Source organism: Phyllobates terribilis, unplaced genomic scaffold, assembly GCF_046119375.1.
Source record: "Phyllobates terribilis strain yellow unplaced genomic scaffold, ASM4611937v1 Scaffold_42__1_contigs__length_11168841, whole genome shotgun sequence".
NCBI lineage: Eukaryota > Metazoa > Chordata > Amphibia > Anura > Dendrobatidae > Phyllobates > Phyllobates terribilis.
This window is the reverse complement of record NW_027362802.1, coordinates 6392899-6464086: the sequence shown is the minus strand read 5'-3', so window position 1 is coordinate 6464086 and position 71188 is coordinate 6392899.

Below are 71188 nucleotides of genomic sequence, written 5' to 3'. Positions count from 1 at the left end.
CCTGACGCTAACCCTAGTTGTCCTGGCGCTAACCCTAGTTGTCCTGGCCCTAACCCTAGTTGTCCTGGCTCTAACCCTAGATGTCCTGACGCTAACCCTAGTTGTCCTGACGCTAACCCTAGTTGTCCTGGCGCTAACCCTAGTTGTCCTGGCGCTAACCCTAGTTGTCCTGATGCTAAGCCTAGTTGTCCTGACGCTAACCCTAGTTGTCCTGGCGCTAACCCTAGTTGTCCTGACGCTAAGCCTAGTTGTCCTGACGCTAACCCTAGTTGTCCTGACGCTAACCCTAGTTGTCCTGACGCTAACCCTACTTGTCCTGACGCTAACCCTAGTTGTCCTGACGCTATCCCTAGTTGTCCTGACGCTAACCCTACTTGTCCTGACGCTAACCCTAGTTGTCCTGACGCTAACCCTAGTTGTCCTGACGCTAACCCTACTTGTCCTGACGCTAACCCTAGTTGTCCTGACGCTAACCCTACTTGTACTGACGCTAACAATAGTTGTCCTGACGCTAACCCTAGTTGTCCTGACGCTAACCCTAGTTGTCCTGACGCTAACCCTAGTTGTCCTGACGCTAACCCTAGTTGTCCTGACTCTAACCCTAGTTGTCCTGACGCTAACCCTAGTTGTCCTGACTCTAACCCTTCTTGTCCTGACGCTAACCCTAGTTGTCCTCACGCTAACCCTAGTTGTCCTGACGCTAACCCTACTTGTCCTGACGCTAACCCTAGTTGTCCTGATGCTAACCCTAGTTGTCCTGACGCTAACCCTAGTTGTCCTGACTCTAACCCTACTTGTCCTGACGCTAACCCTAGTTGTCCTGATGCTAACCCTAGTTGTCCTGACGCTAACCCTAGTTGTCCTGACGCTAACCCTAGTTGTCCTGGCGCTAACCCTAGTTGTCCTGACGCTAACCCTAGTTGTCCTGACGTTAACCCTAGTTGTCCTGACGCTAACCCTAGTTGTCCTGACGCTAACCCTAGTTGTCCTGGCGCTAACCCTAGTTGTCCAGACGCTAACCCTAGTTGTCCTGACGCTAACCCTAGTTGTCCTGACGCTAACCCTAGTTGTCCTGACGCTAACCCTAGTTGTCCTGGCGCTAACCCTAGTTGTCCTGGCGCTAACCCTAGTTGTCCTGGTGCTAACCCTAGTTGTCCTGGCGCTAACCCTAGTTGTCCTGACGCTAACCCTAGTTGTCCTGGCGCTAACCCTAGTTGTCCTGGCGCTGACCCTAGTTGTCCTGATGCTAACCCTAGTTGTCCTGGCGCTCACCCTAGTTGTCCTGGCGCTAACCCTAGTTGTCCTGACGCTAACCCTAGTTGTCCTGACGCTAACCCTAGTTGTCCTGGCGCTAACCCTAGTTGTCCTGGCGCTAACCCTAGTTGTCCTGACGCTAAGCCTAGTTGTCCTGACGCTAACCCTAGTTGTCCTGGCGCTAACCCTAGTTGTCCTGACGCTAAGCCTAGTTGTCCTGACGCTAACCCTAGTTGTCCTGATGCTAACCCTAGTTGTCCTGACGCTAACCCTACTTGTCCTGATGCTAACCCTAGTTGTCCTGACGCTAACCCTAGTTGTCCTGACGCTAACCCTACTTGTCCTGACGCTAACCCTAGTTGTCCTGACGCTAACCCTAGTTGTCCTGACGCTAACCCTACTTGTCCTGACGCTAACCCTAGTTGTCCTGACGCTAACCCTAATTGTACTGACGCTAACAATAGTTGTCCTGACGCTAATCCTAGTTGTCCTGACGCTAACCCTAGTTGTCCTGACGCTAACCCTAGTTGTCCTGACGCTAACCCTAGTTGTCCTGACTCTAACCCTAGTTGTCCTGACGCTAACCCTAGTTGTCCTGACTCTAACCCTACTTGTCCTGACGCTAACCCTAGTTGTCCTGACGCTAACCCTAGTTGTCCTGACGCTAACCCTTGTTGTCCTGACGCTAAACCTAGTTGTCCTGACGCTAACCCTAGTTGTCCTGGCGCTAAACCTAGTTGTCCTGGCGCTAACCCTAGTTGTCCTGACGCTAACCCTAGTTGTCCTGACGCTAACCCTAGTTGTCCTGAAGCTAACCCTACTTGTCCTGACGCTAACCCTACTTTTCCTGACGCTAACCCTAGTTGTCCTGACGCTAACCCTAGTTGTTCTGACGCTTACCCTACTTGTCCTGACGCTAACCCTAGTTGTCCTGACGCTAACCCTAGTTGTCCTGACGCTAACCCTACTTGTCCTGACGCTAACCCTACTTGTCCTGACGCTAACCCTACTTGTCCTGACCCTAACTCTAGTTGTCATGACGCTAACCCTACTTGTCCTGACGCTAACCCTAGTTGTCCTGACGCTAACCCTAGTTGTCCTGACGCTAACCCTAGTTGTCCTGACGCTATCCCTAGTTGTCCTGACGCTAACCCTACTTGTCCTGACGCTAACCCTACTTGTCCTGACGCTAACCCTAGTTGTCCTGACGCTAACCCTAGTTGTCCTGACTCTAACCCTAGTTGTCCTGACGCTAACCCTAGTTGTCCTGACTCTAACCCTACTTGTCCTGACGCTAACCCTAGTTGTCCTGACGCTAACCCTAGTTGTCCTGACGCTAACCCTACTTGTCCTGACGCTAACCCTAGTTGTCCTGACGCTAACCCTAGTTGTCCTGACGCTAACCCTAGTTGTCCTGACGCTAACCCTAGTTGTCCTGGCACTAACCCTAGTTGTCCTGACGCTAACCCTAGTTGTCCTGACGCTAACCCTAGTTGTCCTGGCGCTAACCCTAGTTGTCCTGGCCCTAACCCTAGTTGTCCTGGCGCTAACCCTAGATGTCCTGGCGCTAACCCTAGTTGTCCTGACGCTAACCCTAGTTGTCCTGATGCTAACCCTAGTTGTCCTGACGCTAACCCTAGTTGTCCTGACGCTAAGCCTAGTTGTCCTGATGCTAACCCTAGTTGTCCAGACGCTAACCCTAGTTGTCCTGACGCTAACCCTAGTTGTCCTGACGCTAACCCTAGTTGTCCTGGCGCTAACCCTAGTTGTCCTGGCGCTAACCCTAGTTGTCCTGACGCTAACCCTAGTTGTCCTGGCCCTAACCCTAGTTGTCCTGGCGCTAACCCTAGATGTCCTGGCGCTAACCCTAGTTGTCCTGACGCTAACCCTAGTTGTCCTGACGCTAACCCTAGTTGTCCTGACGCTAACCCTAGTTGTCCTGACGCTAAGCCTAGTTGTCCTGATGCTAACCCTAGTTGTCCAGACGCTAACCCTAGTTGTCCTGACGCTAACCCTAGTTGTCCTGACGCTAACCCTAGTTGTCCTGGCGCTAACCCTAGTTGTCCTGGCGCTAACCCTAGTTGTCCTGACGCTAATCCTAGTTGTCCTGGCGCTAACCCTAGTTGTCCTGGTGCTAACCCTTGTTGTCCTGACGCTAACCCTAGTTGTCCTGACGCTAACCCTAGTTGTCCTGGCGCTAACCCTAGTTGTCCTGGCGCTAACCCTAGTTGTCCTGACGCTAAGCCTAGTTGTCCTGACGCTAACCCTAGTTGTCCTGACGCTAAGCCTAGTTGTCCTGACGCTAACCCTAGTTGTCCAGACGCTAACCCTAGTTGTCCTGACGCTAACCCTAGTTGTCCTGACGCTAACCCTAGTTGTCCTGGCGCTAACCCTAGTTGTCCTGGCGCTAACCCTAGTTGTCCTGACGCTAATCCTAGTTGTCCTGGCGCTAACCCTAGTTGTCCTGGTGCTAACCCTTGTTGTCCTGACGCTAACCCTAGTTGTCCTGACGCTAACCCTAGTTGTCCTGGCGCTAACCCTAGTTGTCCTGGCGCTAACCCTAGTTGTCCTGATGCTAAGCCTAGTTGTCCTGACGCTAACCCTAGTTGTCGTGGCGCTAACCCTAGTTGTCCTGACGCTAACCCTAGTTGTCCTGACGCTAACCCTACTTGTCCTGACGCTAACCCTAGTTGTCCTGACGCTAACCCTAGTTGTTCTGACGCTAACCCTACTTGTCCTGACGCTAACCCTAGTTGTCCTGACGCTAACCCTACTTGTCCTGACGCTAACCCTACTTGTCCTGACGCTAACCCTACTTGTCCTGACGCTAACCCTACTTGTCCTGACCCTAACCCTAGTTGTCCTGACGCTAACCCTACTTGTCCTGACGCTAACCCTAGTTGTCCTGACGCTAACCCTAGTTGTCCTGACGCTAACCCTAGTTGTCCTGACGCTAACCCTAGTTGTCCTGACGCTAACCCTACTTGTCCTGACGCTAACCCTAGTTGTCCTGACGCTAACCCTAGTTGTCCTGACGCTATCCCTAGTTGTCCTGACGATAACCCTAGTTGTCCTGACGCTAACCCTAGTTGTCCTGACGCTAACCCTAGTTGTCCTGACTCTAACCCTACTTGTCCTGACGCTAACCCTAGTTGTCCTGACGCTAACCCTAGTTGTCCTGACGCTAACCCTACTTGTCCTGACGCTAACCCTAGTTGTCCTGACGCTAACCCTAGTTGTCTGGGCGCTAACCCTAGTTGTCCTGACGCTAACCCTAGTTGTCCTGACGCTAACCCTACTTGTCCTGACGCTAACCCTAGTTGTCCTGACGCTAACCCTAGTTGTCCTGACGCTAACCCTACTTGTCCTGACGCTAACCCTAGTTGTCCTGACGCTAACCCTAGTTGTCCTGACGCTAACCCTAGTTGTCCTGGCGCTAACCCTAGTTGTCCTGGCGCTAACCCTAGTTGTCCTGACGCTAACCCTAGTTGTCCTGGCGCTAACCCTAGTTGTCCTGGCGCTAACCCTAGTTGTCCTGACGCTAACCCTAGTTGTCCTGGCGCTAACCCTAGTTGTCCTGGTGCTAACCCTTGTTCTCCTGACGCTAACCCTAGTTGTCCTGACGCTAACCCTAGTTGTCCTGGTGCTAACCCTAGTTGTCCTGGCGCTAACCCTAGTTGTCCTGACGCTAAGCCTAGTTGTCCTGACGCTAACCCTAGTTGTCCTGACGCTAACCCTAGTTGTCCTGACGCTAACCCTACTTGTCCTGACGCTAACCCTACTTGTCCTGACGCTAACCCTAGTTGTCCTGACGCTAACCCTAGTTGTTCTGACGCTAACCCTACTTGTCCTGACGCTAACCCTAGTTGTCCTGACGCTAACCCTATTTGTCCTGACGCTAACCCTACTTGTCCTGACGCTAACCCTACTTGTCCTGATGCTAACCCTACTTGTCCTGACCCTAACCCTAGTTGTCCTGACGCTAACCCTACTTGTCCTGACGCTAACCCTAGTTGTCCTGGCGCTAACCCTAGTTGTCCTGGCGCTAACCCTAGTTGTCCTGACGCTAACCCTAGTTGTCCTGGCGCTAACCCTAGTTGTCCTGGCGCTAACCCTAGTTGTCCTGATGCTAACCCTAGTTGTCCTGGCGCTAACCCTAGTTGTCCTGGTGCTAACCCTTGTTGTCCTGACGCTAACCCTAGTTGTCCTGACGCTAACCCTAGTTGTCCTGGCGCTAACCCTAGTTGTCCTGGCGCTAACCCTAGTTGTCCTGACGCTAAACCTAGTTGTCCTGACGCTAAGCCTAGTTGTCCTGACGCTAACCCTAGTTGTCCTGGCGCTAACCCTAGTTGTCCTGACGCTAACCCTAGTTGTCCTGACGCTAACCCTAGTTGTCCTGACGCTAACCCTACTTGTCCTGACGCTAACCCTACTTGTCCTGACGCTAACCCCAGTTGTCCTGACGCTAACCCTACTTGTCCTGATGCTAACCCTAGTTGTCCTGACGCTAACCCTAGTTGTCCTGACGCTAACCCTACTTGTCCTGACGCTAACCCTACTTGTCCTGACGCTAACCCTACTTGTCCTGACCCTAACCCTAGTTGTCCTGACGCTATCCCTACTTGTCCTGACGCTAACCCTAGTTGTCCTGACGCTAACCCTAGTTGTCCTGACGCTAACCCTACTTGTCCTGACGCTAACCCTACTTGTCCTGACGCTAACCCTAGTTGTCCTGACGCTAACCCTAGTTGTCCTGACGCTATCCCTAGTTGTCCTGACGCTAACCCTAGTTGTCCTGATGCTAACCCTAGTTGTCCTGACTCTAACCCTACTTGTCCTGACGCTAACCCTAGTTGTCCTGACGCTAACCCTAGTTGTCCTGACGCTAACCCTACTTGTCCTGACGCTAACCCTAGTTGTCCTGACGCTAACCCTACTTGTCCTGACGCTAACCCTACTTGTCCTGACGCTAACCCTAGTTGTCCTGACGCTAACCCTACTTGTCCTGACGCTAACCCTAGTTGTCCTGACGCTAACCCTAGTTGTCCTGACGCTAACCCTAGTTGTCCTGACTCTAACCCTACTTGTCCTCACGCTAACCCTAGTTGTCCTGACGCTAACCCTAGTTGTCCTGACGCTAACCCTACTTGTCCTGACGCTAACCCTAGTTGTCCTGACGCTAACCCTAGTTGTCCTGACGCTAACCCTAGTTGTCCTGACGCTAACCCTAGTTGTCCTGACGCTAACCCTACTTGTCCTGACGCTAACCCTACTTGTCCTGACGCTAACCCTAGTTGTCCTGAAGCTAACCCTACTTGTCCTGACGCTAACCCTACTTGTCTTGATGCTAACCCTAGTTGTCCAGACGCTAACCCTAGTTGTCCTGACGCTAACCCTAGTTGTCCTGGCGCTAACCCTAGTTGTCCTGGCGCTAACCCTAGTTGTCCTGACGCTAACCCTAGTTGTCCTGACGCTAAGCCTAGTTGTCCTGACGCTAAGCCTAGTTGTCCTGACGCTAACCCTAGTTGTCCTGGCGCTAACCCTAGTTGTCCTGACGCTAACCCTAGTTGTCCTGACGCTAACCCTACTTGTCCTGACGCTAACCCTACTTGTCCTGACGCTAACCCTAGTTGTCCTGATGCTAACCCTAGTTGTTCTGACGCTAACCCTACTTGTTCTGACGCTAACCCTAGTTGTCCTGACGCTAACCCTAGTTGTCCTGACGCTAACCCTACTTGTCCTGACGCTAACCCTACTTGTCCTGACGCTAACCCTACTTGTCCTGACCCTAACCCTAGTTGTCCTGACGCTAACCCTAGTTGTCCTGACGCTAACCCTAGTTGTCCTGACGCTAACCCTAGTTGTCCTGACGCTAACCCTAGTTGTCCTGACGCTAACCCTACTTGTCCTGATGCTAACCCTACTTGTCCTGACGCTAACCCTAGTTGTCCTGACGCTAACCCTAGTTGTCCTGACGCTATCCCTAGTTGTCCTGACGCTAACCCTAGTTGTCCTGACGCTAACCCTAGTTGTCCTGACGCTAACCCTAGTTGTCCTGACTCTAACCCTACTTGTCCTGACGCTAACCCTAGTTGTCCTGACGCTAACCCTAGTTGTCCTGACGCTAACCCTAATTGTCCTGACGCTAACCCTAGTTGTCCTGACGCTAACCCTAGATGTCCTGGCACTAACCCTAGTTGTCCTGACGCTAACCCTAGTTGTCCTGACGCTAACCCTAGTTGTCCTGGCGCTAACCCTAGTTGTCCTGGCGCTAACCCTAGTTGTCCTGACGCTAAGCCTAGTTGTCCTGACGCTAACCCTAGTTGTCCTGGTGCTAACCCTAGTTGTCCTGACGCTAACCCTAGTTGTCCTGACGCTAACCCTACTTGTCCTGACGCTAACCCTACTTGTCCTGACGCTAACCCTAGTTGTCCTGACGCTAACCCTACTTGTCCTGATGCTAACCCTAGTTGTCCTGACGCTAACCCTAGTTGTCCTGACGCTAACCCTAGTTGTCCTGACGCTAACCCTAGTTGTCCTGACGCTAACCCTACTTGTCCTGACGCTAACCCTACTTGTCCTGACGCTAACCCTAGTTGTCCTGACGCTAACCCTACTTGTCCTGACGCTAACCCTAGTTGTCCTGACGCTAACCCTACTTGTCCTGACGCTAACCCTAGTTGTCCTGACGCTAACCCTAGTTGTCCTGACTCTAACCCTACTTGTCCTCACGCTAACCCTAGTTGTCCTGACGCTAACCCTAGTTGTCCTGACGCTAACCCTAGTTGTCCTGATGCTAACCCTACTTGTCCTGACGCTAACCCTAGTTGTCCTGACGCTAACCCTAGTTGTCCTGACGCTAACCCTAGTTGTCCTGACGCTAACCCTACTTGTCCTGACGCTAACCCTACTTGTCCTGACGCTAACCCTAGTTGTCCTGAAGCTAACCCTACTTGTCCTGACGCTAACCCAACTTGTCCTGACGCTAACCCTAGTTGTCTTGACGCTAACCCTAGTAGTCCTGACGCTAACCCTAGTTGTCCTGACGCTAACCCTAGTTGTCTGGGCGCTAACCCTAGTTGTCCTGACGCTAACCCTAGTTGTCCTGGCGCTAACCCTAGTTGTCCTGACGCTAACCCTAGTTGTCCTGGCGCTAACCCTAGTTGTCCTGGCGCTAACCCTAGTTGTCCTGACGCTAACCCTAGTTGTCTTGACGCTAACCCTAGTAGTCCTGACGCTAACCCTAGTTGTCCTGATGCTAACCCTAGTTGTCCTGACGCTAACCCTAGTTGTCCTGACGCTAACCCTAGTTGTCCTGACGCTAACCCTAGTTGTCCTGGCACTAACCCTAGTTGTCCTGACGCTAACCCTAGTTGTCCTGACGCTAACCCTAGTTGTCCTGGCGCTAACCCTAGTTGTCCTGGCGCTAACCCTATTTGTCGTGGCGCTAACCCTAGTTGTCCTGACGCTAACCCTAGTTGTCCTGACGCTAACCCTAGTTGTCCTGACGCTAACCCTAGTTGTCCTGACGCTAAGCCTAGTTGTCCTGACGCTAACCCTAGTTGTCCAGACGCTAACCCTAGTTGTCCTGATGCTAACCCTAGTTGTCCTGACGCTAACCCTAGTTGTCCTGGCGCTAACCCTAGTTGTCCTGGCGCTAACCCTTGTTGTCCTGACGCTAACCCTAGTTGTCCTGGCGCTAACCCTAGTTGTCCTGACGCTAAGCCTAGTTGTCCTGACGCTAACCCTAGTTGTCCTGGCGCTAACCCTAGTTGTCCTGACGCTAACCCTAGTTGTCCTGACGCTAACCCTAGTTGTTCTGACGCTAACCCTACTTGTCCTGACGCTAACCCTAGTTGTCCTGACGCTAACCCTAGTTGTCCTGACGCTAACCCTAGTTGTCCTGAAGCTAACCCTACTTGTCCTGACGCTAACCCTACTTGTCTTGATGCTAACCCTAGTTGTCCAGACGCTAACCCTACTTGTCCTGACGCTAACCCTACTTGTCCTGACGCTAACCCTAGTTGTCCTGACGCTAACCCTAGTTGTCCTGACGCTAACCCTAGTTGTCCTGACGCTAACCCTACTTGTCCTGACGCTAACCCTACTTGTCCTGACGCTAACCCTAGTTGTCCTGAAGCTAACCCTACTTGTCCTGACGCTAACCCTACTTGTCTTGATGCTAACCCTAGTTGTCCAGACGCTAACCCTAGTTGTCCTGACGCTAACCCTAGTTGTCCTGACGCTAACCCTAGTTGTCCAGGCGCTAACCCTAGTTGTCCTGGCGCTAACCCTTGTTGTCCTGACGCTAACCCTAGTTGTCCTGGCGCTAACCCTAGTTGTCCTGGCGCTAACCCTAGTTGTCCTGACGCTAACCCTAGTTGTCCTGGAGCTAACCCTAGTTGTCCTGACGCTAACCCTAGTTGTTCTGACGCTAACCCTACTTGTCCTGATGCTAACCCTAGTTGTCCTGACGCTAACCCTAGTTGTCCTGACGCTAACCCTACTTGTCCTGACGCTAACCCTACTTGTCCTGACGCTAACCCTAGTTGTCCTGACGCTAACCCTAGTTGTCCTGGCGCTAACCCTAGTTGTCCTGGCGCTAACCCTAGTTGTCCTGACGCTAACCCTAGTTGTCCTGGCGCTAACCCTAGTTGTCCTGGCGCTAACCCTAGTTGTCCTGACGCTAACCTTAGTTGTCCTGGCGCTAACCCTAGTTGTCCTGGCGCTAACCCTAGTTGTCCTGACGCTAAGCCTAGTTGTCCTGACGCTAACCCTAGTTGTCCTGGCGCTAACCCTAGTTGTCCTGACGCTAACCCTAGTTGTCCTGACGCTAATCCTACTTGTCCTGACGCTAACCCTACTTGTCCTGACGCTAACCCTAGTTGTCCTGGCGCTAACCCTAGTTGTCCTGATGCTAACCCTAGTTGTCCTGATGCTAACCCTAGTTGTCCTGACGCTAACCCTAGTTGTCCTGGCGCTAACCCTAGTTGTCCTGGCGCTAACCCTTGTTGTCCTGACGCTAACCCTAGTTGTCCTGGCGCTAACCCTAGTTGTCCTGACGCTAAGCCTAGTTGTCCTGACGCTAACCCTAGTTGTCCTGGCGCTAACCCTAGTTGTCCTGACGCTAACCCTAGTTGTCCTGACGCTAACCCTAGTTGTTCTGACGCTAACCCTACTTGTCCTGACGCTAACCCTAGTTGTCCTGACGCTAACCCTAGTTGTCCTGATGCTAACCCTACTTGTCCTGACGCTAACCCTACTTGTCCTGACGCTAACCCTAGTTGTCCTGACGCTAACCCTAGTTGTCCTGACGCTAACCCTAGTTGTCCTGACGCTAACCCTACTTGTCCTGACGCTAACCCTACTTGTCCTGACGCTAACCCTAGTTGTCCTGAAGCTAACCCTACTTGTCCTGACGCTAACCCTACTTGTCTTGATGCTAACCCTAGTTGTCCAGACGCTAACCCTAGTTGTCCTGACGCTAACCCTAGTTGTCCTGACGCTAACCCTAGTTGTCCTGGCGCTAACCCTAGTTGTCCTGGCGCTAACCCTTGTTGTCCTGACGCTAACCCTAGTTGTCCTGGCGCTAACCCTAGTTGTCCTGGCGCTAACCCTAGTTGTCCTGACGCTAACCCTAGTTGTCCTGGAGCTAACCCTAGTTGTCCTGACGCTAACCCTAGTTGTTCTGACGCTAACCCTACTTGTCCTGATGCTAACCCTAGTTGTCCTGACGCTAACCCTAGTTGTCCTGACGCTAACCCTACTTGTCCTGACGCTAACCCTACTTGTCCTGACGCTAACCCTAGTTGTCCTGACGCTAACCCTAGTTGTCCTGGCGCTAACCCTAGTTGTCCTGGCGCTAACCCTAGTTGTCCTGACGCTAACCCTAGTTGTCCTGGCGCTAACCCTAGTTGTCCTGGCGCTAACCCTAGTTGTCCTGACGCTAACCCTAGTTGTCCTGGCGCTAACCCTAGTTGTCCTGGCGCTAACCCTAGTTGTCCTGACGCTAAGCCTAGTTGTCCTGACGCTAACCCTAGTTGTCCTGGCGCTAACCCTAGTTGTCCTGACGCTAACCCTAGTTGTCCTGACGCTAATCCTACTTGTCCTGACGCTAACCCTACTTGTCCTGACGCTAACCCTAGTTGTCCTGGCGCTAACCCTAGTTGTCCTGGCGCTAACCCTAGTTGTCCTGACGCTAACCCTAGTTGTCCTGGCGCTAACCCTAGTTGTCCTGGTGCTAACCCTTGTTGTCCTGACGCTAACCCTAGTTGTCCTGACGCTAACCCTAGTTGTCCTGGCGCTAACCCTAGTTGTCCTGGCGCTAACCCTAGTTGTCCTGACGCTAAGCCTAGTTGTCCTGTCGCTAAGCCTAGTTGTCCTGACGCTAACCCTAGTTGTCCTGGCGCTAACCCTAGTTGTCCTGACGCTAACCCTAGTTGTCCTGACGCTAACCCTACTTGTCCTGACGCTAACCCTACTTGTCCTGACGCTAACCCTAGTTGTCCTGATGCTAACCCTAGTTGTTCTGACGCTAACCCTACTTGTCCTGACGCTAACCCTAGTTGTCCTGACGCTAACCCTAGTTGTCCTGACGCTAACCCTACTTGTCCTGACGCTAACCCTACTTGTCCTGATGCTAACCCTACTTGTCCTGACCCTAACCCTAGTTGTCCTGACGCTATCCCTACTTGTCCTGACGCTAACCCTAGTTGTCCTGACGCTAACCCTAGTTGTCCTGACGCTAACCCTAGTTGTCCTGACGCTAACCCTAGTTGTCCTGACGCTAACCCTACTTGTCCTGATGCTAACCCTACTTGTCCTGACGCTAACCCTAGTTGTCCTGACGCTAACCCTAGTTGTCCTGACGCTATCCCTAGTTGTCCTGACGCTAACCCTAGTTGTCCTGACGCTAACCCTAGTTGTCCTGACGCTAACCCTAGTTGTCCTGACTCTAACCCTACTTGTCCTGACGCTAACCCTAGTTGTCCTGACGCTAACCCTAGTTGTCCTGACGCTAACCCTAATTGTCCTGACGCTAACCCTAGTTGTCCTGACGCTAACCCTAGATGTCCTGGCACTAACCCTAGTTGTCCTGACGCTAACCCTAGTTGTCCTGACGCTAACCCTAGTTGTCCTGGCGCTAACCCTAGTTGTCCTGGCGCTAAGCCTAGTTGTCCTGACGCTAACCCTAGTTGTCCTGGTGCTAACCCTAGTTGTCCTGACGCTAACCCTAGTTGTCCTGACGCTAACCCTACTTGTCCTGACGCTAACCCTACTTGTCCTGACGCTAACCCTAGTTGTCCTGACGCTAACCCTACTTGTCCTGACGCTAACCCTAGTTGTCCTGACTCTAACCCTAGTTGTCCTGACGCTAACCCTAGTTGTCCTGACGCTAACCCTAGTTGTCCTGACGCTAACCCTACTTGTCCTGACGCTAACCCTACTTGTCCTGACGCTAACCCTAGTTGTCCTGACGCTAACCCTACTTGTCCTGACGCTAACCCTACTTGTCCTGACGCTAACCCTAGTTGTCCTGACGCTAACCCTACTTGTCCTGACGCTAACCCTAGTTGTCCTGACGCTAACCCTAGTTGTCCTGACTCTAACCCTACTTGTCCTCACGCTAACCCTAGTTGTCCTGACGCTAACCCTAGTTGTCCTGATGCTAACCCTACTTGTCCTGACGCTAACCCTAGTTGTCCTGACGCTAATCCTAGTTGTCCTGACGCTAACCCTAGTTGTCCTGACGCTAACCCTACTTGTCCTGACGCTAACCCTACTTGTCCTGACGCTAACCCTAGTTGTCCTGAAGCTAACCCTACTTGTCCTGACGCTAACCCAACTTGTCCTGACGCTAACCCTAGTTGTCTTGACGCTAACCCTAGTAGTCCTGACGCTAACCCTAGTTGTCCTGACGCTAACCCTAGTTGTCTGGGCGCTAACCCTAGTTGTCCTGACGCTAACCCTAGTTGTCCTGGCGCTAACCCTAGTTGTCCTGACGCTAACCCTAGTTGTCCTGGCGCTAACCCTAGTTGTCCTGGCGCTAACCCTAGTTGTCCTGACGCTAACCCTAGTTGTCTTGACGCTAACCCTAGTAGTCCTGACGCTAACCCTAGTTGTCCTGATGCTAACCCTAGTTGTCCTGACGCTAACCCTAGTTGTCCTGACGCTAACCCTAGTTGTCCTGACGCTAACCCTAGTTGTCCTGGCACTAACCCTAGTTGTCCTGACGCTAACCCTAGTTGTCCTGACGCTAACCCTACTTGTCCTGACGCTAACCCTACTTGTCCTGACGCTAACCCTAGTTGTCCTGAAGCTAACCCTACTTGTCCTGACGCTAACCCTACTTGTCTTGATGCTAACCCTAGTTGTCCAGACGCTAACCCTAGTTGTCCTGACGCTAACCCTAGTTGTCCTGACGCTAACCCTAGTTGTCCTGGCGCTAACCCTAGTTGTCCTGGCGCTAACCCTTGTTGTCCTGACGCTAACCCTAGTTGTCCTGGCGCTAACCCTAGTTGTCCTGGCGCTAACCCTAGTTGTCCTGACGCTAACCCTAGTTGTCCTGGAGCTAACCCTAGTTGTCCTGACGCTAACCCTAGTTGTTCTGACGCTAACCCTACTTGTCCTGATGCTAACCCTAGTTGTCCTGACGCTAACCCTAGTTGTCCTGACGCTAACCCTACTTGTCCTGACGCTAACCCTACTTGTCCTGACGCTAACCCTAGTTGTCCTGACGCTAACCCTAGTTGTCCTGGCGCTAACCCTAGTTGTCCTGGCGCTAACCCTAGTTGTCCTGACGCTAACCCTAGTTGTCCTGGCGCTAACCCTAGTTGTCCTGGCGCTAACCCTAGTTGTCCTGACGCTAACCCTAGTTGTCCTGGCGCTAACCCTAGTTGTCCTGGCGCTAACCCTAGTTGTCCTGACGCTAAGCCTAGTTGTCCTGACGCTAACCCTAGTTGTCCTGGCGCTAACCCTAGTTGTCCTGACGCTAACCCTAGTTGTCCTGACGCTAATCCTACTTGTCCTGACGCTAACCCTACTTGTCCTGACGCTAACCCTAGTTGTCCTGGCGCTAACCCTAGTTGTCCTGGCGCTAACCCTAGTTGTCCTGACGCTAACCCTAGTTGTCCTGGCGCTAACCCTAGTTGTCCTGGTGCTAACCCTAGTTGTCCTGACGCTAACCCTAGTTGTCCTGGCGCTAACCCTAGTTGTCCTGGCGCTAACCCTAGTTGTCCTGACGCTAAGCCTAGTTGTCCTGTCGCTAAGCCTAGTTGTCCTGACGCTAACCCTAGTTGTCCTGGCGCTAACCCTAGTTGTCCTGACGCTAACCCTAGTTGTCCTGACGCTAACCCTACTTGTCCTGACGCTAACCCTACTTGTCCTGACGCTAACCCTAGTTGTCCTGATGCTAACCCTAGTTGTTCTGACGCTAACCCTACTTGTCCTGACGCTAACCCTAGTTGTCCTGACGCTAACCCTAGTTGTCCTGACGCTAACCCTACTTGTCCTGACGCTAACCCTACTTGTCCTGACGCTAACCCTACTTGTCCTGACCCTAACCCTAGTTGTCCTGACGCTATCCCTACTTGTCCTGACGCTAACCCTAGTAGTCCTGACGCTAACCCTAGTTGTCCTGACGCTAACCCTAGTTGTCTGGGCGCTAACCCTAGTTGTCCTGACGCTAACCCTAGTTGTCCTGGCGCTAACCCTAGTTGTCCTGACGCTAACCCTAGTTGTCCTGGCGCTAACCCTAGTTGTCCTGGCGCTAACCCTAGTTGTCCTGACGCTAACCCTAGTTGTCTTGACGCTAACCCTAGTAGTCCTGACGCTAACCCTAGTTGTCCTGATGCTAACCCTAGTTGTCCTGACGCTAACCCTAGTTGTCCTGACGCTAACCCTAGTTGTCCTGACGCTAACCCTAGTTGTCCTGGCACTAACCCTAGTTGTCCTGACGCTAACCCTAGTTGTCCTGACGCTAACCCTACTTGTCCTGACGCTAACCCTACTTGTCCTGACGCTAACCCTAGTTGTCCTGAAGCTAACCCTACTTGTCCTGACGCTAACCCTACTTGTCTTGATGCTAACCCTAGTTGTCCAGACGCTAACCCTAGTTGTCCTGACGCTAACCCTAGTTGTCCTGACGCTAACCCTAGTTGTCCTGGCGCTAACCCTAGTTGTCCTGGCGCTAACCCTTGTTGTCCTGACGCTAACCCTAGTTGTCCTGGCGCTAACCCTAGTTGTCCTGGCGCTAACCCTAGTTGTCCTGACGCTAACCCTAGTTGTCCTGGAGCTAACCCTAGTTGTCCTGACGCTAACCCTAGTTGTTCTGACGCTAACCCTACTTGTCCTGATGCTAACCCTAGTTGTCCTGACGCTAACCCTAGTTGTCCTGACGCTAACCCTACTTGTCCTGACGCTAACCCTACTTGTCCTGACGCTAACCCTAGTTGTCCTGACGCTAACCCTAGTTGTCCTGGCGCTAACCCTAGTTGTCCTGGCGCTAACCCTAGTTGTCCTGACGCTAACCCTAGTTGTCCTGGCGCTAACCCTAGTTGTCCTGGCGCTAACCCTAGTTGTCCTGACGCTAACCCTAGTTGTCCTGGCGCTAACCCTAGTTGTCCTGGCGCTAACCCTAGTTGTCCTGACGCTAAGCCTAGTTGTCCTGACGCTAACCCTAGTTGTCCTGGCGCTAACCCTAGTTGTCCTGACGCTAACCCTAGTTGTCCTGACGCTAATCCTACTTGTCCTGACGCTAACCCTACTTGTCCTGACGCTAACCCTAGTTGTCCTGGCGCTAACCCTAGTTGTCCTGGCGCTAACCCTAGTTGTCCTGACGCTAACCCTAGTTGTCCTGGCGCTAACCCTAGTTGTCCTGGTGCTAACCCTAGTTGTCCTGACGCTAACCCTAGTTGTCCTGGCGCTAACCCTAGTTGTCCTGGCGCTAACCCTAGTTGTCCTGACGCTAAGCCTAGTTGTCCTGTCGCTAAGCCTAGTTGTCCTGACGCTAACCCTAGTTGTCCTGGCGCTAACCCTAGTTGTCCTGACGCTAACCCTAGTTGTCCTGACGCTAACCCTACTTGTCCTGACGCTAACCCTACTTGTCCTGACGCTAACCCTAGTTGTCCTGATGCTAACCCTAGTTGTTCTGACGCTAACCCTACTTGTCCTGACGCTAACCCTAGTTGTCCTGACGCTAACCCTAGTTGTCCTGACGCTAACCCTACTTGTCCTGACGCTAACCCTACTTGTCCTGACGCTAACCCTACTTGTCCTGACCCTAACCCTAGTTGTCCTGACGCTATCCCTACTTGTCCTGACGCTAACCCTAGTTGTCCTGACGCTAACCCTAGTTGTCCTGACGCTAACCCTAGTTGTCCTGATGCTAACCCTAGTTGTCCTGACGCTAACCCTACTTGTCCTGATGCTAGCCCTACTTGTCCTGACGCTAACCCTAGTTGTCCTGACGCTAACCCTAGTTGTCCTGACGCTATCCCTAGTTGTCCTGACGCTAACCCTAGTTGTCCTGACGCTAACCCTAGTTGTCCTGACGCTAACCCTAGTTGTCCTGACTCTAACCCTACTTGTCCTGACGCTAACCCTAGTTGTCCTGACGCTAACCCTAGTTGTCCTGACGCTAACCCTAATTGTCCTGACGCTAACCGTAGTTGTCCTGACGCTAACCCTAGATGTCCTGGCACTAACCCTAGTTGTCCTGACGCTAACCCTAGTTGTCCTGACGCTAACCCTAGTTGTCCTGGCGCTAACCCTAGTTGTCCTGGCGCTAAGCCTAGTTGTCCTGACGCTAACCCTAGTTGTCCTGGTGCTAACCCTAGTTGTCCTGACGCTAACCCTAGTTGTCCTGACGCTAACCCTACTTGTCCTGACGCTAACCCTACTTGTCCTGACGCTAACCCTAGTTGTCCTGACACTAACCCTACTTGTCCTGACGCTAACCCTAGTTGTCCTGACGCTAACCCTAGTTGTCCTGACGCTAACCCTAGTTGTCCTGACGCTAACCCTACTTGTCCTGACGCTAACCCTACTTGTCCTGACGCTAACCCTACTTGTCCTGACGCTAACCCTAGTTGTCCTGACGCTAACCCTACTTGTCCTGACGCTAACCCTACTTGTCCTGACGCTAACCCTAGTTGTCCTGACGCTAACCCTACTTGTCCTGACGCTAACCCTAGTTGTCCTGACGCTAACCCTAGTTGTCCTGACTCTAACCCTACTTGTCCTCACGCTAACCCTAGTTGTCCTGACGCTAACCCTAGTTGTCCTGATGCTAACCCTACTTGTCCTGACGCTAACCCTAGTTGTCCTGACGCTAACCCTAGTTGTCCTGACGCTAACCCTAGTTGTCCTGACGCTAACCCTACTTGTCCTGACGCTAACCCTACTTGTCCTGACGCTAACCCTAGTTGTCCTGAAGCTAACCCTACTTGTCCTGACGCTAACCCAACTTGTCCTGACGCTAACCCTAGTTGTCTTGACGCTAACCCTAGTAGTCCTGACGCTAACCCTAGTTGTCCTGACGCTAACCCTAGTTGTCTGGGCGCTAACCCTAGTTGTCCTGACGCTAACCCTAGTTGTCCTGGCGCTAACCCTAGTTGTCCTGACGCTAACCCTAGTTGTCCTGGCGCTAACCCTAGTTGTCCTGGCGCTAACCCTAGTTGTCCTGACGCTAACCCTAGTTGTCTTGACGCTAACCCTAGTAGTCCTGACGCTAACCCTAGTTGTCCTGATGCTAACCCTAGTTGTCCTGACGCTAACCCTAGTTGTCCTGACGCTAACCCTAGTTGTCCTGACGCTAACCCTAGTTGTCCTGGCACTAACCCTAGTTGTCCTGACGCTAACCCTAGTTGTCCTGACGCTAACCCTAGTTGTCCTGGCGCTAACCCTAGTTGTCCTGGCGCTAACCCTATTTGTCCTGGCGCTAACCCTAGTTGTCCTGACGCTAACCCTAGTTGTCCTGACGCTAACCCTAGTTGTCCTGACGCTAACCCTAGTTGTCCTGACGCTAAGCCTAGTTGTCCTGACGCTAACCCTAGTTGTCCAGACGCTAACCCTAGTTGTCCTGATGCTAACCCTAGTTGTCCTGACGCTAACCCTAGTTGTCCTGGCGCTAACCCTAGTTGTCCTGGCGCTAACCCTTGTTGTCCTGACGCTAACCCTAGTTGTCCTGGCGCTAACCCTAGTTGTCCTGACGCTAAGCCTAGTTGTCCTGACGCTAACCCTAGTTGTCCTGGCGCTAACCCTTGTTGTCCTGACGCTAACCCTAGTTGTCCTGACGCTAACCCTAGTTGTTCTGACGCTAACCCTACTTGTCCTGACGCTAACCCTAGTTGTCCTGACGCTAACCCTAGTTGTCCTGATGCTAACCCTACTTGTCCTGACGCTAACCCTACTTGTCCTGACGCTAACCCTAGTTGTCCTGATGCTAACCCTACTTGTCCTGACGCTAACCCTAGTTGTCCTGACGCTAACCCTAGTTGTCCTGGCGCTAACCCTAGTTGTCCTGGCGCTAACCCTAGTTGTCCTGACGCTAACCCTAGTTGTCCTGGCGCTAACCCTAGTTGTCCTGGCGCTAACCCTAGTTGTCCTGACGCTAACCCTAGTTGTCCTGGCGCTAACCCTAGTTGTCCTGGTGCTAACCCTTGTTGTCCTGACGCTAACCCTAGTTGTCCTGACGCTAACCCTAGTTGTCCTGGCGCTAACCCTAGTTGTCCTGGTGCTAACCCTAGTTGTCCTGACGCTAAGCCTAGTTGTCCTGACGCTAACACTAGTTGTCCTGGCGCTAACCCTAGTTTTCCTGACGCTAACCCTAGTTGTCCTGACGCTAACCCTAGTTGTCCTGATGCTAACCCTACTTGTCCTGACGCTAACCCTAGTTGTCCTGACGCTAACCCTAGTTGTCCTGACGCTAACCCTAGTTGTTCTGACGCTAACCCTACTTGTCCTGACGCTAACCCTAGTTGTCCTGACGCTAACCCTAGTTGTCCTGACGCTAACCCTACTTGTTCTGACGCTAACCCTACTTGTCCTGACGCTAACCCTACTTGTCCTGACCTTAACCCTAGTTGTCCTGACGCTAACCCTAGTTGTCCTGGCGCTAACCCTAGTTGTCTGGGCGCTAACCCTAGTTGTCCTGACGCTAACCCTAGTTGTCCTGGCGCTAACCCTAGTTGTCCTGACGCTAACCCTAGTTGTCCTGGCGCTAACCCTAGTTGTCCTGACGCTAACCCTAGTTGTCTTGACGCTAACCCTAGTTGTCCTGACGCTAACCCTAGTTGTCCTGATGCTAACCCTAGTTGTACTGACGCTAACCCTAGTTGTCCTGACGCTAACCCTAGTTCTCCTGACGCTAACCCTAGTTGTCCTGGCACTAACCCTAGTTGTCCTGATGCTAACCCTAGTTGTCCTGGCGCTAACCCTAGTTGTCCTGGCGCTAACCCTAGTTGTCCTGGCGCTAACCCTAGTTGTCCTGGCGCTAACCCTATTTGTCCTGGCGCTAACCCTAGTTGTCCTGACGCTAACCCTAGTTGTCCTGACGCTAACCCTAGTTGTCCTGACGCTAACCCTAGTTGTCCTGACGTTAACCCTAGTTGTCCTGACGCTAAGCCTAGTTGTCCTGATGCTAACCCTAGTTGTCCAGACGCTAACCCTAGTTGTCCTGACGCTAACCCTAGTTGTCCTGACGCTAACCCTAGTTGTCCTGGCGCTAACCCTAGTTGTCCTGGCGCTAACCCTTGTTGTCCTGACGCTAACCCTAGTTGTCCTGGCGCTAACCCTAGTTGTCCTGGCGCTAACCCTAGTTGTCCTGACGCTAACCCTAGTTGTCCTGGCGCTAGCCCTAGTTGTCCTGATGCTAACCCTAGTTGTCCTGGCGCTAACCCTAGTTGTCCTGGCGCTAACCCTAGTTGTCCTGACGCTAAGCCTAGTTGTCCTGACGCTAACCCTAGTTGTCCTGGCGCTAACCCTAGTTGTCCTGACGCTAACCCTAGTTGTCCTGACGCTAACCCTAGTTGTCCTGACGCTAACCCTAGTTGTCCTGACGCTAACCCTAGTTGTTCTGACGCTAACCCTACTTGTCCTGATGCTAACCCTAGTTGTCCTGACGCTAACCCTAGTTGTCCTGACGCTAACCCTACTTGTCCTGACGCTAACCCTACTTGTCCTGACGCTAACCCTAGTTGTCCTGACGCTAACCGTACTTGTCCTGACGCTAACCCTAGTTGTCCTGACGCTAACCCTAGTTGTCCTGGCGCTAACCCTAGTTGTCCTGACGCTAACCCTAGTTGTCCTGGCGCTAACCCTAGTTGTCCTGGCGCTAACCCTAGTTGTCCTGACGCTAACCCTAGTTGTCCTGGCGCTAACCCTAGTTGTCCTGGTGCTAACCCTTGTTGTCCTGACGCTAACCCTAGTTGTCCTGACGCTAACCCTAGTTGTCCTGGCGCTAACCCTAGTTGTCCTGGCGCTAACCCTAGTTGTCCTGACGCTAAGCCTAGTTGTCCTGACGTTAACCCTAGTTGTCCTGGCGCTAACCCTAGTTGTCCTGGCGCTAACCCTAGTTGTCCTGACGCTAAGCCTAGTTGTCCTGACGCTAACCCTAGTTTTCCTGGCGCTAACCCTAGTTGTCCTGACGCTAACCCTAGTTGTCCTGACGCTAACCCTAGTTGTTCTGACGCTAACCCTACTTGTCCTGACGCTAACCCTAGTTGTCCTGACGCTAACCCTAGTTGTCCTGATGCTAACCCTACTTGTCCTGACGCTAACCCTACTTGTCCTGACGCTAACCCTAGTTGTCCTGATGCTAACCCTACTTTTCCTGACGCTAACCCTAGTTGTCCTGACGCTAACCCTAGTTGTCCTGGCGCTAACCCTAGTTGTCCTGGCGCTAACCCTAGTTGTCCTGACGCTAACCCTAGTTGTCCTGGCGCTAACCCTAGTTGTCCTGGCGCTAACCCTAGTTGTCCTGACGCTAACCCTAGTTGTCCTGGCGCTAACCCTAGTTGTCCTGGTGCTAACCCTTGTTGTCCTGACGCTAACCCTAGTTGTCCTGACGCTAACCCTAGTTGTCCTGGCGCTAACCCTAGTTGTCCTGGCGCTAACCCTAGTTGTCCTGACGCTAAGCCTAGTTGTCCTGACGCTAACACTAGTTGTCCTGGCGCTAACCCTAGTTGTCCTGACGCTAACCCTAGTTGTCCTGACGCTAACCCTAGTTGTCCTGACGCTAACCCTACTTGTCCTGACGCTAACCCTAGTTGTCCTGACGCTAACCCTAGTTGTTCTGACGCTAACCCTACTTGTCCTGAAACTAACCCTAGTTGTCCTGGTGCTAACCCTAGTTGTCCTGACGCTAAGCCTAGTTGTCCTGACGCTAACACTAGTTGTCCTGGCGCTAACCCTAGTTTTCCTGACGCTAACCCTAGTTGTCCTGACGCTAACCCTAGTTGTCCTGATGCTAACCCTACTTGTCCTGACGCTAACCCTAGTTGTCCTGACGCTAACCCTAGTTGTCCTGACGCTAACCCTAGTTGTTCTGACGCTAACCCTACTTGTCCTGACGCTAACCCTAGTTGTCCTGACGCTAACCCTAGTTGTCCTGACGCTAACCCTACTTGTTCTGACGCTAACCCTACTTGTCCTGACGCTAACCCTACTTGTCCTGACCTTAACCCTAGTTGTCCTGACGCTAACCCTAGTTGTCCTGGCGCTAACCCTAGTTGTCTGGGCGCTAACCCTAGTTGTCCTGACGCTAACCCTAGTTGTCCTGGCGCTAACCCTAGTTGTCCTGACGCTAACCCTAGTTGTCCTGGCGCTAACCCTAGTTGTCCTGACGCTAACCCTAGTTGTCTTGACGCTAACCCTAGTTGTCCTGACGCTAACCCTAGTTGTCCTGATGCTAACCCTAGTTGTACTGACGCTAACCCTAGTTGTCCTGACGCTAACCCTAGTTCTCCTGACGCTAACCCTAGTTGTCCTGGCACTAACCCTAGTTGTCCTGATGCTAACCCTAGTTGTCCTGGCGCTAACCCTAGTTGTCCTGGCGCTAACCCTAGTTGTCCTGGCGCTAACCCTAGTTGTCCTGGCGCTAACCCTTGTTGTCCTGACGCTAACCCTAGTTGTCCTGGCGCTAACCCTAGTTGTCCTGGCGCTAACCCTAGTTGTCCTGACGCTAACCCTAGTTGTCCTGACGTTAACCCTAGTTGTCCTGACGCTAAGCCTAGTTGTCCTGATGCTAACCCTAGTTGTCCAGACGCTAACCCTAGTTGTCCTGACGCTAACCCTAGTTGTCCTGACGCTAACCCTAGTTGTCCTGGCGCTAACCCTAGTTGTCCTGGCGCTAACCCTAGTTGTCCTGACGCTAACCCTAGTTGTCCTGACGCTAACCCTACTTGTCCTGACGCTAACCCTACTTGTCCTGACGCTAACCCTAGTTGTCCTGACGCTAACCCTACTTGTCCTGACGCTAACCCTAGTTGTCCTGACGCTAACCCTAGTTGTCCTGGCGCTAACCCTAGTTGTCCTGACGCTAACCCTAGTTGTCCTGGCGCTAACCCTAGTTGTCCTGGCGCTAACCCTAGTTGTCCTGACGCTAACCCTAGTTGTCCTGGCGCTAACCCTAGTTGTCCTGGTGCTAACCCTTGTTGTCCTGATGCTAACCCTAGCTGTCCTGACGCTAACCCTAGTTGTCCTGGCGCTAACCCTAGTTGTCCTGGTGCTAACCCTAGTTGTCCTGACGCTAAGCCTAGTTGTCCTGACGCTAACCCTAGTTGTCCTGGCGCTAACCCTAGTTGTCCTGATGCTAACCCTAGTTGTCCTGACGCTAACCCTAGTTGTCCTGATGCTAACCCTAGTTGTCCTGACGCTAACCCTAGTTGTCCTGACGCTAACCCTACTTGTCCTGACGCTAACCCTAGTTGTCCTGACGCTAACCCTAGTTGTTCTGACGCTAACCCTACTTGTCCTGACGCTAACCCTAGTTGTCCTGACGCTAACCCTAGTTGTCCTGACGCTAACCCTACTTGTCCTGACGCTAATCCTACTTGTCCTGACGCTAACCCTACTTGTCCTGACCCTAACCCTAGTTGTCCTGACGCTAACCCTACTTGTCCTGACGCTAACCCTAGTTGTCCTGACGCTAACCCTAGTTGTCCTGGCGCTAACCCTAGTTGTCCTGGCGCTAACCCTAGTTGTCCTGACGCTAACCCTAGTTGTCCTGGCGCTAACCCTAGTTGTCCTGGCGCTAACCCTAGTTGTCCTGACGCTAACCCTAGTTGTCCTGGCGCTAACCCTAGTTGTCCTGGTGCTAACCCTTGTTGTCCTGACGCTAACCCTAGTTGTCCTGGCGCTAACCCTAGTTGTCCTGGCGCTAACCCTAGTTGTCCTGACGCTAAGCCTAGTTGTCCTGACGCTAAGCCTAGTTGTCCCGACGCTAACCCTAGTTGTCCTGGCGCTAACCCTAGTTGTCCTGACGCTAACCCTAGTTGTCCTGACGCTAACCCTACTTGTCCTGACGCTAACCCTACTTGTCCTGACGCTAACCCTCGTTGTCCTGACGCTAACCCTACTTGTCCTGACGCTAACCCTACTTGTCCTGACGCTAACCCTAGTTGTCCTGATGCTAACCCTACTTGTCCTGACGCTAACCCTAGTTGTCCTGACGCTAACCCTAGTTGTCCTGGCGCTAACCCTAGTTGTCCTGACGCTAACCCTAGTTGTCCTGGCGCTAACCCTAGTTGTCCTGACGCTAACCCTAGTTGTCCTGGCGCTAACCCTAGTTGTCCTGGTGCTAACCCTTGTTGTCCTGACGCTAACCCTAGTTGTCCTGACGCTAACCCTAGTTGTCCTGGCGCTAACCCTAGTTGTCCTGGTGCTAACCCTAGTTGTCCTGACGCTAAGCCTAGTTGTCCTGACGCTAACCCTAGTTGTCCTGGCGCTAACCCTAGTTGTCCTGATGCTAACTCTAGTTGTCCTGACGCTAACCCTAGTTGTCCTGACGCTAACCCTAGTTGTCCTGACGCTAACCCTACTTGTCCTGACGCTAACCCTAGTTGTCCTGACGCTAACCCTAGTTGTTCTGACGCTAACCCTACTTGTCCTGACGCTAACCCTAGTTGTCCTGACGCTAACCCTAATTGTCCTGACGCTAACCCTACTTGTCCTGACGCTAACCCTACTTGTCCTGACGCTAACCCTACTTGTCCTGACCCTAACCCTAGTTGTCCTGATGCTAACCCTACTTGTCCTGACGCTAACCCTAGTTGTCCTGACGCTAACCCTAGTTGTCCTGGCGCTAACCCTAGTTGTCCTGGCGCTAACCCTAGTTGTCCTGACGCTAACCCTAGTTGTCCTGGCGCTAACCCTAGTTGTCCTGGCGCTAACCCTAGTTGTCCTGACGCTAACTCTAGTTGTCCTGGCGCTAACCCTAGTTGTCCTGGTGCTAACCCTTGCTGTCCTGACGCTAACCCTAGTTGTCCTGACGCTAACCCTAGTTGTCCTGACGCTAAGCCTAGTTGTCCTGACGCTAAGCCTAGTTGTCCTGACGGTAACCCTAGTTGTCCTGGCGCTAACCCTAGTTGTCCTGACGCTAACCCTAGTTGTCCTGACGCTAACCCTACTTGTCCTGACGCTAACCCTACTTGTCCTGACGCTAACCCTAGTTGTCCTGACGCTAACCCTAGTTGTTCTGACGCTAACCCTACTTGTCCTGACGCTAACCCTAGTTGTCCTGACGCTAACCCTAGTTGTCCTGACGCTAACCCTACTTGTCCTGACGCTAACCCTACTTGTCCTGACGCTAACCCTACTTGTCCTGACCCTAACCCTAGTTGTCCTGACGCTATCCCTACTTGTCCTGACGCTAACCCTAGTTGTCCTGACGCTATCCCTAGTTGTCCTGACGCTAACCCTAGTTGTCCTGACGCTAACCCTAGTTGTCCTGACGCTAACCCTAGTTGTCCTGACTCTAACCCTACTTGTCCTGACGCTAACCCTAGTTGTCCTGACGCTAACCCTAGTTGTCCTGACGCTAGCCCTACTTGTCCTGACGCTAACCCTAGTTGTCCTGACGCTAACCCTAGATGTCCTGGCACTAACCCTAGTTGTCCTGACGCTAACCCTAGTTGTCCTGACGCTAACCCTAGTTGTCCTGGCGCTAACCCTAGTTGTCCTGGCGCTAACCCTAGTTGTCCTGACGCTAAGCCTAGTTGTCCTGACGCTAACCCTAGTTGTCCTGGCGCTAACCCTAGTTGTCCTGACGCTAACCCTAGTTGTCCTGATGCTAACCCTAGTTGTCCTGATGCTAACCCTACTTGTCCTGATGCTAACCCTAGTTGTCCTGACGCTAAGCCTAGTTGTCCTGACGCTAACCCTACTTGTCCTGACGCTAACCCTAGTTGTCCTGACGCTAACCCTAGTTGTCCTGACGCTAACCCTAGTTGTCCTGATGCTAACCCTACTTGTCCTGACGCTAACCCTACTTGTCCTGATGCTAACCCTACTTGTCCTGACGCTAACCCTAGTTGTCCTGACGCTAACCCTACTTGTCCTAACGCTAACCCTAGTTGTCCTGACTCTAACCCTAGTTGTCCTGACGCTAACCCTAGTTGTCCTGACGCTAACCCTACTTGTCCTGACGCTAACCCTACTTGTCCTGACGCTAACCCTAGTTGTCCTGACGCTAACCCTACTTGTCCTGACGCTAACCCTAGTTGTCCTGACGCTAACCCTAGTTGTCGTGACGCTAACCCTAGTTGTCCTGACTCTAACCCTACTTGTCCTCACGCTAACCCTAGTTGTCCTGACGCTAACCCTAGTTGTCCTGACGCTAACCCTACTTGTCCTGACGCTAACCCTAGTTGTCCTGACGCTAACCCTAGTTGTCCTGGCGCTAACCCTAGTTGTCCTGGCGCTAACCCTAGTTGTCCTGACGCTAACCCTAGTTGTCCTGACGCTAACCCTAGTTGTCCTGATGCTAACCCTAGTTGTCCTGACGCTAACCCTAGTTGTCCTGACGCTAACCCTAGTTGTCCTGACGCTAACCCTAGTTGTCCTGGCACTAACCCTAGTTGTCCTGACGCTAACCCTAGTTGTCCTGACGCTAACCCTAGTTGTCCTGGCGCTAACCCTAGTTGTCCTGGCGCTAACCCTAGTTGTCCTGGCGCTAACCCTATTTGTCCTGGCGCTAACCCTAGTTGTCCTGACGCTAACCCTAGTTGTCCTGACGCTAACCCTAGTTGTCCTGACGCTAACCCTAGTTGTAATGACGCTAAGCCTAGTTGTCCTGACGCTAACCCTAGTTGTCCAGACGCTAACCCTAGTTGTCCTGACGCTAACCCTAGTTGTCCTGACGCTAACCCTAGTTGTCCTGGCGCTATCCCTAGTTGTCCTGGCGCTAACCCTTGTTGTCCTGACGCTAACCCTAGTTGTCCTGACGCTAACCCTAGTTGTCCTGACGCTAACCTTACTTGTCCTGACGCTAACCCTAGTTGTCCTGACGCTAACCCTAGTTGTTCTGACGCTAACCCTACTTGTCCTGACGCTAACCCTAGTTGTCCTGACTCTAACCCTACTTGTCCTGACGCTAACCCTACTTGTCCTGACGCTAACCCTAGTTGTCCTGACGCTAACCCTACTTGTCCTGACGCTAACCCTAGTTGTCCTGATGCTAACCCTAGTTGTCCTGACGCTAACCCTAGTTGTCCTGACGCTAAACCTAGTTGTCCTGACGCTAACACTACTTGTCCTGATGCTAACCCTACTTGTCCTGACGCTAACCCTAGTTGTCCTGACGCTAACCCTAGTTGTCCTGACGCTAACCCTAGTTGTCCTGACGCTAACCCTAGTTGTCCTGACTCTAACCCTACTTCTCCTGACGCTAACCCTAGTTGTCCTGACGCTAACCCTAGTTGTCCTGACGCTAACCCTAGTTGTCCTGACGCTAACCCTACTTGTCCTGACGCTAACCCTAGTTGTCCTGACGCTAACCCTAGTTGTCCTGACGCTAACCCTAGTTATCCTGACGCTAACCCTACTTGTCCTGACGCTAACCCTATTTGTCCTGACGCTAACCCTAGTTGTCCTGACGCTAACCCTAGTTGTCCTGACGCTAACCCTACTTGTCCTGACGCTAACCCTACTTGTCCTGATGCTAACCCTAGTTGTCCTGATGCTAACCCTACTTGTCCTGACGCTAACCCTAGTTGTCCTGACGCTAACCCTAGTTGTCCTGACGCTAACCCTAGTTGTCCTGACTCTAACCCTACTTGTCCTCACGCTAACCCTAGTTGTCCTGACGCTAACCCTAGTTGTCCTGACGCTAACCCTACTTGTCCTGACGCTAACCCTACTTGTCCTGACGCTAACCCTATTTGTACTGACGCTAACCCTAGTTGTCCTGACGCTAACCCTAGTTGTCCTGACGCTAACCCTAGTTGTCCTGACGCTAACCCTACTTGTCCTGACGCTAACCCTAGTTGTCCTGAAGCTAACCCTACTTGTCCTGACGCTAACCCTAGTTGTCCTGACGCTAACCCTACTTGTCCTGACGCTAACCCTACTTGTCCTGACGCTAACCCTACTTGTCCTGACGCTAACCCTAGTTGTCCTGACGCTAACCCTACTTGTCCTGACGCTAACCCTAGTTGTCCTGACGCTAACCCTACTTGTCCTGACGCTAACCCTACTTGTCCTGACGCTAACCCTACTTGTCCTGACGCTAACCTTAGTTGTCCTGACGCTAACCCTACTTGTCCTGACGCTAACCCTAGTTGTCCTGTCGCTAACCCTAGTTGTCCTGACGCTAACCCTAGTTGTCCTGACGCTAACCCTAGTTGTCCTGACGCTAACCCTAGTTGTCCTGGCTCTAACCCTAGTTGTCCTGGCGCTAACCCTAGTTGTCCTGGCGCTAACCCTAGTTGTCCGGGCGCTAACCCTAGTTGTCCTGACGCTAACCCTAGTTGTCCTGGCGCTAACCCTAGTTGTCCTGACGCTAACCCTAGTTGTCCTGGCGCTAACCCTAGTTGTCCTGGCGCTAACCCTAGTTGTCCTGACGCTAACCCTAGTTGTCTTGACGCTAACCCTAGTTGTCCTGACGCTAACCCTAGTTGTCCTGATGCTAACCCTAGTTGTCCTGACGTTAACCCTAGTTGTCCTGACGCTAACCCTAGTTGTCCTGACGCTAACCCTAGTTGTCCTGGCACTAACCCTAGTTGTCCTGACGCTAACCCTAGTTGTCCTGACGCTAACCCTAGTTGTCCTGGCGCTAACCCTAGTTGTCCTGGCGCTATCCCTAGTTGTCCTGACGCTAACCCTAGTTGTCCTGACGCTAACCCTATTTGTCCTGGCGCTATCCCTAGTTGTCCTGACGCTAACCCTAGTTGTCCTGACGCTAACCCTAGTTGTCCTGGCGCTAACCCTAGTTGTCCTGGCGCTATCCCTAGTTGTCCTGACGCTAACCCTAGTTGTCCTGGCGCTAACCCTATTTGTCCTGGCGCTATCCCTAGTTGTCCTGACGCTAACCCTAGTTGTCCTGACGCTAACCCTAGTTGTCCTGACGCTAACCCTAGTTGTCCTGACGCTAAGCCTAGTTGTCCTGACGCTAACCCTAGTTGTCCAGACGCTAAAACTAGTTGTCCTGACGCTAACCCTAGTTGTCCTGACGCTAACCCTAGTTGTCCTGGCGCTAACCCTAGTTGTCCTGGCGCTAACCCTTGTTGTCCTGACGCTAACCCTAGTTGTCCTGACGCTAACCCTAGTTGTCCTGACGCTAACCCTACTTGTCCTGACGCTAACCCTAGTTGTCCTGACGCTAACCCTAGTTGTTCTGACGCTAACCCTGCTTGTCCTGACGCTAACCCTAGTTGTCCTGACGCTAACCCTAGTTGTCCTGACGCTAACCCTAGTTGTCCTGACGCTAACCCTACTTGTCCTGACGCTAACCCTACTTGTCCTGACGCTAACCCTAGTTGTCCTGACGCTAACCCTACTTGTCCTGACGCTAACCCTAGTTGTCCTGAAGCTAACCCTACTTGTCCTGACGCTAACCCTAGTTGTCCTGTCGCTAACCCTAGTTGTCCTGACGCTAACCCTAGTTGTCCTGACGCTAACCCTAGTTGTCCTGACGCTAACCCTAGTTGTCCTGGCTCTAACCCTAGTTGTCCTGGCGCTAACCCTAGTTGTCCTGGCGCTAACCCTAGTTGTCTGGGCGCTAACCCTAGTTGTCCTGACGCTAACCCTAGTTGTCCTGGCGCTAACCCTAGTTGTCCTGGCGCTAACCCTAGTTGTCCTGACGCTAAGCCTAGTTGTCCTGACGCTAACCCTAGTTTTCCTGGCACTAACCCTAGTTGTCCTGACGCTAACCCTAGTTGTCCTGACGCTAACCCTAGTTGTTCTGACGCTAACCCTACTTGTCCTGACGCTAACCCTAGTTGTCCTGACGCTAACCCTAGTTGTCCTGATGCTAACCCTACTTGTCCTGACGCTAACCCTACTTGTCCTGACGCTAACCCTAGTTGTCCTGATGCTAACCCTACTTTTCCTGACGCTAACCCTAGTTGTCCTGACGCTAACCCTAGTTGTCCTGGCGCTAACCCTAGTTGTCCTGGCGCTAACCCTAGTTGTCCTGACGCTAACCCTAGTTGTCCTGGCGCTAACCCTAGTTGTCCTGGCGCTAACCCTAGTTGTCCTGACGCTAACCCTAGTTGTCCTGGCGCTAACCCTAGTTGTCCTGGTGCTAACCCTTGTTGTCCTGACGCTAACCCTAGTTGTCCTGACGCTAACCCTAGTTGTCCTGGCGCTAACCCTAGTTGTCCTGGCGCTAACCCTAGTTGTCCTGACGCTAAGCCTAGTTGTCCTGACGCTAACACTAGTTGTCCTGGCGCTAACCCTAGTTGTCCTGACGCTAACCCTAGTTGTCCTGACGCTAACCCTAGTTGTCCTGACGCTAACCCTACTTGTCCTGACGCTAACCCTAGTTGTCCTGACGCTAACCCTAGTTGTTCTGACGCTAACCCTACTTGTCCTGAAACTAACCCTAGTTGTCCTGGTGCTAACCCTAGTTGTCCTGACGCTAAGCCTAGTTGTCCTGACGCTAACACTAGTTGTCCTGGCGCTAACCCTAGTTTTCCTGACGCTAACCCTAGTTGTCCTGACGCTAACCCTAGTTGTCCTGATGCTAACCCTACTTGTCCTGACGCTAACCCTAGTTGTCCTGACGCTAACCCTAGTTGTCCTGACGCTAACCCTAGTTGTTCTGACGCTAACCCTACTTGTCCTGACGCTAACCCTAGTTGTCCTGACGCTAACCCTAGTTGTCCTGACGCTAACCCTACTTGTTCTGACGCTAACCCTACTTGTCCTGACGCTAACCCTACTTGTCCTGACCTTAACCCTAGTTGTCCTGACGCTAACCCTAGTTGTCCTGGCGCTAACCCTAGTTGTCTGGGCGCTAACCCTAGTTGTCCTGACGCTAACCCTAGTTGTCCTGGCGCTAACCCTAGTTGTCCTGACGCTAACCCTAGTTGTCCTGGCGCTAACCCTAGTTGTCCTGACGCTAACCCTAGTTGTCTTGACGCTAACCCTAGTTGTCCTGACGCTAACCCTAGTTGTCCTGATGCTAACCCTAGTTGTACTGACGCTAACCCTAGTTGTCCTGACGCTAACCCTAGTTCTCCTGACGCTAACCCTAGTTGTCCTGGCACTAACCCTAGTTGTCCTGATGCTAACCCTAGTTGTCCTGGCGCTAACCCTAGTTGTCCTGGCGCTAACCCTAGTTGTCCTGGCGCTAACCCTAGTTGTCCTGGCGCTAACCCTTGTTGTCCTGACGCTAACCCTAGTTGTCCTGGCGCTAACCCTAGTTGTCCTGGCGCTAACCCTAGTTGTCCTGACGCTAACCCTAGTTGTCCTGACGTTAACCCTAGTTGTCCTGACGCTAAGCCTAGTTGTCCTGATGCTAACCCTAGTTGTCCAGACGCTAACCCTAGTTGTCCTGACGCTAACCCTAGTTGTCCTGACGCTAACCCTAGTTGTCCTGGCGCTAACCCTAGTTGTCCTGGCGCTAACCCTAGTTGTCCTGACGCTAACCCTAGTTGTCCTGACGCTAACCCTACTTGTCCTGACGCTAACCCTACTTGTCCTGACGCTAACCCTAGTTGTCCTGACGCTAACCCTACTTGTCCTGACGCTAACCCTAGTTGTCCTGACGCTAACCCTAGTTGTCCTGGCGCTAACCCTAGTTGTCCTGACGCTAACCCTAGTTGTCCTGGCGCTAACCCTAGTTGTCCTGGCGCTAACCCTAGTTGTCCTGACGCTAACCCTAGTTGTCCTGGCGCTAACCCTAGTTGTCCTGGTGCTAACCCTTGTTGTCCTGACGCTAACCCTAGCTGTCCTGACGCTAACCCTAGTTGTCCTGGCGCTAACCCTAGTTGTCCTGGTGCTAACCCTAGTTGTCCTGACGCTAAGCCTAGTTGTCCTGACGCTAACCCTAGTTGTCCTGGCGCTAACCCTAGTTGTCCTGATGCTAACCCTAGTTGTCCTGACGCTAACCCTAGTTGTCCTGATGCTAACCCTAGTTGTCCTGACGCTAACCCTAGTTGTCCTGACGCTAACCCTACTTGTCCTGACGCTAACCCTAGTTGTCCTGACGCTAACCCTAGTTGTTCTGACGCTAACCCTACTTGTCCTGACGCTAACCCTAGTTGTCCTGACGCTAACCCTAGTTGTCCTGACGCTAACCCTACTTGTCCTGACGCTAATCCTACTTGTCCTGACGCTAACCCTACTTGTCCTGACCCTAACCCTAGTTGTCCTGACGCTAACCCTACTTGTCCTGACGCTAACCCTAGTTGTCCTGACGCTAACCCTAGTTGTCCTGGCGCTAACCCTAGTTGTCCTGGCGCTAACCCTAGTTGTCCTGACGCTAACCCTAGTTGTCCTGGCGCTAACCCTAGTTGTCCTGGCGCTAACCCTAGTTGTCCTGACGCTAACCCTAGTTGTCCTGGCGCTAACCCTAGTTGTCCTGGTGCTAACCCTTGTTGTCCTGACGCTAACCCTAGTTGTCCTGGCGCTAACCCTAGTTGTCCTGGCGCTAACCCTAGTTGTCCTGACGCTAAGCCTAGTTGTCCTGACGCTAAGCCTAGTTGTCCCGACGCTAACCCTAGTTGTCCTGGCGCTAACCCTAGTTGTCCTGACGCTAACCCTAGTTGTCCTGACGCTAACCCTACTTGTCCTGACGCTAACCCTACTTGTCCTGACGCTAACCCTCGTTGTCCTGACGCTAACCCTACTTGTCCTGACGCTAACCCTACTTGTCCTGACGCTAACCCTAGTTGTCCTGATGCTAACCCTACTTGTCCTGACGCTAACCCTAGTTGTCCTGACGCTAACCCTAGTTGTCCTGGCGCTAACCCTAGTTGTCCTGACGCTAACCCTAGTTGTCCTGGCGCTAACCCTAGTTGTCCTGACGCTAACCCTAGTTGTCCTGGCGCTAACCCTAGTTGTCCTGGTGCTAACCCTTGTTGTCCTGACGCTAACCCTAGTTGTCCTGACGCTAACCCTAGTTGTCCTGGCGCTAACCCTAGTTGTCCTGGTGCTAACCCTAGTTGTCCTGACGCTAAGCCTAGTTGTCCTGACGCTAACCCTAGTTGTCCTGGCGCTAACCCTAGTTGTCCTGATGCTAACTCTAGTTGTCCTGACGCTAACCCTAGTTGTCCTGACGCTAACCCTAGTTGTCCTGACGCTAACCCTACTTGTCCTGACGCTAACCCTAGTTGTCCTGACGCTAACCCTAGTTGTTCTGACGCTAACCCTACTTGTCCTGACGCTAACCCTAGTTGTCCTGACGCTAACCCTAATTGTCCTGACGCTAACCCTACTTGTCCTGACGCTAACCCTACTTGTCCTGACGCTAACCCTACTTGTCCTGACCCTAACCCTAGTTGTCCTGATGCTAACCCTACTTGTCCTGACGCTAACCCTAGTTGTCCTGACGCTAACCCTAGTTGTCCTGGCGCTAACCCTAGTTGTCCTGGCGCTAACCCTAGTTGTCCTGACGCTAACCCTAGTTGTCCTGGCGCTAACCCTAGTTGTCCTGGCGCTAACCCTAGTTGTCCTGACGCTAACCCTAGTTGTCCTGGCGCTAACCCTAGTTGTCCTGGTGCTAACCCTTGCTGTCCTGACGCTAACCCTAGTTGTCCTGACGCTAACCCTAGTTGTCCTGACGCTAAGCCTAGTTGTCCTGACGCTAAGCCTAGTTGTCCTGACGGTAACCCTAGTTGTCCTGGCGCTAACCCTAGTTGTCCTGACGCTAACCCTAGTTGTCCTGACGCTAACCCTACTTGTCCTGACGCTAACCCTACTTGTCCTGACGCTAACCCTAGTTGTCCTGACGCTAACCCTAGTTGTTCTGACGCTAACCCTACTTGTCCTGACGCTAACCCTAGTTGTCCTGACGCTAACCCTAGTTGTCCTGACGCTAACCCTACTTGTCCTGACGCTAACCCTACTTGTCCTGACGCTAACCCTACTTGTCCTGACCCTAACCCTAGTTGTCCTGACGCTATCCCTACTTGTCCTGACGCTAACCCTAGTTGTCCTGACGCTATCCCTAGTTGTCCTGACGCTAACCCTAGTTGTCCTGACGCTAACCCTAGTTGTCCTGACGCTAACCCTAGTTGTCCTGACTCTAACCCTACTTGTCCTGACGCTAACCCTAGTTGTCCTGACGCTAACCCTAGTTGTCCTGACGCTAGCCCTACTTGTCCTGACGCTAACCCTAGTTGTCCTGACGCTAACCCTAGATGTCCTGGCACTAACCCTAGTTGTCCTGACGCTAACCCTAGTTGTCCTGACGCTAACCCTAGTTGTCCTGGCGCTAACCCTAGTTGTCCTGGCGCTAACCCTAGTTGTCCTGACGCTAAGCCTAGTTGTCCTGACGCTAACCCTAGTTGTCCTGGCGCTAACCCTAGTTGTCCTGACGCTAACCCTAGTTGTCCTGATGCTAACCCTAGTTGTCCTGATGCTAACCCTACTTGTCCTGATGCTAACCCTAGTTGTCCTGACGCTAAGCCTAGTTGTCCTGACGCTAACCCTACTTGTCCTGACGCTAACCCTAGTTGTCCTGACGCTAACCCTAGTTGTCCTGACGCTAACCCTAGTTGTCCTGATGCTAACCCTACTTGTCCTGACGCTAACCCTACTTGTCCTGATGCTAACCCTACTTGTCCTGACGCTAACCCTAGTTGTCCTGACGCTAACCCTACTTGTCCTAACGCTAACCCTAGTTGTCCTGACTCTAACCCTAGTTGTCCTGACGCTAACCCTAGTTGTCCTGACGCTAACCCTACTTGTCCTGACGCTAACCCTACTTGTCCTGACGCTAACCCTAGTTGTCCTGACGCTAACCCTACTTGTCCTGACGCTAACCCTAGTTGTCCTGACGCTAACCCTAGTTGTCGTGACGCTAACCCTAGTTGTCCTGACTCTAACCCTACTTGTCCTCACGCTAACCCTAGTTGTCCTGACGCTAACCCTAGTTGTCCTGACGCTAACCCTACTTGTCCTGACGCTAACCCTAGTTGTCCTGACGCTAACCCTAGTTGTCCTGGCGCTAACCCTAGTTGTCCTGGCGCTAACCCTAGTTGTCCTGACGCTAACCCTAGTTGTCCTGACGCTAACCCTAGTTGTCCTGATGCTAACCCTAGTTGTCCTGACGCTAACCCTAGTTGTCCTGACGCTAACCCTAGTTGTCCTGACGCTAACCCTAGTTGTCCTGGCACTAACCCTAGTTGTCCTGACGCTAACCCTAGTTGTCCTGACGCTAACCCTAGTTGTCCTGGCGCTAACCCTAGTTGTCCTGGCGCTAACCCTAGTTGTCCTGGCGCTAACCCTATTTGTCCTGGCGCTAACCCTAGTTGTCCTGACGCTAACCCTAGTTGTCCTGACGCTAACCCTAGTTGTCCTGACGCTAACCCTAGTTGTAATGACGCTAAGCCTAGTTGTCCTGACGCTAACCCTAGTTGTCCAGACGCTAACCCTAGTTGTCCTGACGCTAACCTTACTTGTCCTGACGCTAACCCTAGTTGTCCTGACGCTAACCCTAGTTGTTCTGACGCTAACCCTACTTGTCCTGACGCTAACCCTAGTTGTCCTGACTCTAACCCTACTTGTCCTGACGCTAACCCTACTTGTCCTGACGCTAACCCTAGTTGTCCTGACGCTAACCCTACTTGTCCTGACGCTAACCCTAGTTGTCCTGATGCTAACCCTAGTTGTCCTGACGCTAACCCTAGTTGTCCTGACGCTAAACCTAGTTGTCCTGACGCTAACACTACTTGTCCTGATGCTAACCCTACTTGTCCTGACGCTAACCCTAGTTGTCCTGACGCTAACCCTAGTTGTCCTGACGCTAACCCTAGTTGTCCTGACGCTAACCCTAGTTGTCCTGACTCTAACCCTACTTCTCCTGACGCTAACCCTAGTTGTCCTGACGCTAACCCTAGTTGTCCTGACGCTAACCCTAGTTGTCCTGACGCTAACCCTACTTGTCCTGACGCTAACCCTAGTTGTCCTGACGCTAACCCTAGTTGTCCTGACGCTAACCCTAGTTATCCTGACGCTAACCCTACTTGTCCTGACGCTAACCCTATTTGTCCTGACGCTAACCCTAGTTGTCCTGACGCTAACCCTAGTTGTCCTGACGCTAACCCTACTTGTCCTGACGCTAACCCTACTTGTCCTGATGCTAACCCTAGTTGTCCTGATGCTAACCCTACTTGTCCTGACGCTAACCCTAGTTGTCCTGACGCTAACCCTAGTTGTCCTGACGCTAACCCTAGTTGTCCTGACTCTAACCCTACTTGTCCTCACGCTAACCCTAGTTGTCCTGACGCTAACCCTAGTTGTCCTGACGCTAACCCTACTTGTCCTGACGCTAACCCTACTTGTCCTGACGCTAACCCTATTTGTACTGACGCTAACCCTAGTTGTCCTGACGCTAACCCTAGTTGTCCTGACGCTAACCCTAGTTGTCCTGACGCTAACCCTACTTGTCCTGACGCTAACCCTAGTTGTCCTGAAGCTAACCCTACTTGTCCTGACGCTAACCCTAGTTGTCCTGACGCTAACCCTACTTGTCCTGACGCTAACCCTACTTGTCCTGACGCTAACCCTACTTGTCCTGACGCTAACCCTAGTTGTCCTGACGCTAACCCTACTTGTCCTGACGCTAACCCTAGTTGTCCTGACGCTAACCCTACTTGTCCTGACGCTAACCCTACTTGTCCTGACGCTAACCCTACTTGTCCTGACGCTAACCTTAGTTGTCCTGACGCTAACCCTACTTGTCCTGACGCTAACCCTAGTTGTCCTGTCGCTAACCCTAGTTGTCCTGACGCTAACCCTAGTTGTCCTGACGCTAACCCTAGTTGTCCTGACGCTAACCCTAGTTGTCCTGGCTCTAACCCTAGTTGTCCTGGCGCTAACCCTAGTTGTCCTGGCGCTAACCCTAGTTGTCCGGGCGCTAACCCTAGTTGTCCTGACGCTAACCCTAGTTGTCCTGGCGCTAACCCTAGTTGTCCTGACGCTAACCCTAGTTGTCCTGGCGCTAACCCTAGTTGTCCTGGCGCTAACCCTAGTTGTCCTGACGCTAACCCTAGTTGTCTTGACGCTAACCCTAGTTGTCCTGACGCTAACCCTAGTTGTCCTGATGCTAACCCTAGTTGTCCTGACGTTAACCCTAGTTGTCCTGACGCTAACCCTAGTTGTCCTGACGCTAACCCTAGTTGTCCTGGCACTAACCCTAGTTGTCCTGACGCTAACCCTAGTTGTCCTGACGCTAACCCTAGTTGTCCTGGCGCTAACCCTAGTTGTCCTGGCGCTATCCCTAGTTGTCCTGACGCTAACCCTAGTTGTCCTGACGCTAACCCTATTTGTCCTGGCGCTATCCCTAGTTGTCCTGACGCTAACCCTAGTTGTCCTGACGCTAACCCTAGTTGTCCTGGCGCTAACCCTAGTTGTCCTGGCGCTATCCCTAGTTGTCCTGACGCTAACCCTAGTTGTCCTGGCGCTAACCCTATTTGTCCTGGCGCTATCCCTAGTTGTCCTGACGCTAACCCTAGTTGTCCTGACGCTAACCCTAGTTGTCCTGACGCTAACCCTAGTTGTCCTGACGCTAAGCCTAGTTGTCCTGACGCTAACCCTAGTTGTCCAGACGCTAAAACTAGTTGTCCTGACGCTAACCCTAGTTGTCCTGACGCTAACCCTAGTTGTCCTGGCGCTAACCCTAGTTGTCCTGGCGCTAACCCTTGTTGTCCTGACGCTAACCCTAGTTGTCCTGACGCTAACCCTAGTTGTCCTGACGCTAACCCTACTTGTCCTGACGCTAACCCTAGTTGTCCTGACGCTAACCCTAGTTGTTCTGACGCTAACCCTGCTTGTCCTGACGCTAACCCTAGTTGTCCTGACGCTAACCCTAGTTGTCCTGACGCTAACCCTAGTTGTCCTGACGCTAACCCTACTTGTCCTGACGCTAACCCTACTTGTCCTGACGCTAACCCTAGTTGTCCTGACGCTAACCCTACTTGTCCTGACGCTAAGCCTAGTTGTCCTGAAGCTAACCCTACTTGTCCTGACGCTAACCCTAGTTGTCCTGTCGCTAACCCTAGTTGTCCTGACGCTAACCCTAGTTGTCCTGACGCTAACCCTAGTTGTCCTGACGCTAACCCTAGTTGTCCTGGCTCTAACCCTAGTTGTCCTGGCGCTAACCCTAGTTGTCCTGGCGCTAACCCTAGTTGTCTGGGCGCTAACCCTAGTTGTCCTGACGCTAACCCTAGTTGTCCTGGCGCTAACCCTAGTTGTCCTGACGCTAACCCTAGTTGTCCTGACGCTAACCCTATTTGTCCTGGCGCTATCCCTAGTTGTCCTGACGCTAACCCTAGTTGTCCTGACTCTAACCCTACTTGTCCTGACGCTAACCCTAGTTGTCCTGACGCTAACCCTAGTTGTCCTGACGCTAACCCTAGTTGTCCTGACGCTAACCCTACTTGTCCTGACGCTAACCCTAGTTGTACTGACGCTAACCCTAGTTGTCCTGACGCTAACCCTAGTTATCCTGACGCTAACCCTACTTGCCCTGACGCTAACCCTACTTGTCCTGACGCTAACCCTAGTTGTCCTGACGCTAACCCTATTTGTCCTGACGCTAACCCTAGTTGTCCTGACGCTAACCCTAGTTGTCCTGACGCTAACCCTAGTTGTCCTGACGCTAACCCTACTTGTCCTGACGCTAACCCTACTTGTCCTGATGCTAACCCTAGTTGTCCTGATGCTAACCCTACTTGTCCTGACGCTAACCCTAGTTGTCCTGACGCTAACCCTAGTTGTCCTGACGCTAACCCTAGTTGTCCTGACTCTAACCCTACTTGTCCTCACGCTAACCCTAGTTGTCCTGACGCTAACCCTAGTTGTCCTGACGCTAACCCTAGTTGTTCTGATGCTAACCCTACTTGTCCTGACGCTAACCCTAGTTGTCCTGACGCTAACCCTAGTTGTCCTGACGCTAACCCTAGTTGTCCTGACGCTAACCCTACTTGTCCTGACGCTAACCCTACTTGTCCTGACGCTAACCCTAGTTGTCCTGACGCTAACCCTACTTGTCCTGACGCTAACCCTAGTTGTCCTGAAGCTAACCCTACTTGTCCTGACGCTAACCCTAGTTGTCCTGTCGCTAACCCTAGTTGTCCTGACGCTAACCCTAGTTGTCCTGACGCTAACCCTAGTTGTCCTGACGCTAACCCTAGTTGTCCTGGCTCTAACCCTAGTTGTCCTGGCGCTAACCCTAGTTGTCCTGGCGCTAACCCTAGTTGTCTGGGCGCTAACCCTAGTTGTCCTGACGCTAACCCTAGTTGTCCTGGCGCTAACCCTAGTTGTCCTGACGCTAACCCTAGTTGTCCTGACGCTAACCCTATTTGTCCTGGCGCTATCCCTAGTTGTCCTGACGCTAACCCTAGTTGTCCTGACTCTAACCCTACTTGTCCTGACGCTAACCCTAGTTGTCCTGACGCTAACCCTAGTTGTCCTGACGCTAACCCTAGTTGTCCTGACGCTAACCCTACTTGTCCTGACGCTAACCCTAGTTGTACTGACGCTAACCCTAGTTGTCCTGACGCTAACCCTAGTTATCCTGACGCTAACCCTACTTGCCCTGACGCTAACCCTACTTGTCCTGACGCTAACCCTAGTTGTCCTGACGCTAACCCTATTTGTCCTGACGCTAACCCTAGTTGTCCTGACGCTAACCCTAGTTGTCCTGACGCTAACCCTAGTTGTCCTGACGCTAACCCTATTTGTCCTGACGCTAACCCTAGTTGTCCTGACGCTAACCCTACTTGTCCTGATGCTAACCCTAGTTGTCCTGATGCTAACCCTACTTGTCCTGACGCTAACCCTAGTTGTCCTGACGCTAACCCTAGTTGTCCTGACGCTAACCCTAGTTGTCCTGACTCTAACCCTACTTGTCCTCACGCTAACCCTAGTTGTCCTGACGCTAACCCTAGTTGTCCTGACGCTAACCCTACTTGTCCTGACGCTAACCCTACTTGTCCTGACGCTAACCCTATTTGTCCTGACGCTAACCCTAGTTGTCCTGACGCTAACCCTAGTTGTCCTGACGCTAACCCTAGTTGTCCTGACGCTAACCCTACTTGTCCTGACGCTAACCCTAGTTGTCCTGAAGCTAACCCTACTTGTCCTGACGCTAACCCTAGTTGTCCTGACGCTAACCCTACTTGTCCTGACGCTAACCCTACTTGTCCTGACGCTAACCCTAGTTGTCCTGACGCTAACCCTACTTGTCCTGACGCTAACCCTAGTTGTCCTGACGCTAACCCTACTTGTCCTGACGCTAACCCTACTTGTCCTGACGCTAACCTTAGTTGTCCTGACGCTAACCCTACTTGTCCTGACGCTAACCCTAGTTGTCCTGTCGCTAACCCTAGTTGTCCTGACGCTAACCCTAGTTGTCCTGACGCTAACCCTAGTTGTCCTGACGCTAACCCTAGTTGTCCTGGCTCTAACCCTAGTTGTCCTGGCGCTAACCCTAGTTGTCCTGGCGCTAACCCTAGTTGTCTGGGCGCTAACCCTAGTTGTCCTGACGCTAACCCTAGTTGTCCTGGCGCTAACCCTAGTTGTCCTGACGCTAACCCTAGTTGTCCTGGCGCTAACCCTAGTTGTCCTGGCGCTAACCCTAGTTGTCCTGACGCTAACCCTAGTTGTCTTGACGCTAACCCTAGTTGTCCTGACGCTAACCCTAGTTGTCCTGATGCTAACCCTAGTTGTCCTGACGTTAACCCTAGTTGTCCTGACGCTAACCCTAGTTGTCCTGACGCTAACCCTAGTTGTCCTGGCACTAACCCTAGTTGTCCTGACGCTAACCCTAGTTGTCCTGACGCTAACCCTAGTTGTCCTGGCGCTAACCCTAGTTGTCCTGGCGCTATCCCTAGTTGTCCTGACGCTAACCCTAGTTGTCCTGACGCTAACCCTATTTGTCCTGGCGCTATCCCTAGTTGTCCTGACGCTAACCCTAGTTGTCCTGACGCTAACCCTAGTTGTCCTGGCGCTAACCCTAGTTGTCCTGGCGCTATCCCTAGTTGTCCTGACGCTAACCCTAGTTGTCCTGGCGCTAACCCTATTTGTCCTGGCGCTATCCCTAGTTGTCCTGACGCTAACCCTAGTTGTCCTGACGCTAACCCTAGTTGTCCTGACGCTAACCCTAGTTGTCCTGACTCTAAGCCTAGTTGTCCTGACGCTAACCCTAGTTGTCCAGACGCTAAAACTAGTTGTCCTGACGCTAACCCTAGTTGTCCTGACGCTAACCCTAGTTGTCCTGGCGCTAACCCTAGTTGTCCTGGCGCTAACCCTTGTTGTCCTGACGCTAACCCTAGTTGTCCTGACGCTAACCCTAGTTGTCCTGACGCTAACCCTACTTGTCCTGACGCTAACCCTAGTTGTCCTGACGCTAACCCTAGTTGTTCTGACGCTAACCCTACTTGTCCTGACGCTAACCCTAGTTGTCCTGACGCTAACCCTAGTTGTCCTGACGCTAACCCTAGTTGTCCTGACGCTAACCCTACTTGTCCTGACGCTAACCCTACTTGTCCTGACGCTAACCCTAGTTGTCCTGACGCTAACCCTACTTGTCCTGACGCTAACCCTAGTTGTCCTGAAGCTAACCCTACTTGTCCTGACGCTAACCCTAGTTGTCCTGACGCTAACCCTACTTGTCCTGACGCTAACCCTACTTGTCCTGACGCTAACCCTAGTTGTCCTGACGCTAACCCTACTTGTCCTGACGCTAACCCTAGTTGTCCTGACGCTAACCCTACTTGTCCTGACGCTAACCCTACTTGTCCTGACGCTAACCCTACTTGTCCTGGCGCTAACCCTAGTTGTCCTGACGCTAACCCTAGTTGTCCTGACGCTAACCCTATTTGTCCTGGCGCTATCCCTAGTTGTCCTGACGCTAACCCTAGTTGTCCTGACTCTAACCCTACTTGTCCTGACGCTAACCCTAGTTGTCCTGACGCTAACCCTAGTTGTCCTGACGCTAACCCTACTTGTCCTGACGCTAACCCTAGTTGTACTGACGCTAACCCTAGTTGTCCTGACGCTAACCCTAGTTATCCTGACGCTAACCCTACTTGCCCTGACGCTAACCCTACTTGTCCTGACGCTAACCCTAGTTGTCCTGACGCTAACCCTATTTGTCCTGACGCTAACCCTAGTTGTCCTGACGCTAACCCTAGTTGTCCTGACGCTAACCCTAGTTGTCCTGACGCTAACCCTACTTGTCCTGATGCTAACCCTAGTTGTCCTGATGCTAACCCTACTTGTCCTGACGCTAACCCTAGTTGTCCTGACGCTAACCCTAGTTGTCCTGACGCTAACCCTAGTTGTCCTGACTCTAACCCTACTTGTCCTCACGCTAACCCTAGTTGTCCTGACGCTAACCCTAGTTGTCCTGACGCTAACCCTACTTGTCCTGACGCTAACCCTACTTGTCCTGACGCTAACCCTATTTGTCCTGACGCTAACCCTAGTTGTCCTGACGCTAACCCTAGTTGTCCTGACGCTAACCCTAGTTGTCCTGACGCTAACCCTACTTGTCCTGACGCTAACCCTAGTTGTCCTGAAGCTAACCCTACTTGTCCTGACGCTAACCCTAGTTGTCCTGACGCTAACCCTAGTTGTCCTGACGCTAACCCTACTTGTCCTGACGCTAACCCTACTTGTCCTGACGCTAACCCTAGTTGTCCTGACGCTAACCCTACTTGTCCTGACGCTAACCCTAGTTGTCCTGACGCTAACCCTACTTGTCCTGACGCTAACCCTACTTGTCCTGACGCTAACCCTACTTGTCCTGACGCTAACCTTAGTTGTCCTGACGCTAACCCTACTTGTCCTGACGCTAACCCTAGTTGTCCTGTCGCTAACCCTAGTTGTCCTGACGCTAACCCTAGTTGTCCTGACGCTAACCCTAGTTGTCCTGACGCTAACCCTAGTTGTCCTGACGCTAACCCTAGTTGTCCTGGCTCTAACCCTAGTTGTCCTGGCGCTAACCCTAGTTGTCCTGGCGCTAACCCTAGTTGTCTGGGCGCTAACCCTAGTTGTCCTGACGCTAACCCTAGTTGTCCTGGCGCTAACCCTAGTTGTCCTGACGCTAACCCTAGTTGTCCTGGCGCTAACCCTAGTTGTCCTGGCGCTAACCCTAGTTGTCCTGACGCTAACCCTAGTTGTCTTGACGCTAACCCTAGTTGTCCTGACGCTAACCCTAGTTGTCCTGATGCTAACCCTAGTTGTCCTGACGTTAACCCTAGTTGTCCTGACGCTAACCCTAGTTGTCCTGACGCTAACCCTAGTTGTCCTGGCACTAACCCTAGTTGTCCTGACGCTAACGCTAGTTGTCCTGACGCTAACCCTAGTTGTCCTGGCGCTAACCCTAGCTGTCCTGGCGCTATCCCTAGTTGTCCTGACGCTAACCCTAGTTGTCCTGACGCTAACCCTATTTGTCCTGGCGCTATCCCTAGTTGTCCTGACGCTAACCCTAGTTGTCCTGACGCTAACCCTAGTTGTCCTGGCGCTAACCCTAGTTGTCCTGGCGCTATCCCTAGTTGTCCTGACGCTAACCCTACTTGTCCTGACGCTAACCCTACTTGTCCTGACGCTAACCCTAGTTGTCCTGACGCTAACCCTACTTGTCCTGACGCTAACCCTAGTTGTCCTGACGCTAACCCTACTTGTCCTGACGCTAACCCTACTTGTCCTGACGCTAACCCTACTTGTCCTGGCGCTAACCCTAGTTGTCCTGACGCTAACCCTAGTTGTCCTGACGCTAACCCTATTTGTCCTGGCGCTATCCCTAGTTGTCCTGACGCTAACCCTAGTTGTCCTGACTCTAACCCTACTTGTCCTGACGCTAACCCTAGTTGTCCTGACGCTAACCCTAGTTGTCCTGACGCTAACCCTACTTGTCCTGACGCTAACCCTAGTTGTACTGACGCTAACCCTAGTTGTCCTGACGCTAACCCTAGTTATCCTGACGCTAACCCTACTTGCCCTGACGCTAACCCTACTTGTCCTGACGCTAACCCTAGTTGTCCTGACGCTAACCCTATTTGTCCTGACGCTAACCCTAGTTGTCCTGACGCTAACCCTAGTTGTCCTGACGCTAACCCTAGTTGTCCTGACGCTAACCCTACTTGTCCTGATGCTAACCCTAGTTGTCCTGATGCTAACCCTACTTGTCCTGACGCTAACCCTAGTTGTCCTGACGCTAACCCTAGTTGTCCTGACGCTAACCCTAGTTGTCCTGACTCTAACCCTACTTGTCCTCACGCTAACCCTAGTTGTCCTGACGCTAACCCTAGTTGTCCTGACGCTAACCCTACTTGTCCTGACGCTAACCCTACTTGTCCTGACGCTAACCCTATTTGTCCTGACGCTAACCCTAGTTGTCCTGACGCTAACCCTAGTTGTCCTGACGCTAACCCTAGTTGTCCTGACGCTAACCCTACTTGTCCTGACGCTAACCCTAGTTGTCCTGAAGCTAACCCTACTTGTCCTGACGCTAACCCTAGTTGTCCTGACGCTAACCCTAGTTGTCCTGACGCTAACCCTACTTGTCCTGACGCTAACCCTACTTGTCCTGACGCTAACCCTAGTTGTCCTGACGCTAACCCTACTTGTCCTGACGCTAACCCTACTTGTCCTGACGCTAACCCTACTTGTCCTGACGCTAACCCTACTTGTCCTGACGCTAACCCTACTTGTCCTGACGCTAACCTTAGTTGTCCTGACGCTAACCCTACTTGTCCTGACGCTAACCCTAGTTGTCCTGTCGCTAACCCTAGTTGTCCTGACGCTAACCCTAGTTGTCCTGACGCTAACCCTAGTTGTCCTGACGCTAACCCTAGTTGTCCTGACGCTAACCCTAGTTGTCCTGGCTCTAACCCTAGTTGTCCTGGCGCTAACCCTAGTTGTCCTGGCGCTAACCCTAGTTGTCTGGGCGCTAACCCTAGTTGTCCTGACGCTAACCCTAGTTGTCCTGGCGCTAACCCTAGTTGTCCTGACGCTAACCCTAGTTGTCCTGGCGCTAACCCTAGTTGTCCTGGCGCTAACCCTAGTTGTCCTGACGCTAACCCTAGTTGTCTTGACGCTAACCCTAGTTGTCCTGACGCTAACCCTAGTTGTCCTGATGCTAACCCTAGTTGTCCTGACGTTAACCCTAGTTGTCCTGACGCTAACCCTAGTTGTCCTGACGCTAACCCTAGTTGTCCTGGCACTAACCCTAGTTGTCCTGACGCTAACCCTAGTTGTCCTGACGCTAACCCTAGTTGTCCTGGCGCTAACCCTAGCTGTCCTGGCGCTATCCCTAGTTGTCCTGACGCTAACCCTAGTTGTCCTGACGCTAACCCTATTTGTCCTGGCGCTATCCCTAGTTGTCCTGACGCTAACCCTAGTTGTCCTGACGCTAACCCTAGTTGTCCTGGCGCTAACCCTAGTTGTCCTGGCGCTATCCCTAGTTGTCCTGACGCTAACCCTAGTTGTCCTGGCGCTAACCCTATTTGTCCTGGCGCTATCCCTAGTTGTCCTGACGCTAACCCTAGTTGTCCTGACGCTAACCCTAGTTGTCCTGACGCTAACCCTAGTTGTCCTGACGCTAAGCCTAGTTGTCCTGACGCTAACCCTAGTTGTCCAGACGCTAAAACTAGTTGTCCTGACGCTAACCCTAGTTGTCCTGACGCTAACCCTAGTTGTCCTGGCGCTAACCCTAGTTGTCCTGGCGCTAACCCTTGTTGTCCTGACGCTAACCCTAGTTGTCCTGACGCTAACCCTAGTTGTCCTGACGCTAACCCTACTTGTCCTGGCGCTAACCCTAGTTGTCCTGGCGCTAACCCTAGTTGTCCTGACGCTAACCCTAGTTGTCTTGACGCTAACCCTAGTTGTCCTGACGCTAACCCTAGTTGTCCTGATGCTAACCCTAGTTGTCCTGACGCTAACCCTAGTTGTCCTGACGCTAACCCTAGTTGTCCTGACGCTAACCCTAGTTGTCCTGGCACTAACCCTAGTTGTCCTGACGCTAACCCTAGTTGTCCTGACGCTAACCCTAGTTGTCCTGGCGCTAACCCTAGTTGTCCTGGCGCTAACCCTAGTTGTCCTGGCGCTAACCCTATTTGTCCTGGCGCTATCCCTAGTTGTCCTGACGCTAACCCTAGTTGTCCTGACGCTAACCCTAGTTGTCCTGACGCTAACCCTAGTTGTACTGACGCTAAGCCTAGTTGTCCTGACGCTAACCCTAGTTGTCCAGACGCTAAAACTAGTTGTCCTGACGCTAACCCTAGTTGTCCTGACGCTAACCCTAGTTGTCCTGGCGCTAACCCTAGTTGTCCTGGCGCTAACCCTTGTTGTCCTGACGCTAACCCTAGTTGTCCTGACGCTAACCCTAGTTGTCCTGACGCTAACCCTACTTGTCCTGACGCTAACCCTAGTTGTCCTGACGCTAACCCTAGTTGTTCTGACGCTAACCCTACTTGTCCTGACGCTAACCCTAGTTGTCCTGACGCTAACCCTAGTTGTCCTGACGCTAACCCTACTTGTCCTGACGCTAACCCTACTTGTCCTGACGCTAACCCTAGTTGTCCTGACGCTAACCCTACTTGTCCTGATGCTAACCCTAGTTGTCCTGATGCTAAGCCTAGTTGTCCTGATGCTAACCCTAGTTGTCCTGACGCTAAACCTAGTTGTCCTGACGCTAACCCTACTTGTCCTGATGCTAACCCTACTTGTCCTGACGCTAACCCTAGTTGTCCTGACGCTAACAATACTTGTCCTGACGCTAACCCTAGTTGTCCTGACGCTAACCCTAGTTGCCTGACGCTAACCCTAGTTGTCCTGACGCTAACCCTAGTTGTCCTGACGCTAACCCTACTTGTCCTGACTCTAACCCTACTTGTCCTGACGCTAACCCTAGTTGTCCTGACGCTAACCCTAGTTGTCCTGACGCTAACCCTAGTTGTCCTGACGCTAACCCTACTTGTCCTGACGCTAACCCTACTTGTCCTGACGCTAACCCTAGTTGTCCTGACGCTAACCCTAGTTATCCTGACGCTAACCCTACTTGTCCTGACGCTAACCCTACTTGTCCTGACGCTAACCCTAGTTGTCCTGACGCTAACCCTACTTGTCCTGACGCTAACCCTAGTTGTCCTGACGCTAACCCTAGTTGTAATGACGCTAAGCCTAGTTGTCCTGACGCTAACCCTAGTTGTCCAGACGCTAACCCTAGTTGTCCTGACGCTAACCCTAGTTGTCCTGACGCTAACCCTAGTTGTCCTGGCGCTAACCCTAGTTGTCCTGGCGCTAACCCTTGTTGTCCTGACGCTAACCCTAGTTGTCCTGACGCTAACCCTAGTTGTCCTGACGCTAACCCTACTTGTCCTGACGCTAACCCTAGTTGTCCTGACGCTAACCCTAGTTGTTCTGACGCTAACCCTACTTGTCCTGACGCTAACCCTAGTTGTCCTGACTCTAACCCTACTTGTCCTGACGCTAACCCTACTTGTCCTGACGCTAACCCTAGTTGTCCTGACGCTAACCCTACTTGTCCTGACGCTAACCCTAGTTGTCCTGATGCTAACCCTAGTTGTCCTGACGCTAACCCTAGTTGTCCTGACGCTAAACCTAGTTGTCCTGACGCTAACCCTACTTGTCCTGATGCTAACCCTACTTGTCCTGACGCTAACCCTAGTTGTCCTGATGCTAACCCTAGTTGTCCTGACGCTAACCCTAGTTGTCCTGACGCTAACCCTAGTTGTCCTGACTCTAACCCTACTTGTCCTGACGCTAACCCTAGTTGTCCTGACGCTAACCCTAGTTGTCCTGACGCTAACCCTAGTTGTCCTGACGCTAACCCTACTTGTCCTGACGCTAACCCTAGTTGTCCTGACGCTAACCCTAGTTGTCCTGACGCTAACCCTAGTTATCCTGACGCTAACCCTACTTGTCCTGACGCTAACCCTACTTGTCCTGACGCTAACCCTAGTTGTCCTGACGCTAACCCTATTTGTCCTGACGCTAACCCTAGTTGTCCTGACGCTAACCCTAGTTGTCCTGACGCTAACCCTACTTGTCCTGACGCTAACCCTACTTGTCCTGATGCTAACCCTAGTTGTCCTGACGCTAACCCTACTTGTCCTGACGCTAACCCTAGTTGTCCTGACGCTAACCCTAGTTGTCCTGACGCTAACCCTAGTTGTCCTGACTCTAACCCTACTTGTCCTCACGCTAACCCTAGTTGTCCTGACGCTAACCCTAGTTGTCCTGACGCTAACCCTACTTGTCCTGACGCTAACCCTACTTGTCCTGACGCTAACCCTAGTTGTCCTGACGCTAACCCTAGTTGTCCTGACGCTAACCCTAGTTGTCCTGACGCTAACCCTACTTGTCCTGACGCTAACCCTAGTTGTCCTGAAGCTAACCCTACTTGTCCTGACGCTAACCCTAGTTGTCCTGACGCTAACCCTACTTGTCCTGACGCTAACCCTACTTGTCCTGACGCTAACCCTACTTGTCCTGACGTTAACCCTAGTTGTCCTGACGCTAACCCTACTTGTCCTGACGCTAACCCTAGTTGTCCTGACGCTAACCCTACTTGTCCTGACGCTAACCCTACTTGTCCTGACGCTAACCCTAGTTGTCCTGACGCTAACCCTAGTTGTCCTGACGCTAACCCTAGTTGTCCTGGCGCTAACCCTAGTTGTCTGGGCGCTAACCCTAGTTGTCCTGACGCTAACCCTAGTTGTCCTGGCGCTAACCCTAGTTGTCCTGACGCTAACCCTAGTTGTCCTGGCGCTAACCCTAGTTGTCCTGGCGCTAACCCTAGTTGTCCTGACGCTAACCCTAGTTGTCTTGACGCTAACCCTAGTTGTCCTGACGCTAACCCTAGTTGTCCTGATGCTAACCCTAGTTGTCCTGACGTTAACCCTAGTTGTCCTGACGCTAACCCTAGTTGTCCTGACGCTAACCCTAGTTGTCCTGGCACTAACCCTAGTTGTCCTGACGCTAACCCTAGTTGTCCTGACGCTAACCCTAGTTGTCCTGGCGCTAACCCTAGTTGTCCTGGCGCTAACCCTAGTTGTCCTGGCGCTAACCCTATTTGTCCTGGCGCTATCCCTAGTTGTCCTGACGCTAACCCTAGTTGTCCTGACGCTAACCCTAGTTGTCCTGACGCTAAGCCTAGTTGTCCTGACGCTAACCCTAGTTGTCCAGACGCTAAAACTAGTTGTCCTGACGCTAACCCTAGTTGTCCTGACGCTAACCCTAGTTGTCCTGGCGCTAACCCTAGTTGTCCTGGCGCTAACCCTTGTTGTCCTGACGCTAACCCTAGTTGTCCTGACGCTAACCCTAGTTGTCCTGACGCTAACCCTAGTTGTCCTGACGCTAACCCTACTTGTCCTGACGCTAACCCTAGTTGTCCTGACGCTAACCCTAGTTGTTCTGACGCTAACCCTACTTGTCCTGACGCTAACCCTAGTTGTCCTGACGGTAACCCTAGTTGTCCTGACGCTAACCCTAGTTGTCCTGACGCTAACCCTACTTGTCCTGACGCTAACCCTACTTGTCCTGACGCTAACCCTAGTTGTCCTGACGCTAACCCTACTTGTCCTGACGCTATCCCTAGTTGTCCTGAAGCTAACCCTACTTGTCCTGACGCTAACCCTAGTTGTCCTGATGCTAACCCTACTTGTCCTGACGCTAACCCTACTTGTCCTGACGCTAACCCTACTTGTCCTGACGCTAACCCTTCTTGTCCTGACGCTAACCCTAGTTGTCCTGACGCTAACCCTAGTTGTCCTGACTCTAACCCTACTTGTCCTGACGCTAACCCTAGTTGTCCTGACGCTAACCCTAGTTGTCCTGACGCTAACCCTAGTTGTCCTGACGCTAACCCTACTTGTCCTGACGCTAACCCTAGTTGTCCTGACGCTAACCCTAGTTGTCCTGACGCTAACCCTAGTTATCCTGACGCTAACCCTACTTGTCCTGACGCTAACCCTACTTGTCCTGACGCTAACCCTAGTTGTCCTGACGCTAACCCTATTTGTCCTGACGCTAACCCTAGTTGTCCTGACGCTAACCCTAGTTGTCCTGACGCTAACCCTAGTTGTCCTGACGCTAACCCTACTTGTCCTGACGCTAACCCTACTTGTCCTGATGCTAACCCTAGTTGTCCTGACGCTAACCCTACTTGTCCTGACGCTAACCCTAGTTGTCCTGACGCTAACCCTAGTTGTCCTGACGCTAACCCTAGTTGTCCTGACTCTAACCCTACTTGTCCTCACGCTAACCCTAGTTGTCCTGACGCTAACCCTACTTGTCCTGACGCTAACCCTACTTGTCCTGACGCTAACCCTACTTGTCCTGACGCTAACCCTAGTTGTCCTGACGCTAACCCTAGTTGTCCTGACGCTAACCCTAGTTGTCCTGACGCTAACCCTACTTGTCCTGACGCTAACCCTAGTTGTCCTGAAGCTAACCCTACTTGTCCTGACGCTAACCCTAGTTGTCCTGACGCTAACCCTACTTGTCCTGACGCTAACCCTACTTGTCCTGACGCTAACCCTACTTGTCCTGACGCTAACCCTAGTTGTCCTGACGCTAACCCTACTTGTCCTGACGCTAACCCTAGTTGTCCTGACGCTAACCCTACTTGTCCTGACGCTAACCCTACTTGTCCTGACGCTAACCCTAGTTGTCCTGACGCTAACCCTAGTTGTCCTGACGCTAACCCTAGTTGTCCTGGCGCTAACCCTAGTTGTCTGGGCGCTAACCCTAGTTGTCCTGACGCTAACCCTAGTTGTCCTGGCGCTAACCCTAGTTGTCCTGACGCTAACCCTAGTTGTCCTGGCGCTAACCCTAGTTGTCCTGGCGCTAACCCTAGTTGTCCTGACGCTAACCCTAGTTGTCTTGACGCTAACCCTAGTTGTCCTGACGCTAACCCTAGTTGTCCTGATGCTAACCCTAGTTGTCCTGACGTTAACCCTAGTTGTCCTGACGCTAACCCTAGTTGTCCTGACGCTAACCCTAGTTGTCCTGGCACTAACCCTAGTTGTCCTGACGCTAACCCTAGTTGTCCTGACGCTAACCCTAGTTGTCCTGGCGCTAACCCTAGTTGTCCTGGCGCTAACCCTAGTTGTCCTGGCGCTAACCCTATTTGTCCTGGCGCTATCCCTAGTTGTCCTGACGCTAACCCTAGTTGTCCTGACGCTAACCCTAGTTGTCCTGACGCTAACCCTAGTTGTCCTGACGCTAAGCCTAGTTGTCCTGACGCTAACCCTAGTTGTCCAGACGCTAAAACTAGTTGTCCTGACGCTAACCCTAGTTGTCCTGACGCTAACCCTAGTTGTCCTGGCGCTAACCCTAGTTGTCCTGGCGCTAACCCTTGTTGTCCTGACGCTAACCCTAGTTGTCCTGACGCTAACCCTAGTTGTCCTGACGCTAACCCTAGTTGTCCTGACGCTAACCCTACTTGTCCTGACGCTAACCCTAGTTGTCCTGACGCTAACCCTAGTTGTTCTGACGCTAACCCTACTTGTCCTGACGCTAACCCTAGTTGTCCTGACGGTAACCCTAGTTGTCCTGACGCTAACCCTAGTTGTCCTGACGCTAACCCTACTTGTCCTGACGCTAACCCTACTTGTCCTGACGCTAACCCTAGTTGTCCTGACGCTAACCCTACTTGTCCTGACGCTAACCCTAGTTGTCCTGAAGCTAACCCTACTTGTCCTGACGCTAACCCTAGTTGTCCTGATGCTAACCCTACTTGTCCTGACGCTAACCCTACTTGTCCTGACGCTAACCCTACTTGTCCTGACGCTAACCCTAGTTGTCCTGACGCTAACCCTACTTGTCCTGACGCTAACCCTAGTTGTCCTGACGCTAACCCTACTTGTCCTGACGCTAACCCTACTTGTCCTGACGCTAACCCTACTTGTCCTGACGCTAACCCTAGTTGTCCTGACGCTAACCCTACTTGTCCTGACGCTAACCCTAGTTGTCCTGTCGCTAACCCTAGTTGTCCTGACGCTAACCCTAGTTGTCCTGACGCTAACCCTAGTTGTCCTGACGCTAACCCTAGTTGTCCTGGCGCTAACCCTAGTTGTCCTGGCGCTAACCCTAGTTGTCCTGGCGCTAACCCTAGTTGTCTGGGCGCTAACCCTAGTTGTCCTGACGCTAACCCTAGTTGTCCTGGCGCTAACCCTAGTTGTCCTGACGCTAACCCTAGTTGTCCTGGCGCTAACCCTAGTTGTCCTGGCGCTAACCCTAGTTGTCCTGACGCTAACCCTAGTTGTCTTGACGCTAACCCTAGTTGTCCTGACGCTAACCCTAGTTGTCCTGATGCTAACCCTAGTTGTCCTGACGCTAACCCTAGTTGTCCTGACGCTAACCCTAGTTGTCCTGACGCTAACCCTAGTTGTCCTGGCACTAACCCTAGTTGTCCTGACGCTAACCCTAGTTGTCCTGACGCTAACCCTAGTTGTCCTGGCGCTAACCCTAGTTGTCCTGGCGCTAACCCTAGTTGTCCTGGCGCTAACCCTATTTGTCCTGGCGCTATCCCTAGTTGTCCTGACGCTAACCCTAGTTGTCCTGACGCTAACCCTAGTTGTCCTGACGCTAACCCTAGTTGTCCTGACGCTAAGCCTAGTTGTCCTGACGCTAACCCTAGTTGTCCAGACGCTAAAACTAGTTGTCCTGACGCTAACCCTAGTTGTCCTGACGCTAACCCTAGTTGTCCTGACGCTAACCCTACTTGTCCTGACGCTAACCCTACTTGTCCTGACGCTAACCCTAGTTGTCCTGACGCTAACCCTACTTGTCCTGATGCTAACCCTAGTTGTCCTGATGCTAAGCCTAGTTGTCCTGACGCTAACCCTAGTTGTCCTGACGCTAAACCTAGTTGTCCTGACGCTAACCCTACTTGTCCTGATGCTAACCCTACTTGTCCTGACGCTAACCCTAGTTGTCCTGACGCTAACAATACTTGTCCTGACGCTAACCCTAGTTGTCCTGACGCTAACCCTAGTTGCCTGACGCTAACCCTAGTTGTCCTGACGCTAACCCTAGTTGTCCTGACGCTAACCCTAGTTGTCCTGACTCTAACCCTACTTGTCCTGACGCTAACCCTAGTTGTCCTGACGCTAACCCTAGTTGTCCTGACGCTAACCCTAGTTGTCCTGACGCTAACCCTACTTGTCCTGACGCTAACCCTAGTTGTCCTGACGCTAACCCTAGTTGTCCTGACGCTAACCCTAGTTATCCTGACGCTAACCCTACTTGTCCTGACGCTAACCCTACTTGTCCTGACGCTAACCCTAGTTGTCCTGACGCTAACCCTACTTGTCCTGACGCTAACCCTAGTTGTCCTGACGCTAACCCTAGTTGTCCTGACGCTAACCCTACTTGTCCTGACGCTAACCCTACTTGTCCTGATGCTAACCCTAGTTGTCCTGACGCTAACCCTACTTGTCCTGACGCTAACCCTAGTTGTCCTGACGCTAACCCTAGTTGTCCTGACGCTAACCCTAGTTGTCCTGACTCTAACCCTACTTGTCCTTACGCTAACCCTAGTTGTCCTGACGCTAACCCTACTTGTCCTGACGCTAACGCTACTTGTCCTGACGCTAACCCTATTTGTCCTGACGCTAACCCTAGTTGTCCTGACGCTAACCCTAGTTGTCCTGACGCTAACCCTAGTTGTCCTGACGCTAACCCTAGTTGTCCTGAAGCTAACCCTACTTGTCCTGACGCTAACCCTAGTTGTCCTGACGCTAGCCCTACTTGTCCTGACGCTAACCCTAGTTGTCCTGACGCTAACCCTACTTGTCCTGACGCTAACCCTAGTTGTCCTGACGCTAACCCTAGTTGTCCTGGCGCTAACCCTAGTTGTCCTGGCGCTAACCCTAGTTGTCCTGGCGCTAACCCTAGTTGTCCTGACGCTAACCCTAGTTGTCCTGACTCTAACCCTACTTGTCCTGACGCTAACCCTAGTTGTCCTGACGCTAACCCTAGTTGTCCTGACGCTAACCCTAGTTGTCCTGACGCTAACCCTAGTTGTCTTGACGCTAACTCTAGTTGTCCTGACGCTAACCCTAGTTGTCCTGATGCTAACCCTAGTTGTCCTGACGCTAACCCTAGTTGTCCTGACGCTAACCCTAGTTGTCCTGGCGCTAACCCTAGTTGTCCTGGCGCTAACCCTAGTTGTCTGGGCGCTAACCCTAGTTGTCCTGACGCTAACCCTAGTTGTCCTGGCGCTAACCCTAGTTGTCCTGACGCTAACCCTAGTTGTCCTGGCGCTAACCCTAGTTGTCCTGGCGCTAACCCTAGTTGTCCTGACGCTAACCCTAGTTGTCTTGACGCTAACCCTAGTTGTCCTGACGCTAACCCTAGTTGTCCTGACGCTAACCCTAGTTGTCCTGACGCTAACCCTGGTTGTCCTGGCACTAACCCTAGTTGTCCTGACGCTAACCCTAGTTGTCCTGACGCTAACCCTAGTTGTCCTGGCGCTAACCCTAGTTGTCCTGGCGCTAACCCTATTTGTCCTGGCGCTAGCCCTAGTTGTCCTGACGCTAACCCTAGTTGTCCTGACGCTAACCCTAGTTGTCCTGACGCTAAGCCTAGTTGTCCTGACGCTAACCCTAGTTGTCCAGACGCTAACCCTAGTTGTCCTGACGCTAACCCTAGTTGTCCTGACGCTAACCCTAGTTGTCCTGGCGCTAACCCTAGTTGTCCTGGCGCTAACCCTTGTTGTCCTGACGCTAACCCTAGTTGTCCTGACGCTAACCCTAGTTGTCCTGACGCTAACCCTAGTTGTCCTGACGCTAACCCTACTTGTCCTGACGCTAACCCTACTTGTCCTGATGCTAACCCTAGTTGTCCTGACGCTAACCCTACTTGTCCTGACGCTAACCCTAGTTGTCCTGACGCTAACCCTAGTTGTCCTGACGCTAACCCTAGTTGTCCTGACTCTAACCCTACTTGTCCTCACGCTAACCCTAGTTGTCCTGACGCTAACCCTAGTTGTCCTGACGCTAACCCTACTTGTCCTGACGCTAACCCTACTTGTCCTGACGCTAACCCTATTTGTCCTGACGCTAACCCTAGTTGTCCTGACGCTAACCCTAGTTGTCCTGACGCTAACCCTACTTGTCCTGACGCTAACCCTAGTTGTCCTGAAGCTAACCCTACTTGTCCTGACGCTAACCCTAGTTGTCCTGACGCTAACCCTACTTGTCCTGACGCTAACCCTAGTTGTCCTGACGCTAACCCTACTTGTCCTGACGCTAACCCTAGTTGTCCTGACGCTAACCCTAGTTGTCCTGGCGCTAACCCTAGTTGTCTGGGCGCTAACCCTAGTTGTCCTGACGCTAACCCTAGTTGTCCTGGCGCTAACCCTAGTTGTCCTGACGCTAACCCTAGTTGTCCTGGCGCTAACCCTAGTTGTCCTGGCGCTAACCCTAGTTGTCCTGACGCTAACCCTAGTTGTCTTGACGCTAACCCTAGTTGTCCTGACGCTAACCCTAGTTGTCCTGATGCTAACCCTAGTTGTCCTGATGCTAACCCTAGTTGTCCTGACGCTAACCCTATTTGTCCTGGCGCTAGCCCTAGTTGTCCTGATGCTAACCCTAGTTGTCTTGACGCTAACCCTAGTTGTCCTGACGCTAACCCTAGTTGTCCTGATGCTAACCCTAGTTGTCCTGATGCTAACCCTAGTTGTCCTGGCGCTAACCCTATTTGTCCTGGCGCTAGCCCTAGTTGTCCTGATGCTAACCCTAGTTGTCCTGACGCTAACCCTAGTTGTCCTAACGCTAACCCTAGTTGTCCTGACGCTAAGCCTAGTTGTCCTGACGCTAACCCTAGTTGTCCAGACGCTAACCCTAGTTGTCCTGACGCTAACCCTAGTTGTCCTGACGCTAACCCTAGTTGTCCTGGCGCTAACCCTAGTTGTCCTGGCGCTAACCCTTGTTGTCCTGACGCTAACCCTAGTTATCCTGACGCTAACCCTTCTTGTCCTGACGCTAACCCTATTTGTCCTGACGCTAACCCTAGTTGTCCTGACGCTAACCCTAGTTGTCCTGACGCTAACCCTACTTGTCCTGACGCTAACCCTAGTTGTCCTGAAGCTAACCCTACTTGTCCTGACGCTAACCCTAGTTGTCCTGACGCTAACCCTACTTGTCCTGACGCTAACCCTAGTTGTCCTGACGCTAACCCTACTTGTCCTGACGCTAACCCTAGTTGTCCTGACGCTAACCCTAGTTGTCCTGACGCTAACCCTAGTTGGCCTGGCGCTAACCCTAGTTGTCCTGGCGCTAACCCTAGTTGTCCTGGCGCTAACCCTAGTTGTCTGGGCGCTAACCCTAGTTGTCCTGACGCTAACCCTAGTTGTCCTGGCGCTAACCCTAGTTGTCCTGACGCTAACCCTAGTTGTCCTGGCGCTAACCCTAGTTGTCCTGGCGCTAACCCTAGTTGTCCTGACGCTAACCCTAGTTGTCTTGACGCTAACCCTAGTTGTCCTGACGCTAACCCTAGTTGTCCTGACGCTAACCCTAGTTGTCCTGACGCTAACCCTAGTTGTCCTGACGCTAACCCTAGTTGTCCTGACGCTAACCCTAGTTGTCCTGGCACTAACCCTAGTTGTCCTGACGCTAACCCTAGTTGTCCTGACGCTAACCCTAGTTGTCCTGGCGCTAACCCTACTTGTCCTGGCGCTTACCCTATTTGTCCTGGCGCTAACCCTAGTTGTCCTGACGCTAACCCTAGTTGTCCTGACGCTAACCCTAGTTGTCCTGACGCTAACCCTAGTTGTCCTGAAGCTAAGCCTAGTTGTCCTGACGCTAACCCTAGTTGTCCAGACGCTAACCCTAGTTGTCCTGACGCTAACCCTAGTTGTCCTGACGCTAACCCTACTTGTCCTGACGCTAACCCTAGTTGTCCTGACGCTAACCCTAGTTGTTCTGACGCTAACCCTACTTGTCCTGACGCTAACCCTAGTTGTCCTGACGCTAACCCTAGTTGTCCTGACGCTAACCCTACTTGTCCTGACGCTAACCCTACTTGTCCTGACGCTAACCCTAGTTGTCCTGACGCTAACCCTACTTGTCCTGACGCTAACCCTAGTTGTCCTGACGCTAACCCTAGTTGTCCTGACGCTAACCCTAGTTGTCCTGACGCTAACCCTAGTTGTCCTGACGCTAACCCTACTTGTCCTGACGCTAACCCTAGTTGTCCTGGCGCTAACCCTAGTTGTCCTGACGCTAACCCTAGTTGTCCTGGCGCTAACCCTAGTTGTCCTGGCGCTAACCCTAGTTGTCCTGACGCTAACCCTAGTTGTCTTGACGCTAACCCTAGTTGTCCTGACGCTAACCCTAGTTGTCCTGACGCTAACCCTAGTTGTCCTGACGCTAACCCTAGTTGTCCTGGCACTAACCCTAGTTGTTCTGACGCTAACCCTAGTTGTCCTGACGCTAACCCTAGTTGTCCTGGCGCTAACCCTAGTTGTCCTGGCGCTAACCCTATTTGTCCTGGCGCTAGCCCTAGTTGTCCTGACGCTAACCCTAGTTGTCCTGACGCTAACCCTAGTTGTCCTGACGCTAAGCCTAGTTGTCCTGACGCTAACCCTAGTTGTCCAGACGCTAACCCTAGTTGTCCTGACGCTAACCCTAGTTGTCCTGACGCTAACCCTAGTTGTCCTGGCGCTAACCCTAGTTGTCCTGGCGCTAACCCTTGTTGTCCTGACGCTAACCCTAGTTGTCCTGACGCTAACCCTAGTTGTCCTGACGCTAACCCTAGTTGTCCTGACGCTAACCCTACTTGTCCTGACGCTAACCCTACTTGTCCTGATGCTAACCCTAGTTGTCCTGACGCTAACCCTACTTGTCCTGACGCTAACCCTAGTTGTCCTGACGCTAACCCTAGTTGTCCTGACGCTAACCCTAGTTGTCCTGACTCTAACCCTACTTGTCCTCACGCTAACCCTAGTTGTCCTGACGCTAACCCTAGTTGTCCTGACGCTAACCCTACTTGTCCTGACGCTAACCCTACTTGTCCTGACGCTAACCCTATTTGTCCTGACGCTAACCCTAGTTGTCCTGACGCTAACCCTAGTTGTCCTGACGCTAACCCTACTTGTCCTGACGCTAACCCTAGTTGTCCTGAAGCTAACCCTACTTGTCCTGACGCTAACCCTAGTTGTCCTGACGCTAACCCTACTTGTCCTGACGCTAACCCTAGTTGTCCTGACGCTAACCCTACTTGTCCTGACGCTAACCCTAGTTGTCCTGACGCTAACCCTAGTTGTCCTGGCGCTAACCCTAGTTGTCTGGGCGCTAACCCTAGTTGTCCTGACGCTAACCCTAGTTGTCCTGGCGCTAACCCTAGTTGTCCTGACGCTAACCCTAGTTGTCCTGGCGCTAACCCTAGTTGTCCTGGCGCTAACCCTAGTTGTCCTGATGCTAACCCTAGTTGTCCTGATGCTAACCCTAGTTGTCCTGACGCTAACCCTATTTGTCCTGGCGCTAGCCCTAGTTGTCCTGATGCTAACCCTAGTTGTCTTGACGCTAACCCTAGTTGTCCTGACGCTAACCCTAGTTGTCCTGATGCTAACCCTAGTTGTCCTGATGCTAACCCTAGTTGTCCTGGCGCTAACCCTATTTGTCCTGGCGCTAGCCCTAGTTGTCCTGATGCTAACCCTAGTTGTCCTGACGCTAACCCTAGTTGTCCTAACGCTAACCCTAGTTGTCCTGACGCTAAGCCTAGTTGTCCTGACGCTAACCCTAGTTGTCCAGACGCTAACCCTAGTTGTCCTGACGCTAACCCTAGTTGTCCTGACGCTAACCCTAGTTGTCCTGGCGCTAACCCTAGTTGTCCTGGCGCTAACCCTTGTTGTCCTGACGCTAACCCTAGTTATCCTGACGCTAACCCTACTTGTCCTGACGCTAACCCTATTTGTCCTGACGCTAACCCTAGTTGTCCTGACGCTAACCCTAGTTGTCCTGACGCTAACCCTACTTGTCCTGACGCTAACCCTAGTTGTCCTGAAGCTAACCCTACTTGTCCTGACGCTAACCCTAGTTGTCCTGACGCTAACCCTACTTGTCCTGACGCTAACCCTAGTTGTCCTGACGCTAACCCTACTTGTCCTGACGCTAACCCTAGTTGTCCTGACGCTAACCCTAGTTGTCCTGACGCTAACCCTAGTTGTCCTGGCGCTAACCCTAGTTGTCCTGGCGCTAACCCTAGTTGTCCTGGCGCTAACCCTAGTTGTCTGGGCGCTAACCCTAGTTGTCCTGACGCTAACCCTAGTTGTCCTGGCGCTAACCCTAGTTGTCCTGACGCTAACCCTAGTTGTCCTGGCGCTAACCCTAGTTGTCCTGGCGCTAACCCTAGTTGTCCTGACGCTAACCCTAGTTGTCTTGACGCTAACCCTAGTTGTCCTGACGCTAACCCTAGTTGTCCTGACGCTAACCCTAGTTGTCCTGACGCTAACCCTAGTTGTCCTGACGCTAACCCTAGTTGTCCTGGCACTAACCCTAGTTGTCCTGACGCTAACCCTAGTTGTCCTGACGCTAACCCTAGTTGTCCTGGCGCTAACCCTACTTGTCCTGGCGCTTACCCTATTTGTCCTGGCGCTAACCCTAGTTGTCCTGACGCTAACGCTAGTTGTCCTGACGCTAACCCTAGTTGTCCTGACGCTAACCCTAGTTGTCCTGAAGCTAAGCCTAGTTGTCCTGACGCTAACCCTAGTTGTCCAGACGCTAACCCTAGTTGTCCTGACGCTAACCCTAGTTGTCCTGACGCTAACCCTACTTGTCCTGACGCTAACCCTAGTTGTCCTGACGCTAACCCTAGTTGTTCTGACGCTAACCCTACTTGTCCTGACGCTAACCCTAGTTGTCCTGACGCTAACCCTAGTTGTCCTGACGCTAACCCTACTTGTCCTGACGCTAACCCTACTTGTCCTGACGCTAACCCTAGTTGTCCTGACGCTAACCCTACTTGTCCTGACGCTAACCCTAGTTGTCCTGACGCTAACCCTAGTTGTCCTGACGCTAACCCTAGTTGTCCTGACGCTAACCCTACTTGTCCTGATGCTAACCCTACTTGTCCTGACGCTAACCCTAGTTGTCCTGACGCTAACCCTACTTGTCCTGACGCTAACCCTAGTTGTCCTGACGCTAACCCTAGTTGTCCTGACGCTAACCCTAGTTGTTCTGGCGCTAACCCTAGTTGTCCTGACGCTAACCCTAGTTGTCCTGGCGCTAACCCTAGTTGTCCTGGCGCTAACCCTAGTTGTCCTGACGCTAAGCCTAGTTGTCTTGACGCTAACCCTAGTTGTCCTGACGCTAACCCTAGTTGTCCTGATGCTAACCCTAGTTGTCCTGACGCTAACCCTAGTTGTCCTGACGCTAACCCTAGTTGTCCTGGCGCTAACCCTAGTTGTCCTGACGCTAACCCTAGTTGTCCTGACGCTAACCCTAGTTGTCCTAACGCTAACCCTAGTTGTCCTGACGCTAAGCCTAGTTGTCCTGACGCTAACCCTAGTTGTCCAGACGCTAACCCTAGTTGTCCTGACGCTAACCCTAGTTGTCCTGACGCTAACCCTAGTTGTCCTGGCGCTAACCCTAGTTGTCCTGGCGCTAACCCTTGTTGTCCTGACGCTAACCCTAGTTGTCCTGGCGCTAACCCTAGTTGTCCTGGCGCTAACCCTAGTTGTCCTGACGCTAACCCTAGTTGTCCTGGCGCTAACCCTAGTTGTCCTGACGCTAACCCTAGTTGTCCTGGCGCTAACCCTAGTTGTCCTGGCGCTAACCCTAGTTGTCCTGACGCTAAGCCTAGTTGTCCTGACGCTAACCCTAGTTGTCCTGGCGCTAACCCTAGTTGTCCTGACGCTAACCCTAGTTGTCCTGACGCTAACCCTACTTGTCCTGACGCTAACCCTAGTTGTCCTGACGCTAACCCTAGTTGTCCTGACGCTAACCCTACTTGTCCTGACGCTAACCCTAGTTGTCCTGACGCTAACCCTAGTTGTCCTGACGCTAACCCTAGTTGTCCTGACTCTAACCCTACTTGTCCTGACGCTAACCCTAGTTGTCCTGACGCTAACCCTAGTTGTCCTGACGCTAACCCTAGTTGTCCTGACGCTAACCCTACTTGTCCTGACGCTAACCCTAGTTGTCCTGACGCTAAGCCTAGTTGTCCTGACGCTAACCCTAGTTGTCCTGACGCTAACCCTACTTGTCCTGACGCTAACCCTAGTTGTCCTGACGCTAACCCTACTTGTCCTGATGCTAACCCTAGTTGTCCTGATGCTAACCCTAGTTGTCCTGACGCTAACCCTAGTTGTCCTGACGCTAACCCTAGTTGTCCTGACGCTAACCCTAGTTGTCCTGACTCTAACCCTAGTTGTCCTGGCGCTAACCCTAGTTGTCCTGGCGCTAACCCTAGTTGTCCTGGCGCTAACCCTAGTTGTCCTGACGCTAACCCTAGTTGTCCTGGCGCTAACCCTAGTTGTCCTGACGCTAACCCTAGTTGTCCTGGCGCTAACCCTAGTTGTCCTGGCGCTAACCCTAGTTGTCCTGACGCTAACCCTAGTTGTCCTGACGCTAATCCTAGTTGTCCTGACGCTAACCCTAGTTGTCCTGACGCTAACCCTAGTTGTCCTGGCGCTAACCCTAGTTGTTCTGGCGCTAACCCTAGTTGTCCTGACGCTAACCCTAGTTGTCCTGGCGCTAACCCTAGTTGTCCTGACGCTAAGCCTAGTTGTCCTGACGCTAACCCTAGTTGTCCTGGCGCTAACCCTAGTTGTCCTGACGCTAACCCTAGTTGTCCTGACGCTAACCCTACTTGTCATGACGCTAACCCTAGTTGTCCTGACGCTAACCCTAGTTGTTCTGACGCTAACCCTACTTGTCCTGACGCTAACCCTAGTTGTCCTGACGCCAACCCTAGTTGTCCTGACGCTAACCCTACTTGTCCTGACGCTAACCCTACTTGTCCTGACGCTAACCCTAGTTGTCCTGACGCTAACCCTACTTGTCCTGACGCTAACCCTAGTTGTCCTGACGCTAACCCTAGTTGTCCTGACGCTAACCCTACTTGTCCTGATGCTAACCCTACTTGTCCTGACGCTAACCCTAGTTGTCCTGACGCTAACCCTACTTGTCCTGACGCTAACCCTAGTTGTCCTGACGCTAACCCTAGTTGTCCTGACGCTAACCCTAGTTGTCCTGGCGCTAACCCTAGTTGTCCTGACGCTAACCCTAGTTGTCCTGGCGCTAACCCTAGTTGTCCTGGCGCTAACCCTAGTTGTCCTGACGCTAAGCCTAGTTGTCTTGACGCTAACCCTAGTTGTCCTGACGCTAACCCTAGTTGTCCTGATGCTAACCCTAGTTGTCCTGACGCTAACCCTAGTTGTCCTGACGCTAACCCTAGTTGTCCTGACGCTAACCCTAGTTGTCCTGGCGCTAACCCTAGTTGTCCTGACGCTAACCCTAGTTGTCCTGACGCTAACCCTAGTTGTCCTGACGCTAACCCTAGTTGTCCTGACGCTAAGCCTAGTTGTCCTGACGCTAACCCTAGTTGTCCTGACGCTAACCCTAGTTGTCCTGACGCTAACCCTACTTGTCCTGATGCTAACCCTAGTTGTCCTGATGCTAACCCTAGTTGTCCTGACGCTAACCCTAGTTGTCCTGACGCTAACCCTAGTTGTCCTGACGCTAACCCTAGTTGTCCTGACTCTAACCCTAGTTGTCCTGGCGCTAACCCTAGTTGTCCTGGCGCTAACCCTAGTTGTCCTGGCGCTAACCCTAGTTGTCCTGACGCTAACCCTAGTTGTCCTGGCGCTAACCCTAGTTGTCCTGACGCTAACCCTAGTTGTCCTGGCGCTAACCCTAGTTGTCCTGGCGCTAACCCTAGTTGTCCTGACGCTAACCCTAGTTGTCCTGACGCTAATCCTAGTTGTCCTGACGCTAACCCTAGTTGTCCTGACGCTAACCCTAGTTGTCCTGGCGCTAACCCTAGTTGTTCTGGCGCTAACCCTAGTTGTCCTGACGCTAACCCTAGTTGTCCTGGCGCTAACCCTAGTTGTCCTGACGCTAAGCCTAGTTGTCCTGACGCTAACCCTAGTTGTCCTGGCGCTAACCCTAGTTGTCCTGACGCTAACCCTAGTTGTCCTGACGCTAACCCTACTTGTCATGACGCTAACCCTAGTTGTCCTGACGCTAACCCTAGTTGTTCTGACGCTAACCCTACTTGTCCTGACGCTAACCCTAGTTGTCCTGACGCCAACCCTAGTTGTCCTGACGCTAACCCTACTTGTCCTGACGCTAACCCTACTTGTCCTGACGCTAACCCTAGTTGTCCTGACGCTAACCCTACTTGTCCTGACGCTAACCCTAGTTGTCCTGACGCTAACCCTAGTTGTCCTGACGCTAACCCTAGTTGTCCTGACGCTAACCCTACTTGTCCTGATGCTAACCCTACTTGTCCTGACGCTAACCCTAGTTGTCCTGACGCTAACCCTACTTGTCCTGACGCTAACCCTAGTTGTCCTGACGCTAACCCTAGTTGTCCTGACGCTAACCCTAGTTGTCCTGGCGCTAACCCTAGTTGTCCTGACGCTAACCCTAGTTGTCCTGGCGCTAACCCTAGTTGTCCTGGCGCTAACCCTAGTTGTCCTGACGCTAAGCCTAGTTGTCTTGACGCTAACCCTAGTTGTCCTGACGCTAACCCTAGTTGTCCTGATGCTAACCCTAGTTGTCCTGACGCTAACCCTAGTTGTCCTGACGCTAACCCTAGTTGTCCTGACGCTAACCCTAGTTGTCCTGGCGCTAACCCTAGTTGTCCTGACGCTAACCCTAGTTGTCCTGACGCTAACCCTAGTTGTCCTGACGCTAACCCTAGTTGTCCTGACGCTAAGCCTAGTTGTCCTGACGCTAACCCTAGTTGTCCTGACGCTAACCCTAGTTGTCCTGACGCTAACCCTAGTTGTCCTGACGCTAACCCTAGTTGTCCTGGCGCTAACCCTAGTTGTCCTGGCGCTAACCCTTGTTGTCCTGACGCTAACCCTAGTTGTCCTGGCGCTAACCCTAGTTGTCCTGGCGCTAACCCTAGTTGTCCTGACGCTAACCCTAGTTGTCCTGGCGCTAACCCTAGTTGTCCTGACGCTAACCCTAGTTGTCCTGGCGCTAACCCTAGTTGTCCTGGCGCTAACCCTAGTTGTCCTGACGCTAAGCCTAGTTGTCCTGACGCTAACCCTAGTTGTCCTGGCGCTAACCCTAGTTGTCCTGACGCTAACCCTAGTTGTCCTGACGCTAACCCTAGTTGTCCTGACGCTAACCCTACTTGTCCTGACGCTAACCCTAGTTGTCCTGACGCTAACCCTAGTTGTCCTGACGCTAACCCTAGTTGTCCTGACGCTAACCCTAGTTGTCCTGACTCTAACCCTACTTGTCCTGACGCTAACCCTAGTTGTCCTGACGCTAACCCTAGTTGTCCTGACGCTAACCCTAGTTGTCCTGACGCTAACCCTACTTGTCCTGACGCTAACCCTAGTTGTCCTGACGCTAAGCCTAGTTGTCCTGACGCTAACCCTAGTTGTCCTGACGCTAACCCTACTTGTCCTGACGCTAACCCTAGTTGTCCTGACGCTAACCCTACTTGTCCTGATGCTAACCCTAGTTGTCCTGATGCTAACCCTAGTTGTCCTGACGCTAACCCTAGTTGTCCTGACGCTAACCCTAGTTGTCCTGACGCTAACCCTAGTTGTCCTGACGCTAACCCTAGTTGTCCTGACTCTAACCCTAGTTGTCCTGGCGCTAACCCTAGTTGTCCTGGTGCTAACCCTAGTTGTCCTTGCGCTAACCCTAGTTGTCCTGGCGCTAACCCTAGTTGTCCTGACGCTAACCCTAGTTGTCCTGGCGCTAACCCTAGTTGTCCTGACGCTAACCCTAGTTGTCCTGGCGCTAACCCTAGTTGTCCTGGCGCTAACCCTAGTTGTCCTGACGCTAACCCTAGTTGTCCTGACGCTAATCCTAGTTGTCCTGACGCTAACCCTAGTTGTCCTGACGCTAACCCTAGTTGTCCTGGCGCTAACCCTAGTTGTTCTGGCGCTAACCCTAGTTGTCCTGACGCTAACCCTAGTTGTCCTGGCGCTAACCCTAGTTGTCCTGGCGCTAACCATAGTTGTCCTGACGCTAACCCTAGTTGTCCTGGCGCTAACCCTAGTTGTCCTGGCGCTAACCCTAGTTGTCCTGACGCTAACCCTAGTTGTCCTGCCGCTAACCCTAGTTGTCCTGACGCTAACCCTACTTGTCCTGACGCTAACCCTACTTGTCCTGACGCTAACCCTAGTTGTCCTGATGCTAACCCTAGTTGTCCTGACGCTAACCCTAGTTGTCCTGACGCTAACCCTACTTGTCCTGACGCTAACCCTAGTTGTCCTGACGCTAAGCCTAGTTGTCCTGACGCTAACCCTAGTTGTCCTGACGCTAACCCTACTTGTCCTGACGCTAACCCTAGTTGTCCTGACGCTAACCCTACTTGTCCTGATGCTAACCCTAGTTGTCCTGATGCTAACCCTAGTTGTCCTGATGCTAACCCTAGTTGTCCTGACGCTAACCCTAGTTGTCCTGACGCTAACCCTAGTTGTCCTGACTCTAACCCTAGTTGTCCTGGCGCTAACCCTAGTTGTCCTGGTGCTAACCCTAGTTGTCCTTGCGCTAACCCTAGTTGTCCTGGCGCTAACCCTAGTTGTCCTGACGCTAACCCTAGTTGTCCTGGCGCTAACCCTAGTTGTCCTGACGCTAACCCTAGTTGTCCTGGCGCTAACCCTAGTTGTCCTGGCGCTAACCCTAGTTGTCCTGACGCTAACCCTAGTTGTCCTGACGCTAATCCTAGTTGTCCTGACGCTAACCCTAGTTGTCCTGACGCTAACCCTAGTTGTCCTGACGCTAACCCTAGTTGTCCTGGCGCTAACCCTAGTTGTTCTGGCGCTAACCCTAGTTGTCCTGACGCTAACCCTAGTTGTCCTGGCGCTAACCCTAGTTGTCCTGGCGCTAACCATAGTTGTCCTGACGCTAACCCTAGTTGTCCTGGCGCTAAGCCTAGTTGTCCTGGCGCTAACCCTAGTTGTCCTGACGCTAACCCTAGTTGTCCTGACGCTAACCCTAGTTGTCCTGCCGCTAACCCTAGTTGTCCTGACGCTAACCCTACTTGTCCTGACGCTAACCCTACTTGTCCTGACGCTAACCCTAGTTGTCCTGATGCTAACCCTAGTTGTCCTGACGCTAACCCTAGTTGTCCTGACGCTAACCCTACTTGTCCTGACGCTAACCCTAGTTGTACTGAAGCTAACCCTACTTGTCCTGACGCTAACCCTACTTGTCCTGACGCTAACCCTACTTGTCCTGACGCTAACCCTACTTGTCCTGACGCTAACCCTACTTGTCCTGACGCTAACCCTAGTTGTCCTGACGCTAACCCTAGTTGTCCTGACGCTAACCCTAGTTGTCCTGACGCTAACCCTAGTTGTCCTGGCGCTAACCCTAGTTGTCCTGGCGCTAACCCTAGTTGTCCTGGCGCTAACCCTAGTTGTCTGGGCGCTAACCCTAGTTGTCCTGACGCTAAACCTAGTTGTCCTGGCGCTAACCCTAGTTGTCCTGACGCTAACCCTAGTTGTCCTGGCGCTAACCCTAGTTGTCCTGGCGCTAACCCTAGTTGTCCTGACGCTAACCCTAGTTGTCCTAACGCTAACCCTAGTTGTCCTGACGCTAACCCTAGTTGTCCTGACGCTAACCCTAGTTGTCCAGATGCTAACCCTAGTTGTCCTGGCGCTAACCCTAGTTGTCCTGGCGCTAACCCTAGTTGTCCTGGCGCTAACCCTAGTTGTCCTGACGCTAACCCTACTTGTCCTGACGCTAACCCTACTTGTCCTGACGCTAACCCTAGTTGTTCTGACGCTAACCCTACTTGTCCTGACGCTAACCCTAGTTGTCCTGACGCTAACCCTACTTGTCCTGACGCTAACCCTACTTGTCCTGACGCTAACCCTACTTGTCCTGACGCTAACCCTACTTGTCCTGACGCTAACCCTAGTTGTCCTGACGCTAACCCTACTTGTCCTGACGCTAACCCTAGTTGTCCTGACGCTAACCCTAGTTGTCCTGACGCTAACCCTAGTTGTCCTGACGCTAACCCTACTTGTCCTGACGCTAACCCTAGTTGTCCTGACGCTAACCCTACTTGTCTTGACGCTAACCCTAGTTGTCCTGACGCTAACCCTAGTTGTCCTGGCGCTAACCCTAGTTGTCCTGGCGCTAACCCTAGTTGTCTGGGCGCTAACCCTAGTTGTCCTGACGCTAACCCTAGTTGTCCTGGCGCTAACCCTAGTTGTCCTGACGCTAACCCTAGTTGTCCTGGTGCTAACCCTAGTTGTCCTGGCGCTAACCCTAGTTGTCCTGACGCTAACCCTAGTTGTCTTGACGCTAACCCTAGTTGTCCTGACGCTAACCCTAGTTGTCCTGATGCTAACCCTAGTTGTCCTGACGCTAACCCTAGTTGTCCTGACGCTAACCCTAGTTGTCCTGGCACTAACCCTAGTTGTCCTGACGCTAACCCTAGTTGTCCTGATGCTAACCCTAGTTGTCCTGGCGCTAACCCTAGTTGTCCTGGCGCTAACGCTAGTTGTCCTGGCGCTAACCCTATTTGTCCTGGCGCTAACCCTAGTTGTCCTGACGCTAACCCTAGTTGTCCTGACGCTAACCCTAGTTGTCCTAACGCTAACCCTAGTTGTCCTGACGCTAACCCTAGTTGTCCTGACGCTAACCCTAGTTGTCCAGACGCTAACCCTAGTTGTCCTGACGCTAACCCTAGTTGTCCTGGCGCTAACCCTAGTTGTCCTGGCGCTAACCCTAGTTGTCCTGGTGCTAACCCTAGTTGTCCTGATGCTAACCCTACTTGTCCTGACGCTAACCCTACTTGTCCTGACGCTAACCCTAGTTGTTCTGACGCTAACCCTACTTGTCCTGACGCTAACCCTAGTTGTCCTGACGCTAACCCTAGTTGTCCTGACGCTAACCCTACTTGTCCTGACGCTAACCCTACTTGTCCTGACGCTAACCCTAGTTGTCCTGACGCTAACCCTACTTGTCCTGACGCTAACCCTAGTTGTCCTGACGCTAACCCTAGTTGTCCTGACGCTAACCCTACTTGTCCTGACGCTAACCCTACTTGTCCTGACGCTAACCCTAGTTGTCCTGACGCTAACCCTACTTGTCCTGACGCTAACCCTAGTTGTCCTGACGCTAACCCTAGTTGTCCTGACACTAACCCTAGTTGTCCTGATGCTAACCCTAGTTGTCCTGACGCTAACCCTAGTTGTCCTGTCGCTAACCCTAGTTGTCCTGACTCTAACCCTACTTGTCCTGACGCTAACCCTAGTTGTCCTGACGCTAACCCTAGTTGTCCTGATGCTAACCCTAGTTGTCCTGACGCTAACCCTACTTGTCCTGACGCTAACCCTACTTGTCCTGACGCTAACCCTACTTGTCCTGACGCTAACCCTAGTTGTCCTGACGCTATCCCTACTTGTCCTGACGCTAACCCTAGTTGTCCTGACGCTAACCCTAGTTGTCCTGACGCTAACCCTAGTTGTCCTGATGCTAACCCTACTTGTCCTGACGCTAACCCTAGTTGTCCTGACGCTAACCCTACTTGTCCTGACGCTAACCCTACTTGTCCTGACGCTAACCCTAGTTGTACTGACGCTAACCCTACTTGTCCTGACGCTAACCCTAGTTGTCCTGACGCTAACCCTAGCTGTCCTGACTCTAACCCTAGTTGTCCTGGCGCTAACCCTAGTTGTCCTGGTGCTAACCCTAGTTGTCCTGGCGCTAACCCTAGTTGTCCTGGCGCTAACCCTAGTTGTCCTGATGCTAACCCTAGTTGTCCTGGCGCTAACCCTAGTTGTCCTGGCGCTAACCCTAGTTGTCCTGACGCTAACCCTAGTTGTCCTGGCGCTAACCCTAGTTGTCCTGACGCTAACCCTAGTTGTCCTGACGCTAATCCTAGTTGTCCTGACGCTAACCCTAGTTGTCCTGACGCTAACCCTAGTTGTCCTGACGCTAACCCTAGTTGTCCTGGCGCTAACCCTAGTTGTCCTGGCACTAACCCTAGTTGTCCTGACGCTAACCCTAGTTGTCCTGGCGCTAACCCTAGTTGTCCTGGCGCTAACCATAGTTGTCCTGACGCTAACCCTAGTTGTCCTGGCTCTAACCCTAGTTGTCCTGGCGCTAACCCTAGTTGTCCTGACGCTAACCCTAGTTGTCCTGACGCTAACCCTAGTTGTCCTGACGCTAACCCTACTTGTCCTGACGCTAACCCTAGTTGTCCTGACGGTAACCCTAGTTGTCCTGACGCTAACCCTACTTGTCCTGACGCTAACCCTAGTTGTCCTGAAGCTAACCCTACTTGTCCTGACGCTAACCCTAGTTGTCCTGACGCTAACCCTACTTGTCCTGACGCTAACCCTAGTTGTCCTGACGCTAACCCTACTTGTCCTGACGCTAACCCTACTTGTCCTGACGCTAACCCTAGTTGTCCTGACGCTAACCCTAGTTGTCCTGACGCTAACCCTAGTTGTCCTGGTGCTAACCCTAGTTGTCCTGGCGCTAACCCTAGTTGTCCTGGCACTAACCCTAGTTGTCTGGGCGCTAACCCTAGTTGTCCTGACGCTAACCCTAGTTGTCCTGGCGCTAACCCTAGTTGTCCTGACGCTAACCCTAGTTGTCCTGGCGCTAACCCTAGTTGTCCTGGCGCTAACCCTAGTTGTCCTGACGCTAACCCTAGTTGTCTTGACGCTAACCCTAGCTGTCCTGACGCTAACCCTATTTGTCCTGACGCTAACCCTAGTTGTCTTGACGCTAACCCTAGTTGTCCTGACGCTAACCCTAGTTGTCCTGGCACTAACCCTAGTTGTACTGACGCTAACCCTAGTTGTCCTGACGCTAACCCTAGTTGTCCTGGCGCTAACCCTAGTTGTCCTGGCGCTAACCCTAGTTGTCCAGGCGCTAACCCTAGTTGTCCTGACGCTAACCCTAGTTGTCCTGACGCTAACCCTAGTTGTCCTAACGCTAACCCTAGTTGTCCTGACGCTAACCCTAGTTGTCCTGACGCTAACCCTAGTTGTCCAGACGCTAACCCTAGTTGTCCTGACGCTAACCCTAGTTGTCCTGGCGCTAACCCTAGTTGTCCTGGCGCTAACCCTAGTTGTCCTGACGCTAACCCTACTTGTCCTGACGCTAACCCTACTTGTCCTGACGCTAACCCTAGTTGTTCTGACGCTAACCCTACTTGTCCTGACGCTAACCCTAGTTGTCCTGAAGCTAACCCTAGTTGTCCTGACGCTAACCCTACTTGTCCTGACGCTAACCCTACTTGTCCTGACGCTAACCCTAGTTGTCCTGACGCTAACCCTACTTGTCTTGACGCTAACCCTAGTTGTCCTGACGCTAACCCTAGTTGTCCTGACGCTAACCCTAGTTGTCCTGACGCTAGCCCTACTTGTCCTGACGCTAACCCTAGTTGTCCTGACGCTAACCCTACTTGTCCTGACGCTAATCCTAGTTGTCCTGACGCTAACCCTAGTTGTCCTGACGCTAAACCTAGTTGTGCTGACGCTAACCCTAGTTGTCCTGACGCTAACCCTAGTTGTCCTGACGCTAACCCTAGTTGTCCTGACGCTAACCCTACTTGTCCTGACGCTAACCCTACTTGTCCTGACGCTAACCCTAGTTGTCCTGACGCTAACCCTACTTGTCCTGACGCTAACCCTAGTTGTCCTGACGCTAACCCTAGTTGTCCTGACGCTAACTCTAGTTGTCCTGATGCTAAACCTACTTGTCCTGACGCTAACCCTAGTTGTCCTGACGCTAACCCTACTTGTCCTGACGCTAACCCTACTTGTCCTGACGCTAACCCTAGTTGTCCTGACGCTAACCCTACTTGTCCTGACGCTAACCCTAGTTGTTCTGACGCTAACCCTACTTGTCCTGACGCTAACCCTAGTTGTCCTGACGCTAACCCTAGTTGTCCTGACGCTAACCCTACTTGTCCTGACGCTAACCCTACTTGTCCTGACGCTAACCCTAGTTGTCCTGACGCTAACCCTACTTGTCCTGACGCTAACCCTAGTTGTCCTGACGCTAACCCTAGTTGTCCTGACGCTAACCCTAGTTGTCCTGACGCTAACCCTACTTGTCCTGACGCTAACCCTAGTTGTCCTGACGCTAACCCTACTTGTCCTGACGCTAACCCTAGTTGT